At 37.6% G+C, this 72,089-nt stretch overlaps 4 protein-coding genes and 1 long non-coding RNA gene across 7 annotated transcripts; 2 read left to right on the plus strand and 3 right to left on the minus strand.

Annotated features, from left to right (window-relative positions):
- Nucleotides 1–2,196: 2,196 nt before the first annotated feature.
- Nucleotides 2,197–6,502, minus strand: LOC113304860 (tetratricopeptide repeat protein 38-like). 3 transcript variants are annotated; one of them, XM_026553995.1, is made up of 14 exons: nucleotides 6,349–6,502; nucleotides 6,118–6,270; nucleotides 5,945–6,019; nucleotides 5,705–5,806; nucleotides 5,361–5,504; nucleotides 4,934–5,028; nucleotides 4,725–4,854; nucleotides 4,416–4,520; nucleotides 4,025–4,131; nucleotides 3,895–3,928; nucleotides 3,600–3,689; nucleotides 3,422–3,506; nucleotides 3,276–3,340; nucleotides 2,197–2,903 (listed from the first exon to the last, which is right to left on the minus strand). In XM_026553995.1, exons 1-14 carry the CDS (start codon nucleotides 6,442–6,444, stop codon nucleotides 2,817–2,819), a joined length of 1,368 nt encoding a protein of 455 aa, XP_026409780.1. In that variant the 5' UTR covers nucleotides 6,445–6,502; the 3' UTR covers nucleotides 2,197–2,816. The 3 variants fall into 3 exon arrangements, 2 of the variants coding, with proteins under 2 accessions (XP_026409780.1, XP_026409779.1); XM_026553994.1 differs by having other exon boundaries at nucleotides 5,945–6,043; XR_003338454.1 differs by having other exon boundaries at nucleotides 2,826–2,903; nucleotides 3,600–3,682; nucleotides 5,945–6,043.
- A 15,816-nt stretch (nucleotides 6,503–22,318) lies between these two features.
- On the minus strand, nucleotides 22,319–24,205 carry LOC113302525 (CDGSH iron-sulfur domain-containing protein NEET-like). Its single transcript, XM_026551442.1, has 3 exons — nucleotides 23,845–24,205; nucleotides 23,679–23,751; nucleotides 22,319–22,760 (listed from the first exon to the last, which is right to left on the minus strand). Exons 1-3 carry the CDS (start codon nucleotides 24,060–24,062, stop codon nucleotides 22,695–22,697), a joined length of 357 nt encoding a protein of 118 aa, XP_026407227.1. The 5' UTR covers nucleotides 24,063–24,205; the 3' UTR covers nucleotides 22,319–22,694.
- A 592-nt stretch (nucleotides 24,206–24,797) lies between these two features.
- Nucleotides 24,798–27,991, plus strand: LOC113306108 (putative transcription elongation factor SPT5 homolog 1). Its single transcript, XM_026555085.1, has one exon. It carries the CDS (start codon nucleotides 25,397–25,399, stop codon nucleotides 27,878–27,880), a length of 2,484 nt encoding a protein of 827 aa, XP_026410870.1. The 5' UTR covers nucleotides 24,798–25,396; the 3' UTR covers nucleotides 27,881–27,991.
- A 1,281-nt stretch (nucleotides 27,992–29,272) lies between these two features.
- On the minus strand, nucleotides 29,273–30,979 carry LOC113304652 (fasciclin-like arabinogalactan protein 8). The gene has a single exon (XM_026553791.1). It carries the CDS (start codon nucleotides 30,855–30,857, stop codon nucleotides 29,487–29,489), a length of 1,371 nt encoding a protein of 456 aa, XP_026409576.1. The 5' UTR covers nucleotides 30,858–30,979; the 3' UTR covers nucleotides 29,273–29,486.
- A 19,405-nt stretch (nucleotides 30,980–50,384) lies between these two features.
- LOC113304057 lies at nucleotides 50,385–50,832 on the plus strand. Its single transcript, XR_003338020.1, has 3 exons — nucleotides 50,385–50,445; nucleotides 50,540–50,636; nucleotides 50,747–50,832. It is a non-coding gene; the product is annotated as an uncharacterized LOC113304057 (long non-coding RNA).
- Nucleotides 50,833–72,089: the final 21,257 nt, after the last annotated feature.

Here is a 72,089-nt window from a genome sequence, read left to right on the forward strand (position 1 = left end):
CCTCCAAATCCCCTTAACTGATCTACTTTTTGAGAAAGAGTAGGAAGTTAAAAGAAAAAAAAAAAGATTAACAGTTGGGTAATGAAATTGTTTTTCAAAAATTTTCTTACTTTATACGACATGTCAACATTTAAAGAGGGGCCACATACTTGAAATATTTAACCCGACCATATCATAGTCGCACCAGTACAGATCTAACGGTGAAGGATGTGTTGTATCGGAGTTATACCTCCAAGTAAGTTTGTACCCCTAATATATGGGTATATAACCTATTACCCATTTCCTAACCGGGTACACCCAACCCATATAACCTAACCTAACCAGGGTATTGTACCTAACTGACTAGGGAGAGTATATATGGTATGAACTAGATATGTCAACTCATCGAGTCAATTGAGTCACGACTCGCATATGGTTGATACCTTGTTGATGAGTTGAACTATCCTTATACCTTCCCATAGAATAGACAATTTCCCTAAGCTTTGCTCTCTTTTTTCTGAGGGGTGAAATTTGGGGCTTCGGAGTTAAATCAAATGGAATTAAAGTCGAGTTGTTTTATATTTACAAGTATGCCATATCTTAAGACACTTGTAAGAGTAGTTAAAAAGTCAAAATTAAAGCCACTCATATTTTTGATTTGAGATTCTTGTGCGGGCGGAAGCACTAAAGATGTATATGTGTCTCTAATCCAAAAGTCAACATGTCTCAAATTGGGCCATATGATGTAGTGTTATTCCAACCTTCCGGTGATTAGAATCTTCTCGTCAGGTTATTCTATTAGCAAAAAGGTTGTTATTACCTTCTTTCTCTCCTTCTTATTATTCACACAGAATGTTATGTCGAACCATAATACCTTCGACATTTTCCATTAATTAGTTTTCTTCATGCATCAAAATTTTTTGGAACACCTCCTCGACCTCGACGTCAACCACGACCGATTTGTTGTCCTGGTGGCATTTTATCAACCCTAGAATCGACTTTTCTCTGGTAACCAAACTAGTGCAGCGGATATTATTATAAAGAAATAAAATTAAGGGATAGTTTTTCAGGAACCCACAATTGGAGGATATCAAAACTGATCGGGGGATATGAATTACTTTCCCCAACCAAAGGTGTCTGCTAAGGGGTGTTTTTTGGGGCAAAAATATTAAAACACCCTTCCCTCAAAATAAAAATTTAAAAACTTAAAATCAAAAAAAAAAAAAAAACATATCCCCAATTTCCATCTTCACCTCTTATTAATCTCTTTTAGGGTTAGGGATTTGAAACCTAAATATTCCTCACTCCCTTTCAAATTCTAGATTTTCCCCACTCCCTTTCAAATTCTCTTCTCCTTCTCTGCCAGCTCCTCACTTTGAAAACGATTTTTTTTAACACTCGGAAGTGATGAAGACCATGCCGGAAGTGATGAAGACCATGTCGGAAGTGATGAAGACCATGTCGGAAGTGATGAAGACCATGCCGGTATAGATGAAGACCATGCCGGTAGTGATGAATACCATGCCGGTAGTGATGAATACCATGCCGGAAATAATTTTTTTTACATCGCCGGAAGTGATGAAGACCATGCCGGAATTGATGAAGACCATGCCGGAATTGATGAAGACCATGCCGGAAAATGGTGTCGGCATGCTTGGTAACTAACATTCAACGCCGTAACTTAATGCCGGCATGCTCGATAGAAATCTATCAATGCCGGTATTCAAGGGAAAAAAAAAAAGTTTCTGGATACTTTACATCATGTGCCGGCATAGAAATTTAAGCATCATACCATGCCGGTAGCTGTACCGGCATGCTCGATAATTTTGAAGCCGAAAACTCTGCGTAGTGGCAAACATTTATGAAAATTTCCAACAAATGCCGGCATGGTTTTTTGGTTGAATACTATGCCGACACCGAGCTTTTTCAGCTGCAAAAATGGTGGATTCAAAGAAGAAAAAAAAATTAAATTTTCAACCACTTAGCAACAATTCTCTCTTCACAATCATCCTCCATTTTCACAAAAAAAAAATTCCCTCTAAAATATGTTTTTTTCCTCCTTCTACTCTCACCTCACTCACCCAAACACAAATAAAATACACACTAATCTATCCCTCAAATACTTAAGATTTTTACTAATTTTAATTAACCATTAAACCTAATTAGTGAGGGGTAGATTAGGAATTATAAAAATAATTAGATAAGGGGTGACCCTGATTTGATATTTGGATCCAGTTTTTGTCTTTTTCCTCTATCCCCCAATTAGTTTTGATATCCCCCAATTGCGCGTTCTTTTTCAGACCTCGAATTATTCCTGGGATTAATGACTATGAAAAAAATAATTATTCAGACCTCGGTTTCCCGACTATAAATAAAAATCAGAGTTAAACCTGCGGAATAAATTTTAATAATGAATCATTTGTCTAGAATAATAAAATTGCGGAATCTTAAATAGACTTAGGAAAAAACCCTAACTCGTGCAACAAGAAAGGATGAAAACAACCCAACCTGACTCAAACAATAATTTGTTATTTTTGCAAATTTTAGGTTATCTAAAATAATTAAAGTTCTCTCGAAATAAAACTCTACGTCGACCCAAACAGATTCCTAGCGAAAAAGTTATTAAGAAAACAAACTTTCCTAAAACGACGAAAACGACTTTCTAAAACCCTAAATGATGGAATTTCGTTAAATGCTAATACCATGCATCAATATAGCATGTCTTTATTGTTCGCCCGTTTTTAATCAAAATACACCCGTCTTGAGCTAAATTTCGATACTCGTGTTTTTAGCTTCCATAGGCTATAACTTGCTCATCCACGTCATCATACCGGCTGTCAAAAATATGCAGACTCCAACTTTTTGCCCTCATATGTTGATATATAGCTCTCATATTTATTTCCTTCGTGATCATAAGCTCTCCCCTGGGAAACAACGGCATATAAATCTTAGTGTTGAACTTTCAGTATGTAAATGTGTGTCGTTCTCCTAGAAGAATAAAGCATGAAGCTGAGATATGCATTCTACATGGACAACAGCTTAAGATGTTATTCTTTAGAAGTAAGTAATCCAAAGAGTTTTGAAACAGGCAAGGCATGTCGAAATGAATGTTTTAGAGGTACTCGTATATATATTGACTCTAAATCCTATTATATGCTTCTTAATTAGTCTTAGATTTCCTTGATAAAGGTTATGACGGAACGGTCAAGGATAACTTCATATGTATAGAGGTCCCAAAGCTTAGTTTAGGGGGGAGCAACACACATAGTCGATTTAAAAGCTGAGTTATTCCTTACCAGCAAATGCCACAAGAAAGGAACTCCTTTGGTCTTTTGAATCTGCTTCTTGATTTCGTGGATCGCTGTAATTCAAACCATAAAATATTCTAATATGCATGAGAAAGAAACAAAATCTTGCACGCTAAAGAAAATGGATCTCATACCTATCTGGTATCGTCCAGTTTCCAACAAAACATTGTACCAAACTTCCTTAAAAACATCAAGCTGTTCATCCGATGCCCCAATAATCTGATGTGATTAAAGAGTTGTATATATAGACGTTAAAAAAAAATTCACTTACAATGTAAGGAAAAGTATAAAAAAATAAAAAGATGATGATACCTTGTAGTCATGGGTATCAAAATCTGGACCCAACAATTGAAAGGCCTTCTCGTAATTTTTTTGCCCATATTCAAACAAGCCTTCTGCAAGCTGAATATATTATAACAAATATAAGACGAGTAGCCAAGCTACCCTCCTAGAAAGACACTCATATTGCGATGTTTTTGCTTTTTGCGGTTTTCATTTTCATTTTCAAATATACTCTCAGATTACTTCCATCATTATATTGTTTATAACAAAACTATTGAGCTCTTCGGAAATATAGAAACTAAGAGGCTAAGAACACGAGACCAACCTGGATTCCTTTCTGCAAGGATGGATTCGTCTTCCTTGTGACCCAAGAAAACATAGAGAAAGATGTTAGTCCAAGTTACGAGCAACTGAGGACCCAATTTTATTAATTGAAGAGATATAAGTTCTCTTACCTGGATTTCATTTCTTTGAGTAGAGTTTCAGCTTCAGTAATTTTGCTGGTCCTAGATAAGGCCCATAATATTAATATATCCAGATGCCACTGAATGTGCCAGACAGACTGCAAGTATGCAGACCGTTAACCAAATATTGGGATCGAGTTATGTGTTTACATTTCAGTGATTCTCTAGAATTCCTTAATCGTTTGAACTTTGTTCAAGAAATATTCAACCATATTTCATGAATCGAAGTTCTTTTTTTTTTTTGCACAACAAATGTACTGTAAACATTACCCTTATGTATAATAACAGTAACAACATATATAATCAGAATGTATTTTCAATCATTAATTTAACGCAGTGGCCATGGATATTGAAACTAAAACCTGAATAAAAATCAACTCACTTGGTCAGTAAGACAATCCACCAAGATCTTCAGGCGGTGCCCCATTGAAATAACATGACCGCGTACATATACACGCATCAACAAACCTATAGCATTCAGATAGACCTGCTCCCACAAAATAGGTGTGACTTTCTGAGTGCAGCATACTTGTTCGATTTAGTACTGATACTTATTGGGTATTAAATGTACATTCTTGTATATATTGCAATATATTCACTTACCTAGATATAAAGATATTTACTTTCTTGTATATATTGCAAAATATACAAGAATATACATTTAATACCCAATAATACTTGTAAAATTTACCTCTGTGCGTGAAGCGTCACTTTTTTCTAGCTCTTTCCAGATACGGTGGTCATAAACTTCCAGGACTTTGGAGATTGGAGAATGACCATCTAAATAACCAACGGCAACATGCCACCAATTGTGCGTCAACCTGAACATAAGATTAAGCTATCTATGATGAATACAGTATCAATGAAAAATTCGTGCTAGGAAGGTTGTGTTGATCTTACATAAATGATGTACAAGATTCCCACGAAGATGAATTCTCCTCCATGAATTTTGTTGCCTCCTTGAAGCGGCATTCATATTGAAGAACATGGCAAAACTGCAGGACAATGCGCACGGGTCATTTCACAGGCGAAACAAAGATGACTTGTAGTCTTACACAAGCAAGAGATTGGGTGTGCGAATATGCTTTTAGCTCTTGTAATCGAGTAAAAGCTTCTAGTTCATGTCATATACTTTAGAAAGATTAACAAGGATAGTATACAAGTGGAAGTTCAACTATTATTTTTTAAGCAAAACTCACAGGGGGGCAAACATTGATCAATGAGTAAAAGGGAAACAGAAAATAGACCTGCCCTCCATGTGGAAATTCAAAACTTAGATATGCAACTTTTGAAGTGCACAGGACATTTTCACAGAGCTTTGACTTACACCATGTTGTGACCAGATGTCATCCTTATTGATTTCCAATCCCTTCTTTGCAGCTTTCTCAGCATCTTCCATTCTTCCAAGTTCTAATAAAGGAAAACAATAAATTCCGTGTATGTAGCCCTGTTTTTCATTTTGTGGGAGAACCTGTCACAAATCAATACCAAACTAGTTAAATACTGTAATCATAGCAAAGAAATCCTTTAGATGGTACTAAGTGGAAAACACATACATAGAAATTCCCGCCGCTGATTGATCGAAAAAATAAAATTGCCACAGCAAATAATTTGCAATATTCGAATAAAGTTTCCACTTGTTCATTCAGAGACATGAAGAGGAGCCATTACCTTCTCAACAAGAGTCAAACACTTATCAGGTCGACCCATGAAAAAGCACAGAATGTGTCCCCTTTTCAAGGATGCCAAGTCTTTAGGGAACTGTTCCAATAACTGCAAAAGCAAATACCAATAACTTGAAAAGGTGAGATGCGTGTTTATAACATGATCAAAGGGGTCGGGTACACCCAAAATTGAAATAAGCCAAAAATATAAATTCACTAAAGAAGTACATATAAAGAGTGCATTTACCTCTGAGTGCCGATCATATGTCAGTTGGTCATCCTTGTTTTTCACAACCAAGCTAGAAACAGCAGCAAATACAGCCTTTTCATACGATGTAGCATTTTCCTGAACAACAAGGTTAATTGCAAACTCCAGATCATACCAAAAAATTAAAGACTTGAATAGAGGAAAAATCTTACTAGTTGAGATTTGGCAGATGAGAGGTGGACTTGACTTTTTGAAAGGTCAAGTGGATAGGCTAAATAACCAGCTAAAGTATTAGCAAGAACACAGCTTTCATCATGAGTTACTGCTTCAAATATTACTGATGCTTTTCTCCCATGACTGAGAAACTGTTAATCGAGTGAAAGAAATTCAATCTCCAAAAAGAAGCTCGTGAAAAGATGCATAAGGTGTAAGAAGAAACCAACCTCTGTATAGTAAGAATTAATAGCATCAATGCAAGAATCAGAGGAAGTTCTAACAGGGTAACCCCATTTATCTAACTTTACTGTATTTCCTTCCATTTTGTGTTAAAGGTTCTTGTTGATGACTAGTTGGTGTTATTTCTACTTGTGTTTAAGGTTCTTGTAGATGAGATGTGAATCCCCCGCTCTCATTTATACTGTATCTATTATATCATTGACAGAAACGACCAACACAAGATACACATGTTAGGATCTCACAAGATCTGCAAAAAAAAAAAATGTCTAAGCATATCATGTGGATGCATGGCATGTGAAATCATTTAATGCCGAAGATGGCATATATGGGGAACATCAAGAGAAAAATCTTCACAGTAACATGGATGACCAAGATTATTTTGCTCAACAAATATTTCTCAAAAAGAAATTCCCGGCAATGTGTCATTCTAATTGTCAATCCATAGGTATGGATCGGCTCTCCTGCTCCGAGTGGCCCCTAAATTTATTCTCATATGCCTTGATAGGGTTCCACCTCAAGCTCTATCCATAACAAAGCTCACACCAAATCGAATAGGGCTTTTATTTGAAAAACAAAACTGAATCATGGGTTAGAAGATAACCATGTTGGACGTATTATCGAGGAATAAATAGTTTGCCTACAAATCACACTCTTAATCTCTAGTGAATAGTCTCTTGTAACGGCGCGAAAAATAAGAAGACAAGAGATGAACGAACCATCTAGGGGTAGCCTACAATAGTAAGTTGCATCAATAACCTAACCATGGTGTCTGTCAAATAAGAGTCTGGGACTTGAGAATTTTTCTTTATTTTAGATTTTCATGGCTGTAAGCCAATTGTTAGATGACGTGTCATATTAACACTATACACTATTAACAATATCATCGATGATGTTTTGGCAAAAGTGATCAAAATTTTGACAGTTATGTAAAGATCAATGTCTAATAGAGGTGATCATGACGAGGATGGGCTGCCCAAATTACTCCATTATCAAAAATGTTAATTTTAATGAAAACAAAAATTCAAATGACAAAATCTTATTTCATATGCCATATTTTAAATATCTATTTCATCTATGAAATAAGATATACATTTTATCATTGTTTTAGTACGTACTTGAACAGAATGAGGATTAATTCAATGAAATTTGATTATCATTTTGAACGAGGATTAATTCAATGAAATTATGTTTCTTTAATTAAATCAAAATATTTCCTTGGGAAGAAAAAATAAAAAATAGGATCTCACAATATTTGCAGAAAGTCTAAGCATGTGGTGCGGATGGGATGTGAAATCATTTAATGCCAAAGATTGCATACATGGTTATGGGGAATACCAAATGGGTTATGCAAATGTTAACAAAGCCTGTTTTATTATCAACCCCCACCTTATTTTAGATTATCATCGACAGAGACGACCAACTCATGATAGGATCTCACAAGGATCTCACAAGATTTGCAAAACCCTAAGCATATCGTGTAGATGGGATGCGAAGTCATTTAATGCGGAAGATGGCATATATAGGAATCATCAAAAATGCACATGCTCGTAACTTAACGGTGAGAAACACTACCATTAACGCTTCATAATTCTATCTTCTTCTTTTTTTTTTCTTTTTTTTTTTTTTTTTTGGTGGTGTAGAACAGTTGAAGAGCAGCAAGTGGCGCCACCGGCGACAGTGGCTTTTTTTCGTTAGTTAGGTTAGTGTTGTATCCCTTGTCGGAGAAAATAAGTTTTTAACAACATAACTTTTAGTCTTAGTGTAGTATGATCTAATGATCTAAGGGCGTCCATAATGGACGAGTAAAAAGTGGATTAAAAGTTAAAATTCCAATCACAAATGGGTCGGAGTAAAACTAAATTTGGTTAGATTTTTCTAGGACATTAAAAACTATGGCTGACTATAATTTGCTTCATCATCGTTGTGTTCAAAAACTCCCAAAACCATATGTTTTTAATTTTTGGTCTGGTTTTTGGTTTCAGTATAGTCGACATGTGGGGGCGAAATATTGCACAAGACAAATATGCAACTTCGCTCTGGATAAAACATCTGTAAGCACGAAGACATAACAATGTTTAGAAAACAAGGGGAAGAACGGTCATGCGGTAATAAGAAAAGAGCACGAATTATAGTTACACGATAAAGACAACGCGCTCACTAACTCCATCAGAAGAAGCGCGAAGAACCAAGCAGCAGTGCGACACACAGAGACAGCTTCCAAAAGCCGGGCGTATAATACAAACTGAAATAGAATCTGTCAGATATGATCTTGCACGTGAATTATGATTGTCTTTTATTGATAAATTTGCCTCTATAAGGACTTAGAAGAGAGAGAGAGAGAGATATGCATCTTTGTATTTCTCCATTATTGAAAGTAAATCTTAACTTGAATCCACGGTCAGAGCAATATACATTCATTATAAAGAGTTTAGAAAAATCATATAAGTGTCAAAGTGGTGAATAATATTATTAATGTTTAGTTTGATCAATATGACTTAAGCTTTATGTTATTATCATTACAAAGGGTGTAGTTGTGGGACATTTCTCAAAGTTTGGCGCTAGAATCAAGGAGGATTCATCCTTACCTGATGATTGCCTTGGAATCATCGTTTCTCAAAGTTTCTTTACTATCTTCATACCTTTCATTCTCTCTGCCCACCATGAAATTTTAAAAATATCACCTTCTCTTTACCTTATTTGGAAAGTCTTCTTCAAGAACTCGTTATCTCTTGAAATTTCAAGGGTACTCTGATAAAAAAAACCTCAAAATGTCTTCTTTGTTACTAAACTCAACCGGATCTGTTCGCAAAACTTCCTACCAACGAAATGGTAAAAACTGTATCACAAAGTGAATATTCAACAGCAATGCAAAGAAAAGGCGCTGACAGGAGAAGACGAAAAGAGATAGCAGAAGAAGTGTCTGATGCAGAAGATACAAGATACTGGACAAAGTGGAGCAGGGTGAGCAATAAGGAAAAGTTAGCACGAGCTATTAGTACAAATGACGAAAAGGAAGGAAAACAAACCCACCATAAGAACCAGGATGAAGAAACAACTATCACCAAGCGAGAATACGAGAATATTTTAGACTTTTTTTTTGTGAGACAGAGTTGTTTAACAGACTTCGACTTTGGGTCGTAGCAACTCTTAGTTGTGGGTGAGATCAACTAAGGGAATCAAGTGTGTAGAGTCCTGCTGGGATTCATAGGGGTAAGGAACGCGACTGTACCTTAATCAGTGTGAGATTGGTTAGGGCTCAACTACATTCCAGTCTGAAGTTAGATTATAGTAGGCTAGAGTCTATAGTGGCTTAATATAGTATGGTCTTCAAATCTGGACTAGGTCCCGGGTATTTCTGCATTTGCGGTTTCCTCGTTAACAAAACTTCTAGTGTCTGTGTTATTTCTTTTTCGCATTATATTTTCTATATAATTGAAATATCACAGGTTGTGCGTAGTTCAGTCAATTGGTAAATCCAACCTTTGGTTGTTGATTAAAATTTATTGACGCATGGATATTGTCCTTTGGTACCATCCAAGTTATTTCTCATATTGATCTGGCTCACAGATTCCTATCTGTTCAATTGCAGATTGATTTGAGAAATTGAGATATAACTCTTGGATATATTTTCCTTGATTAAGTCTGACTGTCTAGTTGATTCTCTTGGAATTATATTGGAATTAGTCCACACAGATTGCCTACATGAAATATTGGGTGTGTTTGTTAGACCCCCGCTTTTTCAATTGGTATCAGAGCAGGCAACACAATAAACCTAATAAGTTTGTATTTGTTTAATCCTAAAGACTATTCCTATGGGAAATCACTTTTGGAAACTTGTTCTGTGCATCTGTAACGCATACCATAATTCCTCAAAAATTGTTCAGAGTTTGTTCTTCTCGAGATTTCTAGTCTCTCAAGATAATATCCCATCATCTAAGACGTTAGAAATTCTAGATAATAGAAAATAATCTAAAAGAAAAATTAATGATTCCTTCAAAAAGGTTTGTTGCAGGAAACGTGTGAATAAAATCTCAAGGATATGGAACCTCACTAGACTTCTTATTAATATTTTTGAGGAATACTATCGTGATGGATCAATTGAAAAATATCTATTTATGGCTTTTGAAAATGTTTTTAAATATCTGGAACGACTTGTCTTAATTAAGGAAAATGCTTGTACTGGAAAAAAATTCTGATTCTGTAATTCGTGGCATACCTTCGAATTTTGGCAACAACTCAGGCAAAATCGATAAAAAGATTTTTACTGGTGGTGTTGCGAGTTCCAGTTATTCGAAAAATCCTTCCTTTAATCATAAGAAAAATGAGCCAAAATTTTCAAATAACCCTGAGTATCATCATTACTATGATTATACTTCTGGTACATTTCACAAATATCAACCGAACAAGGTGCAGGAGGTTTCCTCTGCTCATCTTGCCTCTTGGTAACAAAATTGGCTCCACTCTATTTGTATATAATTTGAAGTGGGGCAAGTAACGGTCTGATTTGTTTTGTATTAAGGGTTAGTTTTTGGAATTGATTTTTTTTCTATTTCTTTTTGAGGAAAAACTCTCTCAATGGATTCCACCCGCCCACCTGAGGTTAGTTGATATTTTGCAGTTATGCACCTTATTCGTCATCACACTGGTTCATCTACGTGTGCAAACCTCTTGGTTCTGGTTTAAAATTGGAATCCTATTTCCCTTTATGGGTTACCCAACCAGTATGGGTCCAGGCCCACTACCGGGTTATTTTAAGGGTTCCCGTACGCATACCCTTCATCTCCTTGTCCGAGTTCGTGAGCAAAGGCGTTTCTAGGATTCACGAGTTTACTCCATTAAATTCCTTTTGGAGGTCAATAAGGGACAAAGGCTTATCATCATCCTCAAGGAGCATATCAAGTAAGATTTTCTTTTTCCTTTTAGTTTCATTTTTAGGGTTCATGGGGAAAATCAATAATGATGATAAGGTTTCTAAAAAGATGTCAAAAAATCATGATTCTTCCTATCTTAAGGAGTGTGAACATACCAAGTAACCAAGATTCTATTAGAATTAGATTCATCAATGATTCTAGTAATAAGATCTTTGAAAGGATTTCTTCTAGTGATTTCATTCTAGAGAAGAAATTGGAATGTGGTCATAAGGAAAACTTGATTTGCTTTGAGAAATTTAATCTTGGTAACATCTTAATGGTCTTGGTGAAGGTTTTGACACTCTCACAAGAGTCTTTTATGCTAACATCCATGATGTTAATCTTGATGACTTAGAATTCAAGACTATGATAAATAGGAAAAGGATTCTTGTTGATAGAGAGTTGATTTCAAGGATTACTAAAATTCCTTTGGGTAATTTTCGCCTTCTTAGACCAGAGGAGAAAAACCATCATATGAAATCATCTCTAATGGTCTTTGTGTCAAGAATGTTGATTGGTTTGAAGGGAAACTTCCTACAAATGATCTTATTCTTGCTTTGATGATTTTCGTAAAACTTGGCATTCCTAATCTTTGTCCCTCCACAATTGAGAACTCTCGGTGGAGTCATGATTTTGCAAAGTTAGTATATTTTCTTGAATTGGGTGCTCAAGGTCTTGATATTTGTGGATTTATCATTCGTTAAATGATCTCGATGACATCATCCAACAAGATGTTAGGCTTTCCATGCTTAATTGAGTGAATATGTCGTGCACATTCCATTGCTCCCATTAATAATTCTATTGGAACTCCCAAAATTGTTCGTTCGATTACTTTCAAACGTATGAAGAAGAATAATTTCAAGAGACAAAGATGTGATTCCCTTGACGGTTCTTGTGATCCTATCACCTTGAGTCTTCTTCATAAAATTCTCAAGGGTGTGCCTAAGATCAATTCCAAGGTAAAATATGTGCAAGAACAATTACATGTGATTGCTACAAAGTTTCCCGAAATCAAGGAAGAAATGGAAAAAGTTCAAGCCTCTTGGATGGATTCCAATGATGAAAATGATGATTAGTTTCTCTATCTCTTATCATTTATATTTTTTCAAGGAAACTTCTTATGAGAATTTATTCTTGTGTTTTAAGAAGGATAACTAGGGTTTGGAATAGCGTATATTGTGATTACACATAACCATTGCCAACGATTTTATCTTGCAATGTTTTAGATTTATTTATTCAAATTCTAAGTTTTTTTTGGAAGATGATTTTTGCAATATTAATCTTTATTGGTTTCATATATTGCAAAAAAATGTTATGGGATATGTGTGTTTACGTCCGTGAACTATGATTGTCCCACATATGTCAAAAGTTAAATCTATTGTGTCATTATGCAAATTTTGATGGAAAATAGAATGAACTTTTGAATTATATGTCAAAGATTAAGTCTATGGTATTCCGCGGGGAGATGGGAAAATAGAATGAATCTTTGAATATCCCACAGTATTGATCTTTTCCTGATCCACTTTTATGTGAAAGTATTGTATGGCTCCGTAAGTTTTCTTATGTTGAGCACTTACGATTAAATTAATCATTAAGCTTCATTTGTGGTTAATTTAATTGAGTTTTCTGGATACAAATTCATGTTTCATGTGATTTGTTAATGTCCAAATAAATCCTTCTTTTCTTGTAAAAGTAAAGCCGCTCTTGTTGTTCTTTCCGGAATGTCATTTTTATGGGGGAGAGTTCTTAATTGAACTTGTGCTTAATTGCAAAATCTTTATGGGGAGTGCGGTTGTGGAATATTATAGGATTTATCTTGTATCTTTATAAACTCCTTGATGAATACACTAAGTTTCGACTATCTGAAATCACCGAAACAAAGTTGATATGTTCTCTTTTTAGTCATGAAGTATCTCTTTGAGAATTTCATTATGATCTCGCTAATTTTCGTACCTTTGCCAATTTATAATGACAAAAATGGGGAGAATTATTTTGTAGTTCACACTATATATACATATGGTTTACGGATCATTTTGTAAGGGGGGTGGTTTTCATTGTGAGATGAAGTATTGACTAAGGGGGAGTGATACATATCACCGTAGTATTATTGTCAAAGTTGTGATATAATTGAACTTTGATGTTGTGTAATAATACTATGACACTGTATAACTATAATTGAGAACGATTATTTTCTTATTGTTATGGCTACGGATCTTCAACAATTATGATGTCGAGTAGAACACGTTCAGAATCACTGGAGTACTTGGAGTGATGAAGAATTCAAGGAATGTTGAAGAAAAAAGGAAATCAAGCATTTGGATGAGAAGCTAAAATATTGTTAAAGCACTGCTCGGTCGAACTTGCAAACGTTGTTATCTCAAGCTTGTTTGTCAAGCTTAGTTTTCAAAACTACAAGTCTTGATATCTAGTCTACTTATAGCTATGTCCCATATTAGGATAGAATGTGTAGTTGAACTTTAAACTTCATGGCGTTCATCGATTAAAGACGAATAAATACTAAGGGGAGCTTGTGGAACTTCATCAACAAAAGGTATGTGGAGACTTGAACTCATCTGTCACTCATAAGTCTTCTATTTTATCTCCTATTGAGACAAAAGTCGTATAGATATATAGACTTTACATTATATACATTTGATATTTCGAGTTGAATTTAACTCGCTTATATCTTTCTCGAAATATGTGTTGGTAAGCTTTTTGCTTTAACCATGTTCATCATTATTCTCGACGAAAGTCAAAATATGATCATGTGAAAATAACCTGGTAACATCTTACATGATTTGTGTGAGACAGTCATTTAATGTAGGCTCGGAATGTTTCGTATTGATGATTCGATCACTTGAAAATTTCTTATAAGCTAATAGTTTGTGTGAGACATCTATTGTCGTCTTCTAAGAATGTCTCAATGATTGAAACGGGAGTTAAGAGCTAAACCCATATCTGGATACATTACGGTTTGTGTACTTTGTGTACCAACTATTTTGACGGAATTCAAGACCAGAAATTTGCATTCACGTTCGCAAACTTATTCAACTGTTTAAATTAGGGTACTTAAGTTTGCATACCCGTTCGCAAGCAGTTTCAACTGATCGGTCCGGAGCTAAAGTTTGTGTACCCGTTTGCAAACTGTTGGCTTGTGACCAATATCCAGAACTGATTTGATTATCTTTATCTTTCCTTTCGCCATAAGTTTACCCAACATTCCATGAGACCACTTCTCAGCAGCTTCATTGATAGTTTGAGAGGTTCCTACCGTTCTTCTATGATTTGCAAGAATGTCAAGTGCAACATTCCTTAGCTGTATTGAAGGTTGATTGATTCGGTTTTCTGAATTTGAAGCCATAGTGCAAATTGACATCAAAGATTGCTTTCCTTGTGTTTGCAAACAACTTAAACCAGAAATATAAAGGTCTGAATTGTCAGGGTTTAGCTGAATAGTATAAAATAAAATATGCATCTTTAACTGTTTTTCCTTAAAACTAGAGTACGTATACCAGGGATATTTGGAGATATTTTTGGTCAGAGGTTGAAAAGGAAAGATAATTTTTTGAGAAGTACCAAACAAGTTTGAAAAATGCATGTAACTGAAGACTAGGCTACTATCACGGTTAGTAAACTACATCAATTTAGGAGGCAAGAAATTTTGAATTTTGAATCCATGATCGGATCTAAGTTTAGGGTTTTGATGATCATGAAGATTAAGTTGAATCTTTGTGTACTGGCAATATAATCTTTCCAGCTGAGGTTGATTCATAATAGAAGAAAATTCTACAGTTGATCGACTAGTATGGACCATGATACAAATAAAGAATTATCGTTAATACCACTGTTTTATGTTCAGAAGACTGCAACATTCTGAATACCACCACTGGGCATCCCACAATTACTGTGTCAGGAAACCTGCAACAATATTAATAATCCATGAAAAAAATTAAATTAGTTAGTATATGACGAATAAGATTCTGAGAAAAGAAAACACGAAAAGTACGGATAATCTTTGCGAATATAAAAGATTAGAAAAGGTTAAGAAACATCAAAATTGTTCCACAACTATCTTGTAGCACTAAATTTTGAAAAAGAAAAATAAAGATTAAAATCACTAAACCAGATAAAGATTAGAGCATGAAAATGGAGGAATTTTTATTTATTTGAAAAACGATTTTATGAACTGAGTTAACTCACAATCTCTCGGTTCGTATAGTCAAGGTAAAATTGTTATATGATTAATCCATCATCATTCCGGTACTGATCATCTCCAAAATTTCTCCAAGGTTTTGGATTGAAGTGATATAAATTAGATCTGCATAGGGTACCAAATTGCTAATCGTATTTGGCTGTCCAAAGTTTGTGCATTCGATTATGCACGGTCTTGATCATGTAAATACTATATAAACAGTGTGAAAGGGAATATAAACAGTGTGATATGTTAGGCTAGCAAAGGATATGACTTGAGAGAGTTAGTTAAGTCCTCAACGGTGAGGCCATTGTAGTTCGGGTATGGACAAGTTTTGTTTATCTTCCTTTGATGCAATAAAATGGTATTGTTGTATTGTGTCTTTGTGTTTATTATGTTGCTGATCTTGTGAATGTACTAGTTAGTTTGATGCATGGAAAATCTTTAATGCAGAATGGGATGCAATTAGAGATAAAGAGAAAAGAAGATAGATTGTCGCTGGTGGCTCTCTAAAAGAGTCACAAACTGATACCTGCAAGTGCACAGGGTCTGTTGTAGTGAGTGTGCAAGGCAGGGTCGAACCACAGAGACTAGGGTGTATAGTTGAAGTGATGAAGCAAGTGACAATTAACAAGAAAAATCAGTGGCAGTGAATAAGAAACAGTGAAACAAAGACAAACAAACCAAGGCTGTGAGCCAAGGGCAGTGACAGAACTGAAAAACAGTAGCATGTAAAGCAAGTAAACAGGAACATGGTAGGGCTTTTGAATCCACATCTTGATCCTAAACTAAGGCAGATCCTAATCAAATCATGTTCTTGTTTCATCTCAGGGAAGATTATGGATGATTTAACTAATCTTACTAACTTACCCCTAGCATCAACTGTCTTCTCACAGTACAGCTGATCATAGGCTTGTTTGCTCAACCAGTTATCTAGCAATCCGCATTAGTGGAAGGTTAATCCCCTAAGTTCTCTAGTTCACCCCTAGCATTGAGTGTCTTCTTACAGCACACTCAATCACAGGTGCATTTGATCACTAAGTTTACTAACTTCCCTACTTCAATTAAGCACAGTCCTTCAAATGGACTGAATCCTTAGCTACTCTCACTCTTACACCCCTAGAATCAGCTGTCTTCTTACAGCACAGCTGATCACAGGTGCATTCACTCAACTAGCCAATTATCAATCCTACTTAGTTTCAGCACTACAAGAACAGTGACATGAACAAGGACTATCCTAGTTTACAATTCAAGAGTATCATCTAACCCCTAGCAAATGGAGTTATAACATAATGAAATTAAATGACAATGAAATTGAAATTGTTTAAAACATTGAACTAAACTTGAACTGAAATTAAATTCTAAAATGAACTGAAATTTACGAAACAATTTAAACTAAGAACTAACCCTTGAGGCACTGGCTATTCCAGTCCTCTTGGGTGAAGCACTGGCTAGCCCAGGCATACCCACAACATCACACCCACATTCTATTTATACCCAGAATCCCAATTAGGGTTCATACAATGTTTTTCCCCAAATCCCCAAATCAGCAGAAATTAGGGTTACTGATTTACCTAATTTGATGGGATGATTCGTTCCCATGTCTTCGACCCATCCTTCCTCTGCTCTTCCTTCTTCATCTCCTGTTCCAACTGCTCCTCTAGCTCGAGCTATTTTATCAATTTCTCTTCTTTCCTGTCTCTGAAACCCTAGGAGAGAAATTGGTATGATAGCTGGCTAGAAAGAAGGGGGAAATAGGTAGGCATTAGTAGGTGATAGCCATGATGGCTTTTGGTGGTGGTTGGCGACGAAGAGATGGTGGTTGTGGTGGTGGTTGAGAAGAGGCAGTGGAGTTGCAGACGTAGAAGAAGATGGGTTCGATGGAGAATATGAGAAGGGGTTGTTTGGTGCGGGGTATAGGTGTTTGGTACTCGGGTGTTGAGCGAGTGTAGCAAATGCTGATGCACAGCAAGGATGAGACGTTGGATGTGAAGATGATGGATCGATCTAACGGCGAGACGGAGGCAGATCTTGAGCGACCGTTAGATTCTTGATACAACAATTCTGACGATCCAGATGAGAGTTAGGTGCTATGATATTTGACAGGAGCTTCAGAGTTTGATGCACTGTGATGAAGCGACCGTTGGATGCATCTGTGGATCCAATCTGACGGCTACGAGCTTAGGCAGGCTTTGGGCTTGGTCTTGGACTTAGGTTAGAGTTTGGGCTTAGACAATTCTGAGCCCACTTCTTCTTTAAGAACAAATTCTTCCTTCCAAGCCCATTTATAGCCTTTGAGTCTTGTGCACAACATTCTTCGCGGTCTTCTTGCGGGATTCCTATCGACTTTCCACCACTTTTCTGCTCTTTTCGCTCCGCAATTCCATCCAAGCTTTATTTAGAACCTAAAAATGCAAAATTAATTAAGAAAAGTATTTATTCTTGAAAACAATGAAAATACAGAATATGGGTTAAAATGGAGAATTAGAGCACAAAAGATGAGTTAATTGCCAAGAAAAAGATATAGAAATATGCACTTTTTAGCACTCATCAAATACCCCCAAACCTGAATTTTACTTGTCCTCAAGTAAAACAAAACTAAGGAAATCCTACCTATACCACTGTCGCTGGTCTCTCGAATGCATTTAGCGTATGCACTAAGCCTTTTAAACCACTAAGTGTCCCTAGTGGACGAGTGAAGTCTCGTGATGGTTTGCTTAGAACGTACCTAGAAAGTTCTAGGACAAAATATAAGCTCGTATTCCATCAAATGTGACATGTGGAAGACAGTTTAAGCTCACAGTAAAATGGAGATGTCAATCTAGCTAGCAAAGGCACAATCCTAGCACTGATAAGAAATAAAGACACGTGATAAGAGTGTAAAGTGTATCTACACATGTTTCTAGAATGACCTGAAGTTATGACTACTAATCACCAAGAGATAGTTTTTAGGCTAAGAACCGAATTCTAAGCCAAGCTAGCTGTCCGGCTTTACGAGAATTGTGAATGTTCACCCAATGAGTTGGTGATATTTCAGTTTACCCGCGTTATACATCGATGGTTGCACCCTCCTTGCTTATTACAAGACTATTTACAACAAAAAGATGACTCTTTACATGACTCTTATTTACATTGATTACTCTCTTTTATTTTTGGAACAAGAGAGAACTATTGTCTTTAACATGACAAAACATGGAATAAATAAATACTTGATTTTTTTTTATTTTTTTATATTTTTTTTTTAATATTTTTTTGATTTTTCTGAATCTTTTTTTTTTTTTTGAAGAAATAACTTTGATCTTTACAACATAGTGACACTTTTGATACATGAACAAAAAGAAAAACATAATTACATGACTCTTAGCAAGAGGTGGCCCTTATCGAATGCATCCGGTCAAATTCTATGGTTGCTTTTATTAACGTATCCTCGAACTTCTATCCCAGCCAACCAAAGAACAAGCTAGTCAAGTCTCATTCAGTATTCTAAAGTGATTGGCAATCTAACTTCCTATCAAACACCTTGAAGATCGAGGCTATACATGTATTGGTAGATTGTGCGTGTGCAAGTTTCTTATCACTATGTGAATTATGCTAGAATCAGGGTGCCTAAATATCTAGACTAAGAATCCTAAAAATTACATATTTGCACAAGAGTCAACATTTCAAGGTAAATGAGCTCCATTTTTATGTTTTTTTTTTCATTTTTTCAATTTTTTTATTTTCATTTTTCATTTTTTTTTATTTATTTTTTAATTTTTCAAAAAGAAAGAGTTCTATTTTCAATTATTGCATGCTATCGTGGTATCTACTCTTTACCCCCAAACCTAAACTAAACATTGTCCTCAATGTTTCAAAAGATGTAAAGAATTATAATACAACATACGAAGAGGATTATGCTGAGTAGAGAAAAAGGAAAGAGAATACCCGATTTCGGCAAAAGCAATACTAGAACTCCGTTATTCAAGGCAAGAATCCAACATATGTCAGCCGAGATCATATTGGATTAGCAAAATATGTACAAAAGAAACAATTTGTTTTTTTTTTCTTTTTATCTACTGGATTATATACAAAAAAAATTTCATACATTTGGTTTTGATGGGATTGGACTTTTTGGGAAAAATTTGGTTTTGTCGGGAGACATTTGGTTTTTGTGGGGAATGAAAAACATTTGGTTTTTAATGGGATAAGGAGACCAAGCCCACTGTTGGGTTTTGCGAAGCCCAGCTACATTTTTGAAAAACAGGCCCACTGCTGGTGAGTAAAGCTCACTGTTGGTTTTTGGAATTTTGAAATTTTGGCCCACTCGAACTTTGGTTCAGGCCCACAGTTCAGAAACAAGCCCAGGTAACAATTTGAAATTTGGGCTCTTAAATAGCCAAAGGTCGAGGCCCAACTGGGCTTTGAAAACGTTTTCTGTTTTTGGGTCAAGCCCACAGTGTAAATGTTTAGTTTTCAAATGGATGTTAAGCCCACAGTCCCAGAAATTTAGTTGGGCTTTGGCTAGCTACTAACTAAAATATGAGGCCCAACTGGGCTTTCAAAAGTTCAGTTTTCTTTAATTAAAACAACAGGCCCAAATCAATCTAAAACCACAAGCCCACAGAAATTAAACAAACAAGCCCACAAGAAATTAATTACAAACCCAACAGAAAATATAAGCCCAAATGTTGGGTTTAATATTACAAGCCCACAAGAAAAATGGAAGCCCACAGTTTGGGTTCTCTTAATGGGTTTAGGCTTACTTGCTTAAGCACAGCCCAGCTGTTCAGTTTGGTTGCAAAAGCCCAGTTGGGCTTTGGATCATCCTAAGCTTGTGTATCCCAGTTGTGTTTTGGTCTAGTTACAGCAGCAGCAGACAACAACACAAGATCAACTCAGCAACAACAATAGGCTTGGCCTGGCAGGAAACAGCAGCAGCACCAGGTCAGTTTGTGGCAAGGTCACAGCAACAACAGCAGGGCAACAACTTCAGCAACAGCAGCTCTGCTGCAGCACCACAGGTAACAGCAGCAGCACCATTTGGGCTTCACAGCAGCACAAAAGCACCAGAGGTTTGTTCTCAGCCTCACAGCAAGGTCACAATACCTGGTCACTCAACAAAAATGTCAAGGACAGCAAAGAAAGGAAGTGAACAAGAACTGTAACGCAAGATTGACTGCAAGAATGTAAAGATGACTAATATGCAAATATGATATGCAATCAGGACAGCAAGATGCAATGAGTATGCAATGCAAAGATGAATACGCAGTAATGAATGCAAGTTATGATGAGATAAATGCTTACACTAAATGATTATACTAAATGCAAGATATGAAAGGGAATAGCAGCAAAAGAAAACAAGGAAAAACAGCAACCACACAATGCCAAGTCCCCGGCAGCGGCGCCAAAAACTTGGTGGCTCTCTAAAAGAGTCACAAACTGATACCTGCAAGTGCACAGGGTCTGTTGTAGTGAGTGTGCAAGGCAGGGTCGAACTACAGAGACTAGGGTGTATAGTTGAAGTGATGAAGCAAGTGACAGTTAAAAAGAAAAATCAGTGGTAGTGAATAAGAAACAGTGAAACAAAGACAAACAAACCAAGGCTGTGAGCCAAGGGCAGTGACAGAACTGAAAAACAGTAGCATGTAAAGCAAGTAAACAGGAACATGGTAGGGCTTTTGAATCCACATCTTGATCCTAAACTAAGGCAGATCCTAATCAAATCATGTTCTTGTTTCATCTCAGGGAAGATTATGGATGATTTAACTAATCTTACTAACTTACCCATAGCATCAACTGTCTTCTCACAGTACAGCTGATCACAGGCTTGTTTGCTCAACCAGTTATCTAGCAATCCGCATTAGTGGAAGGTTAATCCCCTAAGTTATCTAGTTCACCCCTAGCATTGAGTGTCTTCTTACAGCACACTCAATCACAGGTGCATTTGATCACTAAGTTTACTAACTTCCCTACTTCAATTAAGCACAGTCCTTCAAATGGACTGAATCCTTAGCTACTCTCACTCTTACACCCCTAGAATCAGCTGTCTTCTTACAGCACAGCTGATCACAGGTGCATTCACTCAACTAGCCAATTATCAATCCTACTTAGTTTCAGCACTACAAGAACAGTGACATGAACAAGGACTATCCTAGCTTACAATTCAAGAGTATCATCTAACCCCTAGCAAATGGAGTTAGAACATAATGAAATTAAATGACAATGGAATTGAAATTGTTTAAAACATTGAACTAAACTTGAACTGAAATTAAATTCTAAAATGAACTGAAATTTACAAAACAATTTAAACTAAGAACTAACCCTTGAGGCACTGGCTATTCCAGTCCTCTTGGGTGAAGCACTGGCTAGCCCAGGCATACCCACAACATCACACCCACATTCTATTTATACCCAGAATCCCAATTAGGGTTCATACAATGTTTTTCCCCAAATCCCCAAATCAGAAGAAATTAGGGTTACTGATTTACCTAATTTGATGGGATGATTCGTTCCCATGTCTTCGACCCATCCTTCCTCTGCTCTTCCTTCTCCATCTCCTGTTCCAACTGCTCCTCTAGCTCGAGCTATTTTATCAATTTCTCTTCTTTCCTGTCTCTGAAACCCTAGGAGAGAAATTGGTATGATAGCTGGCTAGAAAGAAGGGGAAATAGGTAGGCATTAGTAGGTGATATCCATGATGGCTTTTGGTGGTGGTTGGCGACGAAGAGATGGTGGTTGTGGTGGTGGTTGAGAAGAGGCAGTGGAGTTGCAGACGTAGAAGAAGATGGGTTCGATGGAGAATATGAGAAGGGGTTGTTTGGTGCGGGGTATAGGTGTTTGGTACTCGGGTGTTGAGCGGGTGTAGCAAATGCTGATGAACAGCAAGGATGAGACGTTGGATGCGAAGATGATGGATCGATCTAACGGCGAGACGGAGGCAGATCTTGAGCGACCGTTAGATTCTTGATACAACAATTCTGACGATCCAGATGAGAGTTAGGTGCTATGATGTTTGACAGGAGCTTCAGAGTTTGATGCACTGTGATGAAGCGACCGTTGGATGCATCTGTGGATCCAATCTGACGGCTACGAGCTTAGGCAGGCTTTGGGCTTGGTCTTGGACTTAGGTTAGAGTTTGGGCTTAGACAATTCTGAGCCCACTTCTTCTTTAAGAACAAATTCTTCTTTCCAAGCCCATTTCTAGCCTTTGAGTCTTGTGCACAACATTCTTCGCGGCCTTCTTGCGGGATTCCTATCGACTTTCCACCACTTTTCTGCTCTTTTCGCTCCGCAATTCCATCCAAGCTTTATTTAGAACCTAAAAATGCAAAATTAATTAAGAAAAGTATTTATTCTTGAAAACAATGAAAATACAGAATATGGGTTAAAATGGAGAATTAGAGCATAAAAGATGAGTTAATTGCCAAGAAAAAGATATAGAAATATGCACTTTTTAGCACTCATCAGTCGCTGCTAAAATACCTAAAAATAAAGACCCGCATACTTTGGTGCAAATGTGCAAATCTAAATACTTGTGGGAAACGTTGATTCACTGAACCACATAGTATTGCCCGATCATGACCTAAGAAAATGAAATGCACGATTTAAATGTGTGACACTAAATTTGGTATGGTTTCTACTGGCGATTACTGGTAAACTAATCCACATTTGGATTTCATAGATTTTTTTCTTTCTTTCCTTTCTTTCCTTTCTTCCTTTCTTCTTGGTGGTCTGTCTTCTCTACCCCTTCTTGTATGTTTTATTTTTCTTTGATCAATAAAATTGTTTCGTTTAAAATAAGAATAATCTTAGGCCCTGTAAACCACATCCATGTACAACATCAAATATTAATAATTTTGGAACCATCAAATATTACCCATAAGACTTTCTGGTAGGCTAGCACGGCAACCTGTTCAATTAATGTAATAGTATGTTGTAGGAGTTTAGCTTGGTAGGCTTCCAACTATTTAATGTGATACTCTTTATTTAACTAAAAAAAACTGTTTTGTGGAGAATCCCTAATCAAAAATCATGTTGGATCTAAATTGAAATCGACAAGCAAAATATAAGGAAACATTTTTATAACATGGAAAAGAAAACGAGAGTGTTAACCACTAGCAATGTAAAAGTCCTTCTCTTTTACATATGGAACAAAATTCTTCTCCAAACTCATGCAACAAAAATAGAGAGAAATAGAAAATTATTCTTTGGGTTTCTTTAAGAGCAATGGGCCTACGTTATCACCAGTAGCTTTGTTATGTTTCACATGACCTCCATCACATAATGGGAATGTCCCTGACCTCCAACACCTGCACAATTTCATCAATTCTAAATAAATAACAAATCACAAAACAAAGATTAAACCCATACGATTAGCTAATTAATTATGTATATACACTGACCTGCAATAGGCAGTGAGGGGTTTTGATAATTCAGTGACCACTACAGCGTCCACTACTTTGTCTTCTGTCTTTCTTATATCAGGGTTTATCGCTTCTGCTCTGATACTAACACTATTAGCTCTCGTTGTTGTTGAAACTGATCTTGTAATTACACCCTTCATTGGTGATGGGTTGTATGATACTCTGGCCCCGAACACATTGACCATTGATGATGCCATTACTTCAATCTCTCTAGCTAAACTTGTAAATATGTTTCTTTCGGGTATAAACTGTGAACTTCAGGTTGCTGTAAAGATCTACAGGTAGATAGAAACTAGAAAGAGTGGTCTTATGATATGAAATATAAGAGTTAGCTAGGATGTTAAACGTATGGAGGGCACACGCTCTATGTATCAGCCACAGGATTGTGTGGTTTTGGTTAATTGCTTTTAGCTAAATAACAAGAGTCATATTCTGGACTCCAGAGTAGTTTTTTTTTAGCGGTTAGTACAAGTGTACAACAGCCCTAGGACGAAAATGCAGACTTAAGGCCCGACCAAATACAATTTCCATCTCTCATTTCTAAAGTTTCCACCTTTCAAGTACGCATGCATAGATAAGATCCCACGGGAAGAAGGTGCAAATTTATCTGACACTCACCTTACACCGAAATATGAAAGGTTTTGTTGCACCACCTAGTCAAGAGCTTTAACTCTAAAAGCACAAATGGTACACGATTAGGCGAGCCTTTGAAATGCATTTTGAGTTTCGGAAGCAATTGGGATAAGTAGTAATAAAGAGTAACATGTAATGCTGCTAGCCAGCCCCAACTGAGATAAGAATCTGCCTTCTTTAAAGCTAACACCAATTGGCAATTGCAGTGGGCCTTTCAAGTTTTCGTCAAAGCCTAGTTAAGGGTTTTGGTCCTTTGGATAATACCCGCTCAGTTTCCGCATATTCACATTTTACACTCAGAACTCTGTTCCGTCTCCCCCAAATTCGAAACCCTAAACTCATGTTCTATTAAGTTGTAACGGATCGAGGCTGCTAGAGTTATCAAAGTGATGATGAAGAAGAAGGCTTTGTTAGACCCAGCTGCGCAAGTAAATAATTCAACTCAAATTCTGGTTTCCGAAGTTAATGAAGAACAACAATGGAGTCCTCCTTTTTTTGGTTGGGAATCTGGTGGAGAAGGAATCATAATCATCGTATTTAAATCGCAGAACAAGAGTACTGTAGGAAGATGGAGAGTGAGGAGAAGGAGAAAGGGTGTGAGACTAATCAAGGAGATTAGGATTTCATAAAGTTCAAGATTTGATGATGACCAAGTGCAAGGAATTGGAGGTTCCAGGAAGAGAGATGCTGAATTGGAAGATTTTTAGAAATAGAACTCAATATAGAAACCCCCATTTTAAGTCGGTTTCCAAGTTATACACCGACTCAAACTTCACAGGAATTCTGAATATAGAAACCGCCCCCAAGCCAACTAGTATAAATATCACATCCCATACACTTCAATTCCTTACAAACCAATTTTCTACTACAAAAATCTTTTGTAGAAGTTGCAGAGCATATGAGAATGGCGAGAGACAAAACCATTGTTCACAATCGCGATGGTGATGAGGAATTTTCAGAAAAAGAAGAGTATAACATTCATGGCAGAGAAGAGTACAACATTCACGGCAGAAGGAGAGCAAGTAATGGTGGTCGTGGCGGTGGTAAAAGTAAGGGTGGTTCGAGTAGGAAACGAAGGCGGTTAATATTTGTAGATGATGTTGCTGAAGAAGCTGATGATGATGAAGAAGAAGAGGAGGAGGATTATTATGAAGATTATGGAGAAAGTAGAAAGAAGAGGAAACAAAGTTCTGCTGCTGCGCCATTCATTGACGACCAAGCAATTGTTGCTAGTAGTGATGAAGAGGAGTCGACTGACGGAGAAGGAGAGGATCCCTTTATAGTTTCAAATGATGAACAAGAAGATGATGATGACAGGAGGATGCGGCATAAATACAGGCCTCATCCTTCGCTTTCTGATGGCGAAGAAGATATCGAAGAGATTGAGAGAAGAATTCAACATCGGTATCAAAGCTATGATGAAGATACTGATGAGGCAGATATCAATGACGTCGAGCAGCAATCTCGTTTGCCCTCAGTTAAGGATTCCAAGTTGTGGACAGTGAAATGTGCGATTGGTCGTGAGCGAGAGGCAGCTTTTTGCCTTATGCAGAAATGTGCCATTGATCAACCTGGGATGCATATAAGGTCTGCCATTGCTCTTGATTATCTCCAGAACTACATCTACCTCGAAGCTGATAAGGAGGCACATGTCAGAGAGGCTTGCAAAGGTCTCAAAATGTTGGATACCAGAAAAATAGTGCTTGTGCCAATTAAAGAAATGACCGATGTGGTTTCAGCAAAAGGCAAAGCTCTTGACATTGTGAAGGATATGTGGGTGCGAATAAAGGTTGGGATATATAAAGGGGATTTAGCAAAAGTTGTTGGTGTGCCTGATATGCGACAAAGGGTTATGCTTAAGCTAATCCCAAGGGTTGATTTACTAGCTGTTGCTGACAAATTAGATGGTAGAAAGGTCTCGAAAAAGGCAATTACTCCGTCTCAACGTCTTGTGAATTCAGGTGAAGCTAGGAACCTTAACATACCAGTAGACTCTAGGAGGGAGCAAAGCACTGCAATTTGTTTTGATGTGATTGATGGAAAGATGTTTAAAGATAGTTTCCTATATAAAACAGTATCGAAGAAATCAATTGAATATCAAAATATTCAACCATCTTTGGATGAGCTTGAAAGATTTTGTGAATCTGGTATGTCCACTTCAGTGGAAAACAGGAGAAAATTCCATTATATGAAGGGTGATGCTGTTGTTGTTGTCAAAGGAGATCTCACAAATCTGATGGGACGGGTTGAGAAAGTGGAAGACGATAACCTCCATATCAAACCAAATCGTAAGGACCTGCATACAACAATTGTTTTGAATGAAAATTATGTTTGCAAATACTTCAAGCTCGGGGATCATGTGAAGGTCGTCTCTGGTGCTCATGAAGGTGCAACCGGTACTGTTATTAAGGTTAACAGTAATGTGCTCATTTTAGTATCTGATGCGACTAGGGAGTATATCAGTGTTTTTGCTGACAACGTCGTGGATAGCTCTCGAGTAGTTTCTGGAGCTACTACCAGAATTGGAGATTATGAATTACATGACCTTGTCATGCTTGCTGACATGAGCTTTGGGGTGATTATACGATTAGAGAGTGAATCACTTCAAGTATTGAAGGGAGATCCAGATAGACCTGTGGTTGCAGTAGTGAAGTTGAGGGAGATCAAATTTAAGATAGATGATAGGAGGAATACCGCCAAAGATCGTTTCAGAAATGACGTGTCTGTGAAAGATGTTGTGAAGATTCTCACGGGTCCTTGCCAAGGGAAACAAGGTACTGTCGAACATATACGTGGAGGTATATTGTTCATAAATGACCGCCATCACATGGAGCATTCTGGTTTTATTTGTGCGCAAGCACAGTCTTGTTTAGCAGTCGGAGGCTCAAATGCCAAGGTTTCCCTGCCCTCAAGATGTGCAGCTTCAAGACAGACAGCTTATATTCCCCCTTCAGCAAGAAGATATTCTACAGGACCTCCATTAGACTCTGTGGTGAGACATAGAGGAGCTGCTGCTGGGCGAGGAGGGCATGATAATTTTGTTGGTAGCATTGTGAAAATCCGTCTTGGAAACTACAAGGGATGCAGTGGTCGTGTTGTGAGCCGCAATGGTCAATTAGTTCGGGTTGAATTGGAGTCTCAGATGAAAACTGTTACAGTTAAACGTGAGGAGATATCTGTTGACGCGAGTGTTTTCACTTCATCTAGTGAAGCACCTCAACAGGGTATTGGAAGTCAGACACCCATGCATCGAGCACAAACTCCACTACACCCATATATGACTCCTATGAGAGATCAAGGAGGACAAACACCAGTACATTGTGGTATGCGGACGCCTCTGCGCCATCAAGCTTGGAATCCTTATGCTATCTCAACTTGGTAGATTTGTACTAGTATTCAGTAAAATTATTTAGTTTCGACATTTTGCTGTCATCTAATATTGTGATCTGTAACCTTGCGAACATTGAATTACAATTTTAATTAGTCTGTTGCAGAATCTTCAAAACTGGCAATTCAGTTCCTGCTAATCTTTACTTGTTTTTTTGCTCATACTACTTATTTATGCTGGTTGGTTCCTAACTTTCCTTTAAGTTTATGGCGTTCCAAGTTCAGTAATGAGTGTTTAGTCTGAAATGTATGTTTTCTGTTGTTGTTTTTTTTTCCTTCTTAATATGCAAGAATGGCAAAACCATCATTATTACGTTTCCTGTTAAGTCAATCTTATGGTTCGGGTGTGTATTGAAAGCATGGTGCAAGTTACTGAATGACCCTGATTCTGTGAAGAAGCACCCAGAGTATGCAATTCAAATGAGTAGATTAAGCGCGATGATGCTCTCAGGTTTGACGGAACCAGGTTTTGATAATCATGATAGTAAGGATACATACACTTCAGCTTGTGATGCATCATTGTCTACATTGAGTAACCGTGTTCCTTTGGGACGACATAAAGGTTTGAAAATACAAATTTGGGGAACCTGTAATGGTTTAATATTGTGGAAGCCCTGGTGGTGAGAATTGTACTTTGAATTTTGAACTTCATGCATGGCATTGCTATATTGAGCTGAATCCAACCCTAACTAGATTTGTCAGATGATATTCACAAAGCTTTAGGACTGCTAGTAAGGGTAAAATGAGTTAGCGAGTCAAGAATCTGAAGTAAAATGTTCTAGTTGGTGGAAGTCGCGTCGATATTCTTCCAGAGACCAACACCAAGAAAGCTGGATTCGGAATCTGTTGTAATCCAAGTTGAAAGCTACAAGGCAAAGACCAGCTAGCTATTGGCCTTGAAGATTACCAAATGTTTAGCTTACGATGTAGATTCGATTTTATCATCAAGTTTTAAAAACTCACTCGCACATGCTTACTGCTCACTTAACAATTACACTGGGATTACATGCAATGGACTACAGCACTGCCAAGATGCTTCCTCTGTCAGACGAATGCAGAGAGATACTGCATTCCAGGGCATCATTTCACTTCAGTCTCTAGGGTACAGTTTTCATTAAAATCAATTTTCAGAAACTTCCACCGACAAAATACCAGAACAGAATAAAAATGATGTACCACTGAGGAGAAAAAAAGTCTAAAATGACCCCATAATCTATTCCCACAGCATGATCTAATAAAGGTCTAATAAAAAGTAAAGATAAGATAATGATCAAATTCCTGATCCATCATCAAGATGAAATGATGTACTCAAATCAGCACAAAATCAAAATACAACTAATTAGGGGAACCCACTAGTCAGATTGGAATCAGTCACACACAACTATAATGAAACGCATAGTATAATAACAAACTATATCATTAAACTAGTCACCAAAGTTCACAATAACATAACAAACACCATCTCTGCTAGAATACGCAGCAGTCAAAATTCACAATAAATAAATAAAAATTACCCAGAAAAAAAGTAAAAAGTAAAAAAAAACTAACTAAAAAGGAGGAGAGAGAAACTGTTCTTCAGCCATCCTTGATCATCATCTTCTTCACAAGTTCCAAGCAAGTAGAGCACCAGCAGAAACAGTCAAAATTAGGGTTTTGAAGAACGAACCATGAACAATAACACCATGACTCTTTCCATCAGAACTTGAATCATCAGAACTATCAGGTGAATCAGCTGGTGATCCATTAGGTGATTCACCGGAAGCTGGTGCTGGTGGTGATGCGAAAGGTGCTGTTGATGGTGATGGACTGGGTGTATCAGCACTTTCCGGTGCCGGAGATGGTGCTGAAGAAGGTGAATCTGAACTTAAAGGTGACGGTGCTGAAGAAGGAGAATCTGATACTGATGGTTCAGGTGCTAATGATGGAGACGGTGATGGTGATGTACCAAATAACTCAACCGGTAATAAAATATCATCCACAGTGAAAATACACAAAGGTGTTTCATCAATAACAATACCAGCAACTCTAGATGAATCAACACCGGTATTCAAAGTGACAGAATCACCAGCAGAAGTAACAGATAATTCAAATTTCTTTGCACCGTTAGTAGCTAATGTTGAGATTGGATGATCTTTACTTGTTTTCAATGTACCAATCGGTGTGTAACTAGGAATAGCATGATATTGAAGCATTGTAACAATCTCAGCACTTGATAATTTTGTTAGATCTGGTTTACCAACATCTTTCTTAAATGCTTCATCAGATGGTGCAAACAATGTTAATCCTTTGTCAAGAGCTGATGATTCATACATCTTCAACACACCAGAAGAGATCAACATTGAAGAAAATGTCTTGCAACCAGCTTTCTCTAACAAAGCTGTGATGTTCACATCTGATGTGTTTGGTGCTGTTAAAATACCAGGTGCAATAACCGGTGCAGAAATCTCTAAAACAGAGAGTGAATATGGGATTTGTTTGACAGGTTTAGTGTAATTAGCATCAAATTTAGATCCAGGTGCAGCAGAACCAAAACTAACCACCCCACCTTTCAAATCAGTAATATTAACAAACCCAAGATTACCAGGAGCAGTACCACTAGTTTGATAAAGAGTAGTAGATAGAGTAGTACCGTCAGAGATATCATGGAGTTTCTGAGCATCAAAATAATCAAGAATAACAAGTAATGACAGTGCTTTCTTGATAACTGATAATGGATGATTACCAGATGTTAAACTTCCCATAGCTCCATTGTTGAGTACCAACACTGTGATTGTTTGTCTACTGTTGATTTCATCAGAGACTTTGGTTTTTGTTAGGTAATCATTGTAAACACTGTAATCTGGAAACTTTGAGAGAATCTCTGTAATGTTATGTGATGCAGCAGCACCAGAAGTTGGTAATGGTGTTGTTGAGAATAGTGTAAGAATCAAGATCATTAGTATTATCATGGTGTTTGTGTTTGAAACAGCCATGGTTATGAGGTTTGGAAAATGGAAAGTTTTTGAGAGAGAGGAGTCTGGTTTATGGGAGTGAAATGAGGGTTTAGTTGGGTTTTGAAACCGAAAAAGAGGGATTGGTATGGTTAACTAGGGTTAAATGTTTGCCATGTGAGTTTGCCTCGGTCATAGCTGTAGTTAAAGAAAGAAAAGGAAATTCTAGGAGTACGTTTTCTATTCTCTCTTTTTTCTGCAAATTACTTACAGGTCCTTTTGATGAAAATTTTCTGTGGATTTTTATCTGATTTTGAGTACAACTTTGGTAATGGGTTCTTTTTGGTAGGGTTTTGTTTGTACGAGTGAAATTGCACCGCTGAGAATGTGATTATTGCTTGAAACAGAAAATAGGACTCAGGCTTGTTTTTCTATACCCACGTGTTGTTCTTGTCATGTTTTGTTTGTTGGTTCATCTCTCATTTCTAGAGTTGGATTGCAAATTGGAAATGATTTCAAAAGAAAAGTTGTAGGCAGGCCGAGAGTGGTAAAACAGGTGGTGCGCACAATGATCCATGTATATTGAATGCTAGCTTGTAGTTGTGGGCAAAGAATTTTTTACCATTTAGTATTACATTTTTGCTTATATTGGTTCGATGGCAATTAATATTTAATTGTTTAATGGATGTCCTGTTTTATCTATTTGCAGTATTGAGTGTGTTCACAGTTTGACAATGCCAAGAAGGCAAGAAATCACACTAGTCATGACGTATGAAACGTTAAATATACTGGTGAAGAACACTCCAGCAGATAGCAATGTTGATTTTACGCTATGTCCGCGAATCTAATAGGGCGTTTGGATACTGGAAACGGAAATGGTAAAACTATTTTGCTTCATAAAAAGTTGGTTCTTGTACTCTTTAAAGTCTATCCCGAAATAATATTGTCAAACTGACTTTTCAACTTCCAGAAAATCGAAAAGCAACTTCTGAGTTACATCCAAACACCTTGTAACTAAGACTAAGTCTTATGGGCTAGATTGAGCTGCTAGTTGCAGTTTAAAAAAAAAAGTGTGGCCTCAAAGTTAACACTAGTTCTCTCTTCTAACATGTGCTCGCAGTTCCACTAGCAGCGAGATTGAAGCATTGAATGGTTCAGCGTTCAAAAAGTGACCTTAGCGCTGGACCGTTTAGCGCTCACAAAAATCACATGGATCACAAAAATCACAAACTTTGATCTGACGTCTCAAATTTAAAACGCTGAATCAAACAGCGCTGGGCAGTGGTCCCAGCTGACGTGGTCTTAATCTAGCTGCTAGATTAGCACTCCCATAGGACTTAGGAGGTTGCCCATGCTGACGTGGATGGCCAACCTAGCTGCTAGGTTGGCCATCCACGTCAGCATGGGCAACCTCCTAAGTCCTATGGGGTGGCGAATCTAGCAGTGGAACGCTGATCAGTGCAGCGTCCAGGGGAACGCTGAACCGAGCAGCGTTTTACTTGGTCAGCTAGGTTGAAACGTTGCACCGAACAGCGTCCAAGGAAAACATTTATTTCACGGAAGATCGACTTCTTTCCCATTTTCATCTGTTTTCACATCTCACTCTCAAGCTAACGAAAAATGCATGTCCATGAAAATGAGTTGTAGATGTTTTTTTTCAAATTTCTTCCGTGGGTTTGTTCTCCATTGAATCCTTGATCATTTGAGAGTATTTTCATTCAATTCCGTCCACGAAATTGATTGAGGTAACGATTTAAAATTTTAGGGATTTTTTTCTTGATTTTTGATTATGATGAAAATTTGATGAAATTGATGATTGATAGTTGATACAATGCATGATTTAGATGATATGTTTGCGTGATTTGAATGATATGTGACTGGAATTAATTTTTACAAATTTTTAGGGTTAATTTTATTATTTGTGATGAACAAAAATGAAATTTTGATAATTAGTTTGATGAAAATGAATGATATTGATAATTTAGTTTGTATTGATGAATTGATAATTTAGTTTGTATGGTTGAAAATAATGATAATGATATTTTTTTTCATGTTTGTTATTGATTGTAGTATGAGTATGGATGATGCGTTAGATAGTTTGGAAGTATCATCGTCAAAGAATTGTAATAACCATGTATATCAAGATGTTTATAAACAAAACTCTCGCAAAATTAGCTTTAGAGGTAGTTTGAACGATATTGAAGTGTATTACAAGATTGTAGTGAAAGATAATCCGGAAACACAACACTATTGTGACAATTGTGGCTTTTCTTCTGTTTTTGAGTTTGATTTTGCTAATGGGGATAGAGCATTAGTTGAAGCCATAACTGAGAGATGGTGGTCAAAAACCAAGAGTTTTAATTTTCGGGAGTTTGAAATTGGCATCATTCCTTTAGATTGGTACATGTTAACGGTAATTCCCACTGGTGACCCTAGTAAAGAACCCGTAGTTATACCGCTTTTGGATACTCTAACATATCCCGAACTCGATGAATTGTATTTTTCGGATGTCAAAAATCATGCGTCTTCATGGGATTCTAAGAAGAATACATTATCCTTGGTTGTCTTTAAAGATTACATTGAAAGTAGAAAAGACAAGGATAATAGAGAATGTGCAGTGGCATTGACAAGAGCATTCTTTATGTGGTGTTTTGGTCATTTTCTTCTAGTGCATTCTACTGGAAAAGTAGATAAACGTTGGGTTTTGTTGTTGGCCGAATTAAATAGGGTTGGGAATTATGATTGTGGTCTAGCTTCGTTAGGTAATACCTATAGATATCTCGACGATTGGTCAACCAAGAGTACGAATTTAGCAGGCATGGTTATGGTACTTGAGTATTGGTACTATTACTACTTCCGCAACATGCAACCCTTTATAAAGGAGAAACTTGATGTTTTTCCAAAGATTTGTCTCTTCAAGGGTGATAGGATAGTATCAAGGAAGAGGGGACATCGGCAAGGCCAAAAGGATACTAGTAAACACTTAGTCAAATATACAAGATCACAGATTGACACCAGAACAAGTGCATCATGTATTTGGCAACCATGGTTAGATAGTGTGTATGCTGAAGGAGAGCAATATGAATATGCACTAGAAGTATCCAAAATGAGACTTCTGTTTTGTCACTTCGAAAAACGAACAAGAGTTAGTTTTTACTTGGCAGAGAGATTCCAGAGGAAGATCGTAGGTGAGGTTGTAGTCCCAGCACATCCTCCAAATTTGGATTCAGTTGCTCACCAAGTCATTGTCTTCGGCAATTAAGAATCTAACCATGCTTGAATTTGAATTGATAAGAAGAGAGTTAAACTTGACAAGTTTGGGGTAGGGATTTTGAGATCATTGGTTGAGTTTATATAAAAAGAAGAAAGTATCTGAGTTCTAGTGAAAATGTAGCCGTTAAGACGAAAAGCTGAACCGAACAGCGCCCAAATGCTGAACCGTTCAACGCTCTGTCCAACACCCACAAGATCAAAAACTAGCCGTTATCTTCAACGGCTGGAAACTTAGCGCTGAATCATTCCGCGCTTCAGCGCTATGATATATCATCCATTAGATCAAATATGACCGTTCAATCTCAATGGTCATGATTTAGTGGACGTTTAAAAACCTCAACAGCTATATTTTCAGGCTACCTATAAATAGAGAACCATTTCCCCTTCATCCCTCACACCAAAATCAATTGATTATCTTCTTCATTGATTTTCTTCTTCAACAAAATTATGGCACACTTTACTATAATGGAAGATGAGGCACTAATTTATGGTTGGGTTATAGCAAGCAACGATCCGATTCATGGAAAAGATAAAAAAAAGTGCAATACTTTGGAAGAAGATTATTGAAGAGTACGATAAAAGAAAAGGCCCTAATGGTACCACAAGAGATAAAAAAGCATTGGAAACAAGGTGCAATACTTTGAGATCCGAAGTGTGAAAATATGTTTCACTTGTTAGACCCTACTTCCGAAACCGACCTTCGGGGTTGAATGAAGAGGATTATGTAAGTACCTCAAAAAAATTTTGATGTTTTCTTTCTTCCATTTTGATCTCTTTCTTTCTTTTTCTAAATTTTTCCTTTCATTGTACATTTTTTTCCAGTATCATCATGGAAATTTTTTTTATGAAGCGGAGTCTGGAAAACAGTGGAGGTCGTACTTGGAAGCGGTTTTTCAAATCCTAAAGACCTATCGACCCGACTACAACCCAGTGGTGAATAATTATGATGGAGTTGGTACTTCCACTCAACCTACTCAACACACTCAAGCTACTCAAGATTATGTAGATGATATGGATGAAGATTTTCAAAATATGGCAAGGTTTGGTAGCTCCTCATCTACTCATAATTCTGAAACCTCGGACATATCTCATAGAAGACGCTATATCGAACAAACAGATGACGTTAGAAGTGCAGGGAGAGATAAAGATAAGAAAAGGGCTCGTAGGCTAAAGCATCGCACAAAGCAGATGAAAAAATTGATAAACTCATCGGACTTCTTGAAACCGCACAAGCACAAAGGGATGTCAAGTATGAAGCAGAGGAAGAGTACTTAAAGAAGAACATGGAAAACTCTACAATCTTGGCACAAACACAACAAAGAGAAGCTTACATGAAGATCATATGCCAAAGCTTGGATGAATTAGAGGCTTGTGAGGTATCCGTCTACAAAATATGGAAGAACGAGATTTTGGCCCGTTATGGATTGCCACTTATCCCCTAAATTAAAGTGACATATTAGTAATAATTTAAGTTATTTAGAAGTAGGATTTCAATTTTAATGTATTTTTTTATGTTTTAAGTTATTTAGAAGTAGGATTTCAATTTCAACGCAGTTTTTTATGTTTTAAGTTATTTAGAAGTAGGATTAATATTTCAGTGTATTTTTTTATGTTTTAAGTTATTTTAATTTTAGTGTATCTATTTAATTTCTTCAAGAAACAATGTAAACCTTGTTTTGTAATGTAAAAATTTTCAAAATTTGACACAAATTGCCAAACATTTAGAAAATCAATTTTTTTTGATCAAATTTGAAAAAAATAGTCGTTGCTGGTGTAGAGGAGGTGTAAAAAAAAGGTCAAGCGTTGTACTATCCAGCGCTTCCCCTGGACGTTGAACGGAACCGCGCTCCATGTAACGCTGAATTATTCAGCGCTGATACCCTGGAATATTCCTCTAGCGCTGACTGGTACAGCGTTTGGATCAGTTTTTGAGCGCTGAACGGTTCAGCTTTTGAAACTAGATGCTAGTTGAACTGTGGGCAAATGCTAGGAGAGAGAAGTAGCAGGTAGAGGTGTTAACCTTTTTCACACACTTATTTTTTGATTTGCAACACTTTTTGGCCAATCTAGCACATAGGGGTTAGCCTAAATATACAGAGTTGGAAAGTTGGTTTGAGATAGTCTGGGGGTATTTTAGTCCATTTATTTCCATAGGGAACCAGGTGAAAAGTGTTGCTTACTTGGTAAGGTGGGTGTTTGGTGTTGATTTAGTCAATTGAAAAGTCGGCGACAAACGATAACCGCACTTAGCACGTGAAAAGTGAAAAAACTTGGGGGAGAATAAAAATTTTCCACCTGACCTGTTAAAGAAAGAGGGTTAAATTACCTCGCGTTTTTAGGGGCCACCCGAAAGGATTTAGGGGCCATCAATGTATACCCAGCCAAAGACTCTAGTTAAGGGGTACCCTATATGATATTGAAGTTACATAAATGCCCTTCTAGTAAAACTGTATAAAAACCAAATAAAAAAAAATTCTACTCATTTTAACTCTTCTTCTTCCAGTTTCATATTATCTTCCGATTGTGGAAGAAAAAAAAACTTTCCCTCGTTCTTGTGTTCAACCGAAACATCGTCGCGAATCGTAAAATCAAAACATCGTCGATTCGTTTATAAAACAATGGATAAGGGAAATGAAACCCACAGACCTAGAACCAAAAACGTTGCTCGGGGTATCGATCCAAAGATTGGGATTTTAGCAAGAAATAAAGAAATTGTTGCTGCAAATGAAGAAGAACGCGAAGAACGCGAAGAAGAAGTACCCGTCGATGTAGTCGGTGGTGGCGATTCCGATAGTCAAACACTTAGTCAACTTCAAATGGCCCCAATTAGGTAAGAATCTATCATTTTTGGGGTTTATTTCGCTTTAATTCGACGAATCGAGAAAAAAATTCTAGAATTTTCGGTTATTTATCCAGATTCGGGCGATATTCATGCTTATTTACTTCCGAATGTAGTCGTGTTCTTCATTTCTCAAGAACATCGATAGTATTCGGGAGAAATATTTGATGGTTATCGGCCGAATATTGTTGGCCATATCTTCCTGGATACAAACTGGTAATAATCGGTATTTTAATGAATTTTTTGGCTCCCGAATATATTTAAGTAGACACATAGTATTCGGAAGTACACTCACTACTGAATATATATATATATATATATATATATATATTGAAAAAATATCAAAATTTCTGATATAGAAAAAATCCCATTTTGGGGCCAGTATTTATTCGGAAGAAAATATAATGTTTTATACCTCCGATTGTGTAGGATGAAATTTAGAGTTTCTGAACTCCAGTTGATGAATATTCGATTGTAAACATGTTTAAATATATTCCGATTGTTTTTCATTCGGGAAAAATATGTGTCTTCTTACTTCCGAATTTGTTCATTCGGGTTATAGTTGTGTACTTTGTCTTCCGATTGTGTAGGATGAAAAATTTATAGCTTCTGAACTCCAATTGATGCATATTCGGTTGTAAATATGTTTAGTTAGCTTTCGATTGTTTTGTATTCGGGAATAGTATGTGTCTTCTTACGTCCGAATGTGTACATTCGGGTTATATTTCCATACTTTGTCTTCCGATTGTATAGTTTGTAAATATTGTTCCTTTCTTTGTTGTTTAGACAAAATCGAGAAAGGAGGAAGAAAGTGACAGCTAGTTCTAGAAGGGAAAGGAGTGCCAAAGATAATTCAAGTGCCAAAACAACAAGGAGTGCAACCAAGTGCTGAAAAAAGTGTAGAACAACAAGGCAGTGAACAAGGGGTGCAACCAAGTGTTGAACAAGCCGCTCAACAAAGTGCAGAACCAACTGCTCCACAAGTTACACCCCACCATGAAATTGAACCAGTTGATCCAGTGCCAAGAGTAGAAGAAGAAGGACAACCAAGTGGTACCCAAAAATCCAAAAAAGGAAAAGATGGTGTAAAGAAGGATATTGCTAAAAAAGCATCACATCTTGTCCCTCAGCACTTGAAGAAGAAGGGTATTCCAGCAGGCACAATCCTTGGGCTACCGACGGATAGAGGAAAATTGCTATTTGTATACAAAGACTCATGGGCCAGAGAAATATACGAAACCGAGGTAATAAAATTACTATTTTTTATTAATGTATTGTCTATGTGTTATATCGTAATATTTGTATTAAGGATTTTTTTATGTACTTTAATAGGATCATCAAGATGCGGTCCGTCTACTCAAACCTACTACCGCACAAACAAAAATGCTTGCGTGGCCTTTATCCGGTGAATGTGAAAGGTTCAAGTTAATTGTTGCCAACTCGGGGTTAGCTAATGCCGCCGAGAATTCATTGTTAGAACATGATCGTGTGGCCATATCGGCGTTCGTGGAGAGAATGTATCCTGAGACCGATACTTTCCGTATGCCGTTTGGGGAGATGACGATTACCCCGGATGATGTTGTGCAGATTCTTAACCTTCCCGACCAAGGCACAGCTGTGAAGTTTAACTACACAAAGCAGTTAAGTTGGACACAACTTTATGCTCTCACTAAAAAGTGCTTAGGTTGGGATGAAGAGACAACAACAGTTAAGTTGGGCACAACTTTAGGTAATTACCGTTTAATGTTATGTCATTACGTATAAAAAACAGGTGAATAGGTTCAAGCGTGTTTCCAAAATGTTAATTGCATGCCTGAAGAGCGGAGATCCCATGCCAGCTGAGAAGATCAAAGAGGCTAGATACCTAGTTGATAATATGGATAACGAAGATTATGCTGCCCAGTTTGGGGAGAAAGTCACGAAGAGGCGTCCGCCCAAGGTGGCAGTATCAAAGACTGGTAAAAGAACTCGAGCTTCATCGAGCGCTGAAGGTGCTCTAACTGAAGCTGCTCCAACTGAAGGTGCTCAAACTTGTGGTCGTGCAGGACTGGGAGGTAGTCACGGTCGTAAAGTAAAGAAGAGCAGATAAATGACAATGATTTGTGTTGTACATTCAGGACTTTACAAGGGCCAATATAGAAGGTTAGACAACCCATATTCGGAAGTTTGGGTAACTGAGTTGACTTTGCAAGTTCAAAATTTGAAAAGTATCAGTTTTTCCCAAATTCTGATTTTTGGGCCATCGTACATTCGGGACTTTACAAAAAAAAATTATCCCCCGAATATTACAAGTTCAAAACAAACCATGCCTTGGCTCTAGGTGGTTCCAAGGGCCAATATAGAAGGTTAGACAACCCATATTCGGAAGTTTGGGTAACTGAGTTGACTTCCGATTATTGCAAGTTCAAAATTTGAAAAGTATCAGTTTTTGCCAAATTCTGATTTTTGGGCCATCGTACATTCGGGACTTTACAAAAAAAAATTATCCTCCGAATATTACAAGTTCAAAACAAACCATGCCATGGCTCTAGGTGGTTCCAATGGCCAATATAGAAGGTTAGACAACCCATATTCGGAAGTTTGGGTAACTGAGTTGACTTCCGATTATTGCAAGTTTAAAATTTGAAAAGTATCAGTTTTTTCCAAATTCTGATTTTTGGGCCATCGTACATTCGGGACTTTACAAAAAAAAATTATCCCCCAAATATTACAAGTTCAAAACAAACCATGCCATGGCTCTAGGTGGTTCCAAGGGCCAATATAGAAGGTTAGACAACCCATATTCGGAAGTTTGGGTAACTGAGTTGACTTCCGATTATTGCAAGTTCAAAATTTGAAAAGTATCATTTTTTCCCAAATTCTGATTTTTGGGCCATCGTACATTCGGGACTTTACAAAAAAAATTATCCTCTGAATATTACAAGTTCAAAACAAACCATGCCATGGCTCTAGGTGGTTCCAAGGGCCAATATAGAAGGTTAGACAACCCATATTCGGAAGTTTGGGTAACTGAGTTGACTTCCGATTATTGCAAGTTCAAAATTTGAAAAGTATCAGTTTTTCCCAAATTCTGATTTTTGGGCCATCGTACATTCGGGACTTTACAAAAAAAAATTATCCTCTGAATATTACAAGTTCAAAACAAACCATGCCATGGCTCTAGGTGGTTCCAGTGGCCAATATAGAAGGTTAGACAACCCATATTCGGAAGTTTGGGTAACTGAGTTGACTTCCGATTATTGCAAGTTCAAAATTTGAAAAGTATCAGTTTTTCCCAAATTCTGATTTTTGGGTCATCGTACATTCGGGACTTTACAAAAAAAAGAAATTAGCCTCTGAATAATATAGTCGTGTTTAGAAATACCAACCTAATCGGTAGATAAAAATTTAAGTTCGCTACCGAATGTCCTTTTCGGAGGAAATACGTGTATCGTTAGCAACCGATTGTAGTGCATCATTGATACGAAACCTCAACGGCCATATTTTCAGAAACCTCAATGACCATATTCTTGACCCCTAAGAAGCGAGGTCAAGAACAATTCCATCAAAGAGAAAGATTAAAACAAGTTGATGAAGAGACCGAATGGATAAAAAATTATTTCATTGTGAAAGATCTACCCAAAGAACAGCAGGACTATCGTATATTTTGGATTAACGTTTCATTGGGTCCTTTTGTTGGTAAGTACAAGAAGCCACGCCACAATTATGAACCATCCCATGTTTCTTCAAGGGTGCACCATGTTATAAAATTGTGCACCGAGTACAACCGTATTCTTGCTAGGCACAGAGACGACAGGTTTGCGGCACAAGATGCTTATTCCAAGTGGAGAGGAGAGTCGTTTCTACATTTCGAAGACGCGTTGATTGTTGCATCTCGGACTGGGGAAATAAAATAACATGTGATGTTTGAGTGTTGTAAATTCAAATTTTTAATATTAATCGGCGGTTTGATAATGGCAATTGGTTTTGAGATTGCATTGAATGTGCCACGTACATTGCAAGTTTTGGGCTTCCAGAAACACTACCGCTATTGCATGCATTAAGGCTTGATCATTATCCGTTACAATAACCCTTGGAAAATTATCACCGTTATAAATGGACCTCAACGTCTCCAACATCCAAATAAAACTCACATTGTTCTCATGATCCATTAAACCCCATGCAATCGTAAACGTGTTTTTGTCCGAAGTATGGCAAGCAATGTTCAACAACGGCATGTTATACTTGTTTGTCTTATAAGTAGCATCTATCAACAAAATTTGATGAAAGCATTGAGCCAATTGGATCATTTCTGGATGTGCCAAGAAAATACGAACCATTATACCATCCTTTTCTTCCCTTCTCAAGGTGTAGCCGTGTAACTCCGCTAACCACTCCGATTGTTGCATGACCGTTCTACCATCCCATTCAGTCCTTTTGATCGTAGCTAGGGCCGACTTAATTGTAGACAAAGAAGACAAGTTGTCGGGGTCGTCCGTCTTTATTTTACTTAAGATCGCACTCGCTTTTTGGATCCGCATAGACCTCACCGTCTGCATTTGATGTTGTTTTAACTTGGCAACCATTACATGTCCAATTAAATCCAACGGATCATCATGGTTGTGACAACCGTTATCAACTTTATACATTTTATACTCTTTACCTTTAATACCATCGGGCTTATAGAAGACAATCTTAAATGGGCATCCTATCTTCTTGGTATTGCTTCGGTATTTCCTATTCGTCTTCCGTACGTACTTACTATTCTTTCCCTCGTGACTCTTTCGCGTCCCACCTCGCTCACAAATCATTTCAAATCGAGTGTCACTAACATGATTATTTTGAACTACCACGCACATGTTATCTTTTGCCTTGTTCATAAGCCATTCCTTTGCCTCCTTCTTACTTCCAAATGTCTAAACGTGCATAAAACAAAACAAATCTAATAAGCATAACCATTTAACATATAAATTTTTTAAAAAAGAAGAAAGTAGTAATGAGTATACCAAATCGTTTGCATAGTATAGGGAAGTGTCAGGCCTCAAATAGAAATCATCAACAAACTCTTCAACGGCCTGCATATGAAAGCAACAAATTATTATACAATAATCGGAGGTTATTAAATAAGTCAAACTGCCGAATATACTATATTCGGAATCCTATCGGTTACCAAAAACACCCGATTTATGCAAATGAATTTATACAGTTTACTGAGTGCAAAAAATGATAAAATCGGAAGCTAAAATATATAGTAAAACAGCCGAATATAAATAACCGGGAGATAACTTTAATCGATAAACATCCGATTTTCAAGTTTTCGGAAATTTTATTTTGAGGCCGCTGTTATATTCGGCAGTCAAATAATGTTAAACTATTACCGATTGTAAAGGATAAGAATACTGAGTTTTGAAATTTTTTGAGGAATTCGTTTTTGGGGCCATTCGGGGGTAAATAACTCTACATAACTACCGAATGTAGATTTTTTTGGAAAACCAGTTTGGGGTTTTTTCTCATATTCGGCAGTAAACTACTATCTTGGAACTACCGAATATACATATTTGGTACTCTGTGTGTTATATTCGTAAGTTTATTCGAGAAATTATCTACCGAATCTAGGTAGTTCATGGCATTCAATGCATGCAATAATCGGTTTTTCTTGTTTACAAAAGCACACAAACACATGCAAATCGAGTATTTGAGTTTCTTAACACAATACATGTGTTTTACATGCATCGTTAGCTTCAATATCAGGCGATTCTCCATTTTCTTCCATTAAAGGGTCGTCTAGGTTTTCCTCTCCACAAAAGTTTGGATCATTCAACATATACCCCAAATCGTCTTCGCCATGATTCTCACCTTCTTCTTCATATCCATCCATTTATGTAGTGATAAAATGGGTTTTCCCTTTTTTCCTTCACCTTCTTCTCTATAACTCTAACAACTCAAAAATGAAAAAGAAATGGAAAAAATGAAACAGAAATCATTCTAATACTGCACCGACTACAATCGGAAGTCTGGGTAATATTTTGGCTTCCGATTGAAATTGGAGGATAAAAATGTTATCATATCCTCCGAATATATAAGGATAATTTTGCCATTACGCGAGATAAGGGCTGGCTACATTTTCCCTTTGGGTGACCTTTTTTGTTTTATTGTTGGTCCCTGAATTCTTTTGAGTGGCCCCTAAAAACGCGAGTTTAAATTAAGGTGGAGTAATGAGTGATTTAAGGGATTAAATTAATCTTAACTGAGATTTAGGAAGTTGGTTGGTAATTGACAAAAGAATATGAGCAGAAACAGTATTTCTACAAGTCTTGGACTAAAAAAATTAGGTTTAATTGGTATTTGTGGCTGTGGGTCACACATGGTTTAGCAAGACTACTGATAGGTGGTACCGTTTTGTTTGGGGAGTACCGATACGCATAAAGAACAAAAAAAGCATTCGTTTTTAGGTTGGTACATCTCCAAACAAAATAATAACCCCGTCAACAGTCTTGTGGTTTAGGAATGAGTGGCATGATTTTGTTTTCTTTTTTGCATATTGTTTAATGCACCTATGATTTATTTAAGCAGGAGATACCGGAGTAACAATATTCTAAAACGATTTAGTCAACTAGTAGGTGATAAAAATTGTTGCACCTCAGTATGAACTAAATGCATCACACATTGGTGGCACAACAAGAGTTTCTCAGTAGGGCTTTGCTAGAATGGAATCGCAAAGCTAGAAGAGTTGGGAGTTTTTTTGCATGATTTATAAAGGGGATACCAGTTCTACTAAGTGCTGATACCGTTTCATACAGAATAAAAAAGATCTCACCGATCCTGACCGTTGGATGGATGAAATGGTATCAGCACTTAGTAGGACTGGTAGAACCATTTATAAATCGTGTCATTTTGCTCGTATATATTGCAAAGCTAGAAGTGTAACCGCACTTGGCAAACGGAAATGCTATTCACCTCCCTATTCTCCACCTCCCTACTCTGCTTCTTTCGATCTACACCACACATCTAGGATTTAAATCACATTCAGATATAAGTGGGGTTCACCATTTCTCAGATATGTGGTTTAGATTGGAGGGAGCAGAGTAGGGAGATGGAGAATTGGGAATTGAATAGCACCCCCCCTTGGCAGATGCTAGAGGTGGAAAGTGAAGGGAAAGGTGAAACTGGAATTATTTTTTTCAAAATCAAAAGAGCTTTTGAATGGGTCCGTTGAATAATGACTAATGGTTATTAGCGTGAGTTTCCCCAATTAATTTCCTTTTTAGGATTTTGGTGATGATTCTAGAGATTAAGATAAGACTCGTGCTGATAAAAGCAAGCAAATGGACAAGATTAATAAGATCAGAAGACTAGGTTTAGTGACAACGAGACATCATCCTTGAACATCAATCTTAATCTTTCTGATTTTATCTGTTGGTAGCTACTTTTTGTTTATTTAATTATAAGCTTGAATATGGGTTATGAGTGTTTTTTTCTTACAGGGAAATACTCTGTGAGAAAATGATCTTAATCAAGAAACACAAAATTGGTTAAAAAGACCAAAATCAACAATTTCTGAATGAAAAAGACATTTAGATTTTGATACTGTTTAAATGGACAAAAATGAAAAAAAAGATAGTCAGGATGTAAACATTTTCATCATACCCATTTTCAAATAATTTTTCTTATTTTTAATTTACATCATGATGCATCCAGTTTCATCCTTATTATTTTTTAAGTTTAAGTCAGGATGAATCCAGTTTAATCCTTGTTATTTTTTTAGTGTCCATTTCACCCATACTAATTTTTACTCGTCCATTTGAACCATGTTTTAAAAATATTTGGACAAATAACCCATGCACATTGTATTCATAATTTTTGATATTTTTTCATGTTTTATCCCTTTGTCCTATTAATAATCCAATTATCTATATATCGTTAATAAGGGCATGTATGAAAATATTCACCTTGGAAATAATAATCCACCTATCGTGGTACAAGCAAAATTCAAAATTACGCATGTATAATAGATACGGACGGAGTAAAACTTTACCTTTTTCATTTGACTATATATTAAATTGAAAAAGATCCTTGGGTTGAGTAAAGTTTGAGATTTTCTCATTTTCCTTTTTAGGATTTGGTGATTAAGAGGGATTAAGTAATTAAACTGAGGTATCTCGTTTAACTTTAAACTAAAACAAGTTAAGATTTAGAGACAATGAGGCATCCTTGGACATCAATCTTAAATGTTTCTGCCTGGTTTTTGTTTGTGGGGACGCACATGAGCTACTTTGGCATGGATCCACTGTTTAAGCTTGATTACAACCATAAATACATACAGTGTACCATGATTCTGTTTTTGGTCTTATCGGAGTAAGTAAGGCACAGTCAAATTAACAACTTGTAGGTCTCTTGACAAAATTATCATCTTTTTGGTTTTAGAAAACTATGGGCTCTTCTTGTCTTTTGCTCATAAGATTTTTCGTGGAATCAAAGAGTTTCTAAGTGGTGTTTGAGGATTGGACTCTCTCGACACCCGTGGACACCTATAACATGAAATTTGGCATATATCCATCCATTATGGATATGCCAAACTGTCGAACTCGTATGCCTATACGCCAATCCTGGCATATAGGCATACACGACAGAGTTTCCATCGAGCGATAGAGACTCCATCGTTCGATGGTCAGACTATCTTTAAGTAATTATATATATATATATATATATATATATATATATATATATATATATATATATATATATATATAATCTATCATTCTCTCCTATTTTTTTATTTTTCTAATATATTTTTATATTTAAAGAGTCCCACTCAATGTATCATAATACTAAAAATTTTATAAATACTCCACCACACAAACACAAATATATGTTTTATTCGTTAGGGTCTCATCCAACACAATTAAATATATGTTTTTTAATCAAATTTGACATATCTATCATAGTGGAAAAACTCATTTTCCATGCCACATGGCATGCCAAATAGCATTTTTTTGACATGCCCATAGGAATAGGCCTAAGAAGTTCCATGATGGTGAATGATCGTCTCATGTGCAAAAATGATTGCTAAATCAAATTCATTTTAGGGAATTAAAGAGAAGTGTCCCTCTGCTAATGCTTTAATTACAAAGATGTACCTCTATGAAACAGAAATAGAGATGTATCCCTTTTAGAGGATTTTCCGTCCAAAAGGTGTTAACCCGCCGTTTGATCACTCGGGTCAAACCAAATATTATTAAAAAAACATAGTGAATTATCAATTTGTCCCCAAAAACAAGAGAGATTTTCTGTTTAGTCCACTAAACCCGATCCGGATTAGTGGCTAGTCCAGCGGGAGACAACATTTACTCCCTACTCCAAAAAAGATTTAAAAAAAGAGTAAAATTACTCTACTAATCCTAACAAATAATATACTATGTATGTTAGTAACATATGTAATATGTAGTAACATATATACTAGTATTAATACTAGTTTACTAGTATACTAGTATACATATGTAATATGTAGTAACATATGTAACTAGTATACATATGTAATATGTAGTAACATATGTAACTAGTAATATGTAGTAACTAGTAACATATGTAATATGTAGTAACTAATAACTAGTAGTATACTAGTATACTAGTAACTACTAGTATACTAGTATTAATATGTAGTATGTGGTAAAATACGTAGTAACATATATAGAACAAATGTAGTATGTAGTAACATATGTTACTAGTATCAATATGTTATATACTGATACTACATATTAATATGTAGTATGTTATACATTGGCACTACATATTAATATGTAGTAACATTATTAATATGTGGTATGTTATATATTGATATTACATATTAATATTGATACTACATATTAATATGTAGTATGTTATATATTGACACTACATATTAATATGTAGTGTCATATTAGTATGTAGTATGTTATATATTGATATTACATATTAATATGTTACTAGTTTACTAGTATAATACTAGTTACTATTAGTACTACTAGTATAGTACTAGTTACTACTAGTAAACTAGTCTACTAGTACACATGTTACTACTAGTATAGTAGAGTAGTTACTTAATACTAGTTTACTAGTATACTAGTATACATATGTAATATGTAGTAACATATGTAACTAGTATACATATGTAATATGTAGTAACTAGTAACATATGTAATATGTAGTATGTTATATATTGATATTACATATTAATATGTTACTAGTATAGTACTAGTTACTACTAGTAAACTAGTCTACTAGTACACATGTTACTACTAGTAGAGTAGTTACTTAATTTACGAGTAACATATTCTTTTTACTATTAATATAGTACATATTGATATGTAGTATGACCATATTGATACTATTAGTATGTAGTAACATATTACTAGTAATATTCAATGTGTTGATACTAATTAGATCTGTAAGGGTGTTTTAGGTATTCAGAAAATGCAGTTTATAATCTCCACAAAGTTTTTGGACTAGCGAGTAAATAATCTAGTCCAAAAACATGTTTTTGGACTAACGAGTAAATATTTTTTGTGGGTGGACTAGCCATTAACTGGGTCATGAAAAATTGGACTAAATAGTAATTCCTACAAAAAAACAATGGAATTCCGCAAATAACCTCGGGTTAATATGAAATCTTGATGTTGTTGCATCTCGAGAATGATCTAATGGATATTAGATCACATACGTGCACACGTGTCTAAGGTATAATATATTAAAAACCAAAACCCTAAAATTCTCGAGAGGGTTTTCATTTGCCGCCGTTGTATTCTCTCAGACCCATTTTTCTTCCCTCTCTTCTTCTCTTCAAGACCCATTTTTCTTCCCTCTCTTCTTCTCGTCAAGATCTGTTGATGAAGAACTGATTATATGTACTCCACTGAAGTAAGAAGTTCTAGCAAGATGAGTGGTGATGAAAGTGATTCTGATTCTAGCAAAATGAGGTAAGAAGTTTATGCTGGATTAAAAGCCATTAGGGTTTTTGTTAATCTCTCAAAAAGATTCTGTTGCTGCTACGTTTTAAGTTTTGCTTGAATAACTTACCTACTCAAAGTGTAGTTTTAGGGTTTTTATGTTTGTTGAACTGTTTCTATAGTTTTAGAGTTTATGATTTTTTTGATTGTCGAACAGTTTCTGTAGTGTTAGTGTTAGGGTAAGATCGATCTACCCATGAATTTTATTTTTGAAAACCTAATTTGAAATTAGGGGATTTTTCAGAAACCCTAATTTTGAAATTTAGGGGTTTTTTAATTTTTTTATGTATGACTATTGTTGAACGGTAAATGTTACATATGCTTTCTGATAAATCTCTTATGAGAATGGTTATTGAACAGATTGTATGGTTTTGTTTGTGGTATGTGCAGAAGATTTCTTAGGTACCCTAGAATGAGCTTTAGGGTTGAACTATTCAGCACTAATAGATGGACTGTTTATAATGATGTGGATGTGAAGTTTGGTGGTCTTGATTGGTTGATTGAACTTATTACATGGGAGATGCAAATCATAGAAACAAAGATGATTAACTTGTTTTGGTTCTCTCCATATAATGTGCCAGAACTAATTACAAATGATAATGAGTATTTTAACATGTGAAATAGGGTTGAAGTTCAAGATGATGGTTATGTGCATCTTTACATGAGTATCAGTGACAGAGTTGTAAGGTCTGGTGATAAATTCCAATCATCTTCTGTGGTTACTAATGAAGATATGGATTTAACACCTAAGAAGGTGACATATGAAGATGACTTTGTATTTTCTACACCTAAGAAGAAGGTGACACATGAACATGACTTTGTGTTTTCTACACCTAAGAAGAAGGTTATAAGCAATTCACCAATAGTTTCTCCTGATACTAGGAAAAGTCTAAGGTTGGTTTGTAAGTCAATTGATGCTCAGATAAATGATGCATTTATGAGGTTACTTTTGGATGATGAGGTTGTGTGCCATCCAGATGATAATGTGGATGTAGAGTATGAGAACATTCAACTAGATAATGTGGAAGAGGATGTGTGCCATCCAGTTGATGATGATAGAAGTCCACCATGCTTTGATGATGAGGAAAATGATATTGACATAGATGATGTCAGAGATTTTGTGGACAGCTACTTTGATGATGACTTTTGGTAGAACTTTGGAAAGGAAGGTAATGTTGCAGTACTACTTTTGATTGTGTACTTTACATTAAGCTATTTAATGTGTTATGATGACTAACAATACTTTTGGCAGACTTTGTAGGTTCACAAGGAGATGATGTACCTGAAGGGGATAAAGGAAAAAGTGTTGCACTGGCTTTAGTGCCTAGTGATGATGACAACTGCCTTGGTAACTCACAGTTTCACTCTGACTCTGAAGATGAGAAGCTTGACTCTGAAAATGAGAAGCCTGACTCTGAAGATGAGAAGAATAAAGCAGAGGCCCTTCAAAAAATTTACCAAGAATGGGGTCCACATATTGTTGATATGGATGAAGACTTCTTTCCTGTTGATGATGGTCATGTAATGTATAATCCTGATTTAATGGAGGTGGGTATGCAGTTTGAAGACAAGCTATAATTTAAGAAGCATCTAAGGACTTATGCGGTGATAAATAAATTTCAGTATATTTTGAAGCCTTGTGACAATAGAAGGATAAGAGTGAAATGTAGGTATCATGAGTCTGAAGGTTGTAAGTTTCAAATATTTGCATCAAATACAAAGGGGGAGAAGACTGTTACTGTTAGAAGTATGAATCTGAAGCATACTTGTGTTGGAGATCCGTTTAGCAGAAATAAGTCAGTCAATGCAGAGTTTGTTGCTCAGTATCTGTTTGAGAAGCTGAAGATTGGTGGATTCCTTCAGCAGCCATGGGACATTGAAGATGAATTCTACACTCTCATAACACTTCTCTGTCATATCATGTTTCTTGGAAAGCTAGGACTATGTTCTTGGAAAAAATGCATGGTAGTTATGAAGAGTCTTATAAAATGGTCACATCCTTTGTAGACATGGTGGCAAGTACTAATCCTGGTTCTGCAGCAAATTACAGTTTTGGAAGGTAACTTGTTAATTATAACCTTCTTTTTTTTATGTAATGTTTGTATAATGTTTGTGTAATGTTTTTATGTAATTGTTGTATAATGTTTATGTAACTTGTTAAAGATATAATAACTAACATTGTTTGTATAATGTTTATATAATGTTTCAGGGAGGATAACTGCTTTGAGTAAATGATGATTGCATTTCATGCTCCAATTCATGGGTGGAAAAATGGTTGCAGAAAAGTGGTTGGTCTTGATGCATGTCACCTTACTGGAAAGCTGGGAGGTTGTCTTATGGCTGCAACTGGTTTAGATGCACATGACCAGGTTGTACCATTAGCCATACAAGTGGTTAGAAATGAGTGTTTTGAGAATTGGTATCTGTTTTTGAAGCAGTTAAAGCCCCTGATTGAATCAGATGATGAAAGAATTACTTTCATTTCTCACAGGCAAAAAGGTTTGGTTGAGGCTGTTAGTGCTTTATTTCTAGGAAGCCCACACAAATATTGTTTTAGGTATGTTCACTATTTTTACCATAATTACAGGTTTCTTAACCATTATGTGATCATTGTATTTTACCTTCTAATACATGTTTTTCTGACCTTGCAGACACATGTTCAAGAATGTGAAGACTCACTACAAGGGTTCAAAGATACATAATCATATCTGGAATGCTGCTAAAGCCTATAAGTTCACCCACTTGAAGGTAATAAAACACTTGTATCCATTGTCCGTGTTCTTTTGTAACTTGTTTATGTCATGGAATGTTTTATTGGTTATAAATTGTTAATAACCTTCATGTTTCTTTTTGTCCAGTTCCATATGGATGCTTTGGTGCTGGAAAATGCTGCTGCTGCTCAGTATATGATGAATGAGGATCCACTACAACATTTTTGCCGAATAGTAACTAAAATTCGTAACGGCCCAACAATCGTTACAAAATTGACAGTTACAAAAAGCCGTTACAACCTAATTGTAACAGGTTGAAGCCGTTACGAATTTTTTTTGTGATTCGTAACAAGTGTCAGCTGTTACGAATCGTAACAGGCTAATTATTTACGCGTGCTGCTCACACGCTTGGTCACACTAGAGTCGGGTAACAGGTGTATTTGCGCGTGTGCCATTCAATCGTGTGCCATTTTTTTCCACCCAACATGGATTACGCTAGAGGATAATTTCACCCTTGAAGAAATGATTTTCCCCCATTCCCATCGAGTAAACCCCATTTCTCTTTTCCCATTCTCTCTCTTTTTTTCTCCCCCTTCTCATCGGGTAAACCCATCTCTTATCTTCCCTCTGGATATTCAGATGTGCACCACATCTGATTTTAAGTCTTCTCAACTGAAGATTTCAGTTCTTCAATCATCTGTTAATCATCATCATCATCAGTTTAGGGTTTCGATTTCAGTTTCTCATCATCAGTTTTTGGGTTTTATCTATTCTGTTATCAAATCATCTGATCTTTGAAGAATTGATCTTCAATCATCTGTTACACAAGTTTAGGTTTTTGATTTCACAGATCTCTGTAAATATTTATCATCTGTAGGATTTCAGTTTGTTAATTAGATTTTAAGGTTTTAGTATTTCAATCGATTTTAGGGTTTCTTATTACTCGTTTGATTTGGTATTGCAATTCTTAGGGTTGGGTTTGATTCTCTGCAGACGAAGCCATATTTAATTAGGGTTTGATTTGAATCGTTGTAAACAGATTATAAACCTTCTCAATATGATGTACATAGTTATTATTTATGATTATTCAATATGAACTGAGAGCATATTAGATTTCTGATTCTGATTTACGATTTTAGTTGTGGTATGTAATGTTCATTGCATAAATAAGGTTTAGTATTAAGTTTATGTCTCTTTAATAATTATACATGATAGGTAGGGTTCATTGCTTAAATAAGTTTCAATTTTTTTCATGTAACTCATCTTTAAGTGTATGAATCAAGTATCAATCTTTTTTGCACATGTATTCATAAATCCAGTCAGTTGCACTGATATGATAGTATAGGAATTTAGTTATATTTGTTTTGATGGTAGTTTGCAAATATGCGTGCTGTCAAAGAGTTGTTGCTAATGTCATTGTTTGGCTTTACAGATGCCAAGCTTTTGATTGGTAGGAGATTCAGTAACACCATTGTCTAAGGTGATATGAAGCACTGGCCATTCAAGGTTCTATGCGGTCCAGCTGACAATCCCATGATTGAGGTCTCATACAAGGATGAGGAGCAACAGTTTGCTGCTGAGGAGATCTCTTAAATTGAAGGTCATACCTGAAAAAGTATGGGGTTGTGGGTCTTCCTTAAGAGTATTGGTTTTATTTGATTTGAAGGGGATTGTAATTTTATTATGTTTGTAATTTGTCGTGCTATACGTATCTTGTGTAGTTTAACTTCATTACCGTCTTGATTGGGTGGTTTGATCTCTCTAACACAACTTCATGTTGCAAACAACAAGCTGACTAATTTTCCACGTCTGGAAATCTTGAAAGTAAATAACAACAGGTAATACTCACGTTTATAACCATTTTCACTTTGTGAATTTTACCGTAGTTAAAGTAATTGCTCTCTCTAAATTATTCATGTTATTGCCTTTGTGGCAGGATAAGCTCAGTTCTTGGTGCAGGTTGATCTCAAATCTCTTGGTAGACTTGCCTGACACAGTTGGGAGTTTACGGAATCTTGAGGTACTCCAATCTTCTTTTTTCCTACCATTGTCAATTATCTGAATCATATCATCATTTACTTAGTCCCATGTTTGTGTAGGCTCTGCATCTGAGTAATAATGGCCTCAAATCCCTTCTTTCGATGCTATTCGAACTGTGCACCCAGCTCTCGACTCTTGATCTTCATAATACAGAAATCACAATTGATATTCTCAATCAGGTATTGACTTTTGATTCTATTTTTTTCTTATCTAAAACTTGTGCAAGAGGTGATAGTCTTATGTATCCAAGTATTATGTCACACAAGCAGTTTGAAGGGTGGGAAAGTTTTGATGAGCGTCATAGATTAAAGCATCAGAAGCAACTGGATTTTAGAGTTGGAAGTTCTGGTGTGTTTGATGAATGTGATGATAAAGATTAATAAGGTACTCGATCTCTCAAGTCGCATATTGCCGCTGTTAAACCGTTGTTAACAGTGTTTTGTGTCTGCAGGTGAAGTACTGCGTAGCTGCTTCTTTCTTGGTAGAGAAATCCTGTAAGAGCAATGGCCATTGGATTGAAGATACATAGCTGTTGTCGCGTTGGATTCCATCAACTTTGTCTATCCTGCTTCAGATGCAGCAGTCTGCGGCATGAGAAGGCTTTTATGTGAGTCGTGTTTGTGTTTCTGTTAGCCTGTGACATGGGAAAACTTAGATATAAGTTAGGAACTTAGAAAGTTTTTTAAGTTTCTGTGAACTGAACTTTGAAACTTAGTAAATTTCTGTCTATGTATTCCCTCAGAATTTGATACTTAACAAAAAAAAATTGATACTTAGAAAAATTTGTGTTTTTTTTATATGAATGTGTAGATATGAATTGATTAGGTATAGTATGAATTGATTGAAAAATTATGCCACATAGTTCAAGATATCAAATCTGCAATGCCAGCATCAGTTGGCTCAAACTTGGCCAGCACCTCAAAATCTCCATCTCCACAGGGTGTTTCTGCTTCACCTCTATCATCTCCACAGGGTGTTTCTGCTTCACCTCTATCATCTCCACAAGCTGCGACGAGTTCACCAGCTGCATCAGGAGTACATGGCATGCCGCGTTGTTCATTACTGAACTTCGAGGGTCAAGTGGTTGCAACTGGTAACATCTGTACTGGTGGTTTAGGAGAAATAATTCACGGAGATCCTGTACCCTTACATCATTCCAAGGTGTGTATCGATACTATTTCCAAGCCAGATGCAATAACTGTGAGTGCCAACAAGTTTTTAGGCTTATTTTCCCCTTTTTTTTTCCAGTTCACACTTTTGTATGTATGCTGACTGATACGCATACTCTTATGCAGTTGTGCATAAGAATAGATTTACTTGAAGCAACTTCTGCAGTGCTGCATAACAAGTATTTAGGCTTATTTTCCCTTTTTTTTTTGCAGTTCACACTTTTGTATGTATGCTGACTCATACGCATACTCTTATGCAGTTGTGCATAAGAATAACTTTACTTGAGGCAACTTTTTTTGTCCGATGTAACTTTTTCCTGAATTATGTGAACACAAACCGGCTTATGAATGGATATGCACTTTCAGTTCATCATTTATTTGTATATGTGTGGGTGGATTTTGTTCTGTTATATGTGAATGCACAGGGGACTTCTCGCAAGGTCAGCTGAAGCAGCAGTAGCCATCCGGGGAAATATCAATCCCTGGTAAGTACTTCACTTGGTTATATTTGTACTATAAAGTTTAAGAGGTGTGGTTTCTGACCTTCAATTTATACGTGCGAGGTATTATGTTGTTGGGAAGTGAACTACAGCTGGATTGGCATCAACTTGTGTACCTGCTAGAATACCGGGTAAGTACTTAACTTGTATATTTCTAGATTCCATGTTTCTTACGGGACTTTTGTTTGTTGCGCGTGCGAGAGAGCTTATGGACTTTGGTTTGTTTCAGGACCAATTGCAATGATGGCCTGGATCAGTGGTTACAGTTTCAGTTGAAGCTCTTGATGACTAAATCATGGGCTTGTTCTTATTACAAAACCACAGTAAGTATTTCTCATTGTTCTTCTCCCCAATTTATATTTTTTTGAAGTTTTGTCTGCTTTTAACATAGGTTGGTATATATGCTTAGGAAGTTTAAACTTAGCAGATACTTTTCATCTATAACTTTATGCATGGATTTCGAACTTGAAGTCTTAAAATTTGCAGCTTCAAGTTGGTTTACCAGCTCTAGCTGCGAACATAGAAAATTTGCAGTAAGTTTCTATGTACAGTCTAAGTTATATAAATTTGTGAACATAGGAATTTCTATGAACTGATACTTATGGGAATTTGTATACACTCCCCTACTATTTGATACTTAGAATAATTTAAGTTCTATTTTGTATGAATCCATTTGAATGTGATAAGAATTGATTGAATGAACATGAATTTGATTGAAAAAAAATATTGTTGATTGTGAAGGAGAAATGAAAGGTGTATGCAGGTGGTTATTTTGAATTCCGACGTATTCCGGCCGAGAAGAGCTGCCGGTCAACCTTGACCTGGTCAAAATTGGTTATTGCTGACTGATTTTGACCAGGTCAAGGTTGACCGGCAGTAATTTTTTTACTGTTGCAAAAAAATTCGTAGCGGCTTCAGCTTGTTACAACGTTCTGTTACTAAATAAATTCGTAACGGCTCTAGCATGTTACGACAGTGCCACGTAGTAACGGCTCTTCGCTGTTACAAGAGCCGTTACAAAAAAAAATCGTAACGGCTAGTGGGCCGTTACAAAAAATTTGTAGCACCCCTTTTCGTAACGGTCATGAACAGTTACAACCCCGATTCGTAACGCTCAATAACCGTTTCGAATCGGAAAAAATGGTGTAGTGATATCCTACCCAGTGGTCTAGAGCATTCTTTGACCCCTCTTCATGCTGTGAACATATGAACAATAATTTTTCTGAGTCTTTCAATAACATGATTAAGAAACTTAGAGACAAGCCTATTTGTACCTTGGGCTTAATGTATGGACAGTCAATAATGGGCTTGTGGTATAGGAGAAAGCAGTTGTCTTTGAACTGGAAAAATGGACAATTAGTACCTGAAGAAGTTGATTGAGAAGATGAAAGAATGCACTGGTCAGTTTAGGATTAGTAGTGTTGTATATGGTCAGAGTTATCAAGTTACATATATTCACAACTCTGTCTTCCAAGTTGATCTGATTAATAAGACTTGTAGTTGTGTCCAATGGCAACTGAGGGGCTTTCCTTGTCAGCATGATGTCTGTGTATTGAAGACTTTAAGACCTAATTGGGCAGAGTAATTTTGATTATTTATGTCTGTATGTTTATTGAATGTACTCAACTACTTTCATTTCTCATTTACTAATCATGTAGTTGTTTCCCTTGTCTGTTGTTTAGTTATTGTAGTCCGTACTACAAAGTGGATGCATACAAAGCCACTTATGCCACCCAAATGCAATTACTCAGATGGAGAGAAGATTTGGAAGAGGTGACATCATAATTTACTTTACTGTTTTTTTTTCCCTTTCTTAGTTGTTGGGAATTTTATCTTGTTCCCTTTTTTTTATTACTTCTTTACAAGTTCATTTAGGGTTACTTTATGTCTTGAGTTTCTCTATTTATAACTAGATCTAACTTCTTATTTTCTTCTGTGTTCCTTCTTTTGTTTGTAGCCTCAAGAGCCTTTTGTCAAACCACCTATATATATGAGGAAACCAAGAAGACCTGCTAAGAAGAGGAAGTTGGGTCATGATGAGCATGTGACTGAGAAGAGATAGAGGACATGTAAGAGATGCAACCAGATAGGCTACAACAGAAGAACTTGTGCTGGTGGTGAGGTTGGTTCTAATTATAAAGGAAGGAGACCAAGATCCATGGTAGATGGAGGAACCCAAGAAACTACTTACTCAGATCCAGCTGAGTGCAGTTCCAGCAGGAGCAGGAGAAGGAGAGGCATATTTTCTAGGGGAGGCAGAGGATATGCTTCAACTTCTGCAGCTGCATCAACCTCAACCTCAACATCTCAAACTGCATCATCAACATCTTCTGCACCTGCATCTAGAGGAGGAGGTGGAAGGGGTGGTAGAGGAGAAAGAGGAGTTGTGCAACAGACATTTATCCAGTATGTTAATGGTACTGGTTGGTTCAGCCAGACTTTGAGCCAAACCTTCCAAGCACCAAAGCCACAAAAAAAGGGAACTTGTGCAACTCAGTAGAATGGTTCCATGTTGGTTGTTGTTTTACCTTAATGTTTCTTTCCAATACTACTTGGGTTATGATCCTTTTGATCAGTTTATTGTAAGGATAATGGTGTTCAATACTTTTTTTTGGACCAGTTATATATATAAGTAGTAGATTATATTAACTTAGTTTTACTTCTTGTTATTTTCATTACATTTGTAGAATGCTTTGTAATTGCTTACACAGGTAATCCATCTTCAACTTAGCAGATCTTTCCTTGGATTTGGCAGCAACGAAAACAACGTCAGAGACCCACTGGAAGTCTTGACATTAGATGTTGTTCCATTGCGGGTAACATAAATGGTAGTTGTGTTTATTTCTGCAAACTTTCAACATGTATTTTCCATTGCTTTTCTTCTTACAAGGTTGATTTTGGAATGGACAGGCATTGTACTGGTGGTTTATGTCACCACAAGCAAAGAAGCACTTATTGGCAGGAAGCTGAACATCCAAAGCTTTAACAACATCTATTGCATATGCAAACCATTCAAAATAGTTGCAGATGGAGCAGTTGAAGAACTTATCACCAGGATGCTCATCAGTTTGAGACAGCAACATTCTCCTAACACCATTGCAAGGTACATTCTTGCACTTAGAGTAGATCCACTGAATAGGTAGATGATTATCTATTTCACACATTGAACATACACTGCTAGAACTGCTGTTGCTAGATACCTCCACCATGCCACTCATATTAAACTTTTGCATAATTCCATCCATTATAGATGATTTGTATGAGATTTTTATCTGCTGCAGATAAATGGATGGTGGTTTTATAGAAGAAAAAACATAGTATGACCGTTCAACGGTCATATTTGGGTGATAACGATGACGTGTACAACTTTCCATGTCATGGTAATCTTCCAGGTGGCACATGAAGAGATGACAGGGACATGTTGACACTTGTGCAAGATGCCACGTAAGCTAGTGTAGTTAACTATCTAGAGTTAGATGTCAAGGGCAGAGTCTACTTTTGGGTGCAAATACATGTGATGTGGCACCGTTTTTTTCATTTGGAAATTTCGGATGGAAAACATTGTCAGAGGAACATTTTTGTAATTCTGTTTTTTAGAGGAATGTATCTGTAATTAAAATTATAAAGAGGAACATATAGTCAAAAAACCCCTTCATTTTATTTATTTTTGCACTGATCCTGTGAGGTAGCTAGGCAAATTTTCGTATTTTTTCTTTTTCTTCTTTTGGCTGGTTTAGTAATCAAAAAGTCTTCTAGGAGGGTATTAGAAGCTCATTGAGGGGATGGAGAAAACTAATGAAGATTATGGCATAATTTACGAAGGGATAACCGTTTTGGTGGGCTATACCATTTGAACGATCCGATGGTCAGGATTGGTTAAAAAAATTCTGCCCCATATGCAATGGTATTAGCCCTGCCAAAATTGGCATTCCCTTTATAAATCACGGATTATGGGATTTGATTTTTTTTTGCTAATTGATGGATAATTTGGTAAAAAAGAAATAAAAGATTATTTCCAAGGAAATTGCATTTCGATTGACTTACTCAACGACGACATAAATTATTTTCTGTTTAATTGGTTGTCATGTTACTATTAAGGGCTAGCCCTTTCTCGCGGAGTGTCCAAGTTAATTAGTTTTAATTATAATTAGTCGTTGTTAACTTCGATTAGAAATCAGGTTGTGTGAGTCGTACTTGGAGCTTTTTGACCCATCCTTATATCCTCTTTTTTAATCAAAACCCTATTTTATTTTCTCTCTCAATTCTTAGGCAGAATTTGAGTTGTTCATGAAACTTACAACATGTGGTATCCAAGCACTCAATTATGAGTACCTTGGTTGTAATGGTGAATAAAAAGGATCTTGATAGTATTCATAAGAAGTTTAATGCCTTGATGAAGAGACATGAAGATCTTGCTAAGAATGTCAATGATACTCATGCTAAGATATTATCACAAGTGTTACAAGTGCATTAACTAGCTTGTTAGATATATAAATGAAGGCATTAGAAGATCAAATAACAAAGAATGGATCTGATGAAGGTTCGACTCAGCAATGTCAAGGTTCAGTTGGCCATGTAGATCTTCTACGGGAGGATCATTTTCTGGAGGTATATTAATCATCGGTTCTCTAATCCGTTTACATATCCATATAAATAAAAAGTTGATTTTCTTAAATGTTAAAGCACTGGTCAGTCGAACTCGCAAGTTTTGTTATCTCAAACTTATTACCAAAGTTATATGTACATAACTATATCCTTATTTCTAGTCTACTAATACTAAAGTCAAGTCGACTAGGATTAAAGTATCGTAGTTGAGTATCAGAAATCACTAAATACCCTCAAAGATTGAAGACTGGAGAACAAACGAGACATCAACAAGGACTTCATTAATAAAGGTATGTTGATAATGATTTCATTTGAAACTCTTGTTTGATTCTACCTTTCCAATCTATCGAAAATGATGCTCACTGTATGAATTCTTATGACTATAAATATACATTTATGTTTACACACGAGGAAATTTGAGCCTAATGCTTTAGTGAGAATGACCGTTGTCCATGAATAGGTCCTCAAGTTGTAGTGCATGAATATACGAATCCAACGAGCCAATAATTGCTCAATTACGAGTTATAACAAAGAAGTTATGGGTGATTTATTAAAGCAACACTTACTATGTATTGTTAAGGCAGTTCGTGAATAGGAAACAACCCACGAACTTCCACCGACGGTTCACGGACTAAACCGCAAGAAAGTGACTATATGTCTTTCTTGGTCAAGTTTTTGATGTTTCCTCTTCTAGGCAAGATGCGGTTATTCTTCCACACACAATTGATTGTCATATTAAAGTGTGTGTGATGTTTTATATTCTTTTATAAGTTAAATTGTAATTTAGCTTATTTATTAAAAGACAATTACAAAAATACAATTTATGCTAAGTAATTATTTATGTTAGAGTTTTAGCTTAGGAAACTAATGTGTTGTAGAAGTAGTGGTAAATACGATTTGATTCTCGAACTTGTAAAGACGAGATTTTTAACTTAAATTCCTAAAACTAAATAAAGAAAACTCAATCTAAAGTTGATATCAAGATTTTTAAAACTAACTAAAACACTAGATTCCACTATTACACTTGAATAATGTTTTGAAAATATTTCAAAACTCTAGTTACGTTTTAAGTCCTTTATTTCTTAATCCACAAATAATCAGGTATATTCTCAAATATTATCCTCTAAGCATAGATTATCAATTGATTAAATAAATCATAATCTATCAAATTGAATCATAAGTAATTAGGAAAATTATGCAAACAATTTGAAACTCTGCAAAAGCAGTGGTTAAGTGAATTATAAATTAAAACTAGAGAAAATAATATAGTTACCCATCAATTATGCGTAAATAGCTTCCTCCATTGCCTTGGTTATGTGAAAATTAGTTCATCATGGTAGAAACATGCTCAAAGAATTTTTAATTACTCAAAAGGGTGTTTACAAAGGTGAAAAGGAGAAGACCGGTGAAACAGTTGTGAGAACACTATCCTGAATAAATCCCTTGAAAATCTCCTTCACAACTCCCACGTAAACTCCCAAATACACCATCAAAACCCGAGAATAGAACTTCCTTGTTTTACCGAGATATGGCCCAATTTAATCGATCTGGACATCTATACCAGGCTTGTTCTGCTTAATCCAGTCCATCCTAATAAAAATCACCGATTCAGTCTCCCTGATACACGTCCGAAATTCAAACCCAAATCTTCCATGTGAAGAACATATTTTCCCACCAATTTTCTTATTCAAATGGGAAGGTGAAGGTCGCCCCATAACCAATGATGGTGTGTGAATAGTAATTTGGTTACCCCTTATCCACTGTTGGGGTCCCTTTACCATTTGTCCTCCAGGTGTCTTTAGTAAATTTTTCTGGTGCCAATAATATTTTCTGGGGTTCTTCCAACGTACTTCTGGGGTGCCTTTAACACGTCCTCTGGGTGCCTTTAGTAATTTTCTCCCACGAGCGAAAATACAACTTTTCGAGCCAAATTTGCCGCAAAAGCTTATTTCTCCAAAACACCTACAAAAACATAAAATAATCAAATAAGTACAAAATCGAGCACTAACAATACACATAATTGAGAACAAAATAGACACATAAAATGCGTCTATCAGAAACACTTTCAAAATAAGGAGAGTTTTGAAAAAGGAAACGAGCTCACGAACTTGTTCAGGATTAAAGCTACCATTCACTATAATAAAGGGTTCATATAATTAAGCTATACAAACCATCCCTTGTAAAAGAATTGTGCTTCATACGGTTGTTTTCCACTACTTCCATTCTTCAAGAACAAGAGTGGGGCAATTTGACTTTGCTAGGAATCGCGAAGCACAAGTTGGTAATAATCTTCTTAGATAGTTATGGAACTAGTATCTATTTAATTCAATAACACTTGTATATTTTAAGGTCCCTCTCTTCTGATATAAGACCATTCAAGGATTGATCATCATAAACCCTAGATTCATACTTTTCAATCTAAGATCGTACACCGACACTAGTTGGTCAAAATCTGTATTAGAAAGAAAACTTCATATAAGGTGTCTCATAAATTCCTTAATAAGTTTTAAAAAATATTTCTAGATTTAATCTAGATGTTCCTATTGTATAATTGATTAGGTATCTCTACAAGTTTGCAAAGTATAAACCATAATTTCACAAGTTTATTTTGATATCTACATTACCTATTAGTTGTTCGAAACAAACACGTACAATATTTCCAAAACCTTGATTCACATCCTAAGGAACTGCGTCTGAACTGCTTGGAGGTTTAATTCGATCTCAACTACATTCCAATCCGAAGTCTGATAGTAGGCTAGTGTCTGTAGCGGTTTAATACAGTGTGGTGTTCAAGTTGGATAAGTTCCATGAGTTTTTTTGCATGTGCAATTATTCTTGTTAAAAAAAATTCTACGCGTCTTGCTTTACTTTTTTAATTTCATATTACATTCGTTCTTAATATTATTAAGGTAAAAAGAAAATTCATTCAATAATTAACCCAGACAGTTTTTAACTGATACCGTATAGAACCTATAAGACGTATTATTGTGAATTCGTATCTTGAAATATAAATTACAGGACTTGTTCGTGTTGGAATTCAATTCGTGTACTTTTCCGATACATACTAGGTTGATCTTGGATATTGATTTTGAGATCGTCCAAGAGTTCTTATATACAATCAGGTTCATGGATCTTTGATCTAAATTACTGATTGTACAAGAAAGATAAACCGTATATACAATCATATATAAGGATCTCTATTGAAGGTCTACTTGTTGATAGTATTAGGGTTTGTCTTATATGTCCAAACGAAAAAGTTGGTGATGTACTTGGTACCCTCTTCTTTTTACTAATTTCGATGGGAATAGTTACATAATATGGATGAAGATCAAAAGATGCACATGTCATTAGACTCGTTACTATATTTGGAAAATAAGGCTAATATATGGCTTCATGATTACCAGGATGGTAAGGAGTTAATAGTTTGGGAGGAGTTTGTCAAAGACATAAGCTCAATATATATTTTAGGTTGGGCATGATATTGATGTTGCAAGTGAGTTCGGTAAACTGAGCCAATTGGGTAGTGAGTTGGAGTATCAGGGATTGTTTGAGGATTTAGAAGCCTTAATGATGACGAAAAATAAACATATAACTGAAGAATATTTTATGTCAAGTTTCATTAAGGAACCAAGTAAGGTCGTGAACCCTCAAGCAAAGTTAGAGTCCGGTTATACCCAAGAATATGTCCGTGTGTGGTCTAAGAAAATCATTTTGTGTACATGAGATGTTTGGAGTGTACATAAAAAACCTTGAAAATACAAAATTCGCGAACTTTATAGACCATTTCATGTGTATGAACAAATCCAATGTCTCCTGGAATGTTTCCAAATGTGCACAGTTCGCGAACTCAAAAAATCAATTCGTAAACAAAGAGCAAATTCAGAGTACCCAGGAACATAACCAATGGGCATAGTTCGGGAACTGAGAAGTTCAGTTTTTGAATAATGAGAAAATTTACAGTGTCAAGGAACACCAAGTTTTATACATAGTCTACAAACTGGAAAATCTGTTCGTGAACATTAGTAATATTTGATGTTTTTAGAATCTTCTTTCGCAGTCATAGTTTTTCGAATAATAAACTGTCCCCAACCTCAAAAGAAATAAGTCCTATGATTAGGGAATGAGATTAATAGAAATTACAAAGTGCTCATCGTCTAGTACTTTGTAATTCACAAGATTGACATCTAAACTAGTTTTAGATTTATTTTGTGAGGCAGAATGGATTAGGCATCTCTATAACCTTTTGAAAAAAAGTAAGTTATCCTAATTGTTGAGGTTTTCTTGATATCTTCTTTTCTCTTGAAGATCCCTCAAATCGAATAAATTTCTCTTGATTGATGCATATTATTTGAAGGAAATATATAGGCTTCCTATTAAAGGCAGGTAAGTTAAAGTCTTCACTTCGACCGAAACAACTCCTTGGCCTGTAAAAGAAGTCAACTAGGGGAACCAAGTGCGTAGATTCTTTCGAAATTTAATAGTCGTGAAGAGCATGACTGAAGCTGAATTTTTCGAAGGGTTTATTTGTTCTCAACTATATTCCAATGCGAAGTTTGATAGTAGGTTAGTGTAAATATAATGCGATGTTCAACTGAACGAAGTCCCGGGATTTTACCGCTAGATTGTAAGTTTCTCGTTAACATCATTTGTAGTGTCTTGTGTTATTTCTTTTCCATGTGACATTGTTTATCTGTATACGTGGAATATTACAAGTGATACTGTTGATGGTGGTTTTTAGCTTAGGGTTAAAATCATAAAACCTTAGTCAAACAGTAACGTCACACTTGAGTAATAATGTCGCCACTAGCACATTTATTGAACCGTTCAACATGTCTGCGTAAAATTACCGGGGTACCTTTTTTACGTATATGCCATGCTCCATGGCAGAGCCCTCGGGACTGACTGCATCATCTCTACGCATGCCAGCCACGCATGCTATCCAAACATGCCAATGACATGCTATGCCATCCACATCTCCGCGCCAAGGCATGACAAACATGCCAGCCGCACCACAGTTCCAATGGCATACCATGCCAGCCACATCTCCATGCCAAGGCATCCCAACCATGCCAGTCGCACCACGGTGCCAATGGAATATTATGCCATCCACATCTCCACGCCAAGGCATGCCAACCATGCCAGCCGCACCACCGTGCTAATGGAACCATGCCAGTCACATCTCCACGCTAAGGCATGCCAACCATGCCAGCCACATCTCCACGCCAAGACATGCCAACCATGCCAGCTGCACCACAGTGCCAATGGCATACCATGCCAGCCACATCAACGCGCCAGGGCATGCCAACCATGCCAGCTGTACCACAGTGCCAATGACATACCATGCCAGCCACATCTCCGGGCGAAGGCATGCCAACCATGCCAGCCGCACCACAGTGCCAATAACATACCATTCAAGCCACATCTACGCTCCAAGGAATGCCAACCATGCTAGTCGCACCACAGTACCAATGGCATACCATGCCAGCCACATCTCCGCGACAAAGCCATGCTGGCCCTACCACATGTCGTTGGCTGCCAAACAAAGGGTTGCAACAACCAACGGCTACCCTTCCATCTGAGATGCAGATCTCAGCCGTCCAAGATCGCCACATAATGCATGGAAAGTTCCGGCCCAAGGCCAAACATCATGGTTTTGTCAAAACCCTAATTTTGGCCGCGCCTAAAACATGCCAAAGCCATGAGGCCCTACCACCATGTCGCTGGCTTCCAAACAAAGGGTTGCAACAATCAACGGCTTCCCTTCCATCTGAGATGAAGATCTCAACCGTACAAGTTCGCCACCTAACGCATGGAAACTTCCGGCCCAAGGCCAAATATCACGGTTATGCCAAAACCCTAATTTTGGCCGCGCCTAAAACATGCCAAAGCCATGCGGCCCTACCACCATGTCGCTGGCTGCCAAACGAAGGGTTGCAACAACCAACAACTACCCTCCCATCTGAGATGCGGATCTCAGCCGTACAAGTTCGCCATCTAACGCATGACAACTTCCGTCCCAAGGCCAAACATCACGGTTTTGCCAAAACCCTAATTTTGGCCGCGCCTAAAACATGCCAAAGCCATGCGGCCCTACCACCATGACGCTGGATGCCAAACGAAGGGTTGCAACAATCAACAGCTACCTTTCCATCTGAGATGCAAATCTCAGCCGTACAAGTTCGCCACCCAACGCATGGCAACTTCCGACCCAAGTCCAAACATCACCGTTTTGCCAAAACCCTAATTTTGGTCGCGCCTAAAACATGCCAAAGCCATGCGGCCATACCACCATGCCGCTAGCTGCCAAACGAAGGGTTGCAACAATCAACGGCTACCCTTCCATCCGAGATGCATATCTCACCCGTACAAGTTCGCCACCTAACGCATGGAAACTTCCGTCCCAAGGCCAAACATCACGGTTTATGCCAAAAACCTAATTTTGGCCGCGCCTAAAATATGCCAAAGCCATGCGTCCCTACCACCATGCCGCTAGCTGCCAAACAAAGGGTTGCAACAATCAACAGCTACCCTTCCATATGAGATGCAGATCTCAGCCGTCCAAGTTCGCCACCTAACGCATGGAAACTTCCGTCTCAAGGCCAAACATCATGGTTTATGCCAAAACCCTAATTTTGGCCGCGCCTAAAACATGCCAAAGCCATGCGGCCCTACCACCATGCCGCTGGCTGCCAAACGAAAGGTTGCAACAATCAACGGCTACCCTTCCATCTGAGATGCAGATATCAGCCGTACAAGTTCTCCACCTAACGCATGGCAACTTCCGGCCCAAGGCCAAACATCACGGTTTATTCCAAAATCCTAACTTTGGTCGTGCCTAAAACATGCCAAAGCCACGACGTCCCTACCACATGCCACTAGCTGCCAAACGAAGGATTGCAACATTCAACGGCCGCCCTTCCTTCTGAGATGCAAATCTCAGCCGTACAAGCTTGCCATCAAATGCATGGCCACTTTTGGCCCAATACCAAGCACTAATTTTGGCCGCACCTAAACTATGCCAAAACCCTAGTTTTGGCCGCGCCTAAACAACGCCAAAATCCCAGCTTGGCCGCGCCTAAACCATGCCACTGGCTGCAAACGAAGGGTTGCAACAATCAACGACCACCCTTCATCCTGAGATACGAATCTCAGCCACACAAACTTGCCACCAAATGATTCATGACCATCTCTTGGCCACGACGCCAAAAACCTAATTTGGTCGTGCCAAGAGTATGCAAGCACTGCAACCATGCCGCTGGTTGCCAAACGAAGGGTTGCAACAATCTACGGCTACCCTTCCTCCTGAGATGCAGATCTCATCTGTACAAAACTGCCACCAAACGACTCGTGGCAATTTCTTGGCTGCGATGCTAACTCTTGGTCACGGCAACAACTTGGCTGCGATGCTAACTCTCTGGTCATGGCACCAACCTGGATAAGATGCCTATTCTTTGGTCACGACACCAACTTGGCTACAAACGCCAAATCCTTTGGCAACGCCACACGTAGCAACATGCTACACGTATTCCACGAAAACACTCAAGACATCAAAACATGTCACAAAATGGGGGATGCTCATCAGGGTATTGGTCTGGCAGTTTACAGCGTGCGACGTACACTACACCCGTTACAGGAAAGTATCATAAGGGTGAGGCGGTTAGTAAATACAAGAAGTAATGGTGAAACGTTTCCTTCATTATGGAAACATCAATTCCAGGCATACCCGTTTCCATTTTCTTCTATTTACTCAACTGTTTCCACTTCTTACGAGACCAGGGTACGTTTCGTTGCGACTTGTATAAATAGGTGTCACCTATTTCTACCAAAAACAAGTTATGGTCAGGAGAATACAATACTCAGAAATCACTTCTTAACTTTCCCATCTGTTAGCTTTCCATTTTCTGATACAAGTCGTCAAACAACTACTCTTCCCGAATCAACTATTCTGGTCTCAACACTCTCTTCGCTTCCCTCCCTACACCAACCCTTCTCCTTCACTCTGTGACCGTAGCAAGTCTGGAACGGCCATTTCTTGGTTTAGGCCGGATTTTTACAGATTGATCTCTCAAATCAAAGTACTCCCTTGCAGTACATTGTTTAGGGTTTACACTCGTTTCTCACCCACACACTCGAAATTACCAAAATCAGCAGAAACTGTTTTCACCCTCAAAATTGGCGACCACAGTGGGATATCAATCTCTCGGTTACAATATCGATTTCCAATTTCCAGTTTCACCTTTTAATTCCGATCTCAAGATGGTAGAATAAAACAATCCGCTCGGGAATCAATGTCTCAGTTATCACACGACGAGGAGTGACTGGGGACTTATCGCGGTTAGGACGCGTATGTGACGGACCGGAAAATTACGCCTTTGGCGCGTTGCCCCGCAGGCCGTAATCTCCCTGATGCGCCATGATGAAGCTACGATCCGGGCCTCAAAGCTAGGAAAATGCACGTCCATTTGCCCTTGCAAGCATGCTCGTGGAGCATGATGCAGCTAACTTATCTTCCACACCGTTCCAACTTACCCTTGATTCGTGAAGGGTTTATTAAGAAAACAAAAACTTTCCTAAAACGGCAAAAACGAACATTTGAGGCCCTAAACGATGGAATTTGGCTAAATTCTGGTGACCATGTGGATCTATAGATCGACATGTCTTGATCTTTGGGCCATTTCCCATAAAAATGGACTCCTCTTGAGCTAAATTACGACACTCGGGTTTTTAGCCTATGTCGAACACCTTGATATGAAGTATGAGCATCCAGTGAATGGAATACAACTTGCCTCATCAAGTTTGGCCACAATCATCTCTTGCGTCGAGCTACCGAGCCAGATGATATGAGAGGCCAGAATGTCGCAATCATCTGGCAATTAGATGATATGAGCGACAAAGTGCTGGACCGGCAATGCTGCGACTCATCCCCTAATGGAAAAAAGCTTAAGCCAACTCGTTTGCATGGCCCTGGCCAAGAAATAATGGTAATGGCCTAGTCCATATAGGCCATCCCGTCAAAATGCATCCAAGTGATGAATACTTGGTTTGCGACATGGCATAGTGATGCCCATGCTTAATACGCTCCATTGGGAAGGTTATGCAACTATAAATGAGACTTAGGCATCATTTATACTCTTCCGGCTAAGCTATGAAGCTTACTTGGTGCATGGTCCGCATATGCACCTTCAACCAACTACCCCTCCTTATATATGTTAGTTTGACATTTTTACAACTTTGATCGGGGGAGCAAAAATCCTTCATCAACTCCCCAGAAAGTGATGGATGCACCTCACCATTCTGGCCAACTGCGATGTACAGCTGTAATGGTTGTACATTCAGTTCTGGCTCACAGGCCAGATCCAATGCCTGGCCATGTTGGTTGCCCGCTGCCAACCCGATTTCCATCCATGACGGTTTTCACTGCCAACCCGGTGTCCAGCCATGTTGGTTGTCCGCTGCCAACCCGATGTGCATCCATATTGGTTGAAAATTTTCAACGCATTGGCCAAGGGTCAATGTTCCTTTTCCTACCAACAAAAGCTTTGGACGAAGCTTCATGTCAGGACATGGCGCATCTCTTAGCATGTGCCATGCTAAAAACACGGGGTGTTACAGCGTCACCCATAAAACTACGGCGGACATGCCTATGGATAGGGTGTGCACCAAGATGGAAGAACAAGCTAAAGGAGGAACGGTGGAATACATACCTGGAGTATGCTCGTTGTGTTTCTACTATCTCCAATACGAGGGAATAAAACTGATGATACGGGATAAAGAAGATGGGTAACGCCTTTTATAGGCATGATGATTTTGGAGCTCGAATGGAGGAAGGTTTCCTATTTTTGTTTACACATGGGAAGAGGCAACCGGGACCGCTAGCAATGCTCCATGAAGCCAACAGGCTATGGATAAGCTAGCACCAAGAGACCGCCAGCGCCACCTCCACGCTTCAGCCGACACCATCTCCGCATCCTATCCGCGCCATCTCCGCGTCCCCTCCACTCCTAGCCATCGCCAACAACTTGCATCTTTCCAGCGTCAGCAGCTTGCATCCTTCCAGCGCCAGCAACTTGCATCCTTTCCAGCGCTAACAGCTTGCATCCTTCCAGCGCTAACAACTTGCATCTTTCCAGCGCCAGCAACTTGCATCCTTCCAGCGCTAACAACTTGCACCCTTCCAGCGCCATCTTTTCACTCCACAGCCATCCAAATTCCAGTGCCATCTTCTCCTCTACACAACGGCCAAAGCAGCGCCATCCTCTCCTTTCGAAATAGCACCATGGCTCCAGCAATCCGTGACCAAAAACACGCCATCTATGCACGATACACCTACGATCACCAGAACCAGAGCCGCTTCCGCCACCCCAACGTTTCTTCAAGTATGACAGCTCCAACCGTCACCAGAGCGGCTGCTACTCCATCATCAGGGAAAGAGACTGGAGGATCCGGAAGAAGGCGACCTCCTTTTACAACTGATGATTTGATGGAAAGATAAAAGGTTCTCGTAAGGCTCAGACAGACGTGTCTATAACTCAGAAAGAGATACCTATTTCCTCAAGACACTGACGGAGTGGCCACCATAAGAGTCACGTCAACCCAAGAGGGAGCTAACAAGGAATACTTTTAACATCCAGCGCAGGCATTTTAGCAGGACGTGCGTTTATATATGAAGAGGTTCACTTTGCTCTTGAATTCCGGTAGAAGGGAATCAACAATCCAATTTCATCACACGTAAAGATCAGGAATGACTTCTCCAAAATCGAGGCAAAGAAAATCAGAAACCCTCCTGAGTTCACAAAGACCCTCTTCCCGTCAGGAGCAGCATGATTTCTGGGGACTTCGTCCACAAAATCGTGCAGTCTATGATGAAACTTTTATTTGAGATTCTATGTTTCTCCAAGGTGTAGCGTTAAGACATATTTGCATCCATCAACCGCATTGCATTAGGAAAGCAGTCGTTTCCCGCCAGGGAAGCCGATCTCAAACCCCAACCTTTTCTGCAAAGCACGATTGATAGATGGAACTGGGGACTCCTAACCACTGTTCGCTTAAAGGGTGTCCAGTTTGACAGCATGATGATTGACGCAACCGCTCCGCTTCAACGTCCTTCAGCAGTAGCTCCTCTTCAACGTTCGCTCCAGCAGCCTCTCTGCTTCAACGTCCTCCAGCAGCGGCTCCACTTCAACGTCCTCCAGTAGCGGCTCCGCTTCAACGTTCGCTCCAGTAGCCTCCCCCTTTCAATGTTCGCTCTTGCAGCCGCTCTGCTTCAAAGTTCGCTCCGGCAGCCGCTCTGCTTCAACGTTCGCTCCGGCAGCCGCTCCGCTTCAACGTTCGCTCCAGCAGCCGCTCCGCTTCAAAGTTCGCTCCAGCAGCCTCTCCGCTTCAGCGTTCTATCCATAAGCTGCTCCAGGATCCGAAGCCGAAGCTTCAACGTATGGCTACTTAAGTTTCAACGTCCTCTCCAAGAGCCAAAGCCGCTTCAACGCCGCTCTCTCCTTCCAATGATCGTACCGTGGCCGCCACTCCTTCCTGCAAAGGGTCGTGCCACCACACTCTCCATGTCAAGGATCATGATCGCAGCTAGCCAATCTTCATAGTCATGGACACCTTTTGATCCATCCCGCAAAAACTCGTGATCATGTAAAGTTTGATCGCTTACGCATCCATCCAATCCTTTTACTTCCATGGATGCCCATACAATTCCATCCAGCCTACTTTGTTCCCACGACAATGTAGTCTCTTCTGATTACATCTGCTACCAAGAACTGTTGCTGCTCATTTGACGATACCATCCATAGCTCCACCGCAGCAGCAATCACTACAAATATCTACACGGAATCCCTTCACTGTCAAAGCTCAGAAGACACAGTCAACCAAAAGGCCATAGCCACAACAAGGTCATCTACCCTTCAAGGGTGTAGCGCAAGAATATCATCACCTCTCTGTCTAGAAGACGCCTTCAACACTTTACGAGGCCGCGGTGGATCCCAAGCCTGCTCAGAGGAAAATAGCTTCAGAAACTAAAGAAAAATGCGACTGGGGTCTGCTCATCGCAGTCCATCCCGACGATCATTAAAGACTCATGAGATAACTCCAGAGACGTGGCTAAAATTTTTTCTTGAAGAAACATAGGGAGACACTATAAACAACATAACTCTCTCATATCTACCTCTTCGCTATCCAGAATATTTCGTCCATGTGATATCATGAGCATCCCAGCGTCACATCCAGAAGAGTACAATAAGCTTGTATCAAATCCCGTGGACATGGATTCAAGGCGACGCAATGAAAGTATGCTACACATGGGTACTACCATCATGAGACGCTTTCACCCCCCTCAACCTGGTTATTTCTGATTTCAACATCATCACTGCCGAAGTTTTACGAGCCGCAAGAATTTCTCAACATGAAGTCGTACATGTGCATCGAAGACTCCAAAAGCACGCCACAGAGATACATTCACATATTCGGCCATGCCATCGAATCTAACAAAAATATAACTGGGGCCTGCTCACCGCATTCCATTCCAAATGATAGTCCAAGATTCAGAAGCTGGTTCGAAGGATGTCTCTTGGAACAAAGTCCTTGAAGACTTGATAGAAGCACATCGGCAACAGAATGTCTCCCAACTCATCTATTTCATTCTGTGGCTTCGGAAGATTTATACCATACAATCATCCACATCATATCATCATCGTGATCAGAAGGTCCAGACACTGAACAACCTAAAGTCAAGGATGGACCAACAATGCAATCACAATCTCCAAGGTTAGCCCTGACATGATCGTTGCCGAGCATATATTTCATCCATCCATCCCAAGAATGCAATGGAGTTTGGAAAATTTTGGAATCCACTGGAGAGACACTGCAGACGAAAACACGGATCCAGACAACAAAAAACAGAAGAGGGTCGATACCTCTTTTCATGCAGACGGAGTTTCTAGAGTTTGAACAGAATAAAGATTACTTCTTGCTCCATGAATGGGAATAGATGACTAGGCACGATTATGCCACCACGGGCCCGCAACATCCCTCCTGAATTCTCCCCGAGTTTTACTGTCGGGCAGTTTTCACCTCCTAAACGAGCTCAAAACTAAATATTCCCGCGCGGGGAGATATGAAATTCTTTTCTGATCGAAATGGAGGGGCAGACCGTCAAAATCCGAGTTCGTACGAGAA

The sequence above is a fragment of the Papaver somniferum genome, chromosome 8, assembly GCF_003573695.1.
Source record: "Papaver somniferum cultivar HN1 chromosome 8, ASM357369v1, whole genome shotgun sequence".
Classification (NCBI taxonomy): Eukaryota; Viridiplantae; Streptophyta; class Magnoliopsida; order Ranunculales; family Papaveraceae; genus Papaver; species Papaver somniferum.

What these genes read in the sequence shown, in the direction of transcription:
- LOC113304860 (XM_026553994.1), bottom strand. Translation starts at nt 6,444, where the DNA reads ATGGAAGGAAATACAGTAAAGTTAGATAAATGGGGTTACCCTGTTAGA. An exon ending in ACATCTGGTCACAACATGGT is followed by an intron (nt 5,029 to 5,360) that starts GTAAGTCAAAGC and finishes ATTGTCCTGCAG; the next exon opens with TTTTGCCATGTTCTTCAATA. An exon ending in GTGACGCTTCACGCACAGAG is followed by an intron (nt 4,521 to 4,724) that starts GTAAATTTTACA and finishes TTGTGGGAGCAG; the next exon opens with GTCTATCTGAATGCTATAGG.
- LOC113302525 (XM_026551442.1), bottom strand. Translation starts at nt 24,062, where the DNA reads ATGGCATCATCAATGGTCAATGTGTTCGGGGCCAGAGTATCATACAAC. An exon ending in CCCCTCACTGCCTATTGCAG is followed by an intron (nt 23,752 to 23,844) that starts GTCAGTGTATAT and finishes GAAATTGTGCAG; the next exon opens with GTGTTGGAGGTCAGGGACAT. An exon ending in ACAAAGCTACTGGTGATAAC is followed by an intron (nt 22,761 to 23,678) that starts GTAGGCCCATTG and finishes TTGCATTTTTAG; the next exon opens with GTTCTAAATAAAGCTTGGAT.
- LOC113306108 (XM_026555085.1), top strand. Translation starts at nt 25,397, where the DNA reads ATGAGAATGGCGAGAGACAAAACCATTGTTCACAATCGCGATGGTGAT.
- LOC113304652 (XM_026553791.1), bottom strand. Translation starts at nt 30,857, where the DNA reads ATGGCTGTTTCAAACACAAACACCATGATAATACTAATGATCTTGATT.